At 43.3% G+C, this 60,948-nt stretch overlaps 1 protein-coding gene across 2 annotated transcripts; it reads left to right on the top strand.

The window, feature by feature from the left end:
- Window positions 1-519: 519 nt before the first annotated feature.
- GRHL1 (grainyhead like transcription factor 1) lies at window positions 520-52,035 on the top strand. 2 transcript variants are annotated; one of them, XM_087437168.1, is made up of 16 exons: window positions 520-769; window positions 4,263-4,449; window positions 6,937-7,007; window positions 9,269-9,659; window positions 10,691-10,767; window positions 12,191-12,347; window positions 12,533-12,644; window positions 13,606-13,700; window positions 33,827-33,985; window positions 40,610-40,697; window positions 41,951-42,090; window positions 43,405-43,442; window positions 46,012-46,103; window positions 46,441-46,526; window positions 49,120-49,184; window positions 50,338-52,035. In XM_087437168.1, exons 1-16 carry the CDS (start codon window positions 750-752, stop codon window positions 50,450-50,452), a joined length of 1,893 nt encoding a protein of 630 aa, XP_087293294.1. In that variant the 5' UTR covers window positions 520-749; the 3' UTR covers window positions 50,453-52,035. The 2 variants fall into 2 exon arrangements, with proteins under 2 accessions (XP_087293294.1, XP_087293296.1); XM_087437170.1 differs by having other exon boundaries at window positions 521-769; window positions 40,610-40,661.
- The last annotated feature ends 8,913 nt before the right edge of the window (window positions 52,036-60,948 follow it).

The raw sequence follows: 60,948 nt of genomic DNA, 5'->3' as shown, positions 1-60,948 counted from the left end.
CAGAGGCCTCCTAAGGAAGTGGACGCGGACTGAGAGGTGAGACGGGGCACGACGAGGGCGGGGCGCTTCGCCGACCCCAGGCGAGTGCCGGAGGCAGGCGAGCGGCAGACGGCGGGGCGCCCGTGAGGGGTGCGGCCGCCGGCTGAGGAGACTCCTTCACTGGAGCAGCGGAGGGCTCGGGTGGGTGGGCGGGGAGGGAGGATCGCCCAGCGCCCGGGAAGGCGGCGCCAAGGCACGGCCAGTCCCGCAGGTGGGCGGCCGAGGGCTGTGAAGGCGGGACAGAGCCGGGACGCGACGCCAGGCGGCTTTCGGGTGGGCGCGCGGAGGCCCGCGGAGGGGCGGCAGGCGCGCGCCTGGAGCCGCGCGGCCACGCCAGTCCCGGCAGGGCGCCGGGTACGCCACACCGACGCGGCCACGCGGAGCGGCGGACACCCCCCCCACCCCCACCCCCGCGCCGCTCGGCCTAGTCGGCCCCGCTCCGGCGCCCCGCGCGCTAGCCAATCAGGCGGTGCCGCCGGCCTCCCGGCCCCGAGGCCCCGCCCCGGGCCGGCGCGCCGCCAGCCAATGGGTGGCCGAGCCCGGGCGCCCAGTGCGCGCAGCCCGCGCGGAGCCGGCTGAGAGCGAGAAAAGCGAACCCAACCCGTCGGGGCCGCCGCTCCGGACCTGCCGCCGCCTCCTCCCCCCGGATCGGGTGTACTGTCCCAACCCGAAAGTCCAGTTCTGCGGCCCGGCAGCGGCGAGCGAGCGCGATGACACAGGAGTACGACAAGTGAGTGCGGCGCCGGCGCGCGAGTCCGGCCGTGCGGCCCGGGCCGCCGCTGCCCGCCGGGCCGGCCGCACCTGCTGCGAGGCCGGGCGAGGCGAGGGCGGGCGGACGGGAGTGCGAGGCCGGGCAGGTGGGGGCGCGGTGCGAGGCCAGGCGGCCGGGGGTGCTGGTCCGAGGCCAGGCGAGGCCGGGCGGCCGGGGGCGCAGGTCCGAGGCCGGGCGGGGGGGCCGGCGCGGTGCCGGGCGGCGGGGGCCGCGCGTCCCGCCGTCCACTTTCTTCTCTGCTGCGGCCTCTGCGCCTCAGCGCCCCACCCCCGCCTTTGTTCCACCGCAGCCCCCTGGGGAGACCCTTATCTTGAGGATTCGACTCCGGAGAGGAGTCCTCCCCACTCCCGGCCTCAGCATCCTGGACGGGGGATCACCCCATGGGCGCGCCCCATCTGTGCTCTCCCGGTGGCCCGGGTGCGCAGAGAGAGATTCGGGGCGCCCCGCCTCGCGGGCCGCGCTCTGACGCGGGGACGTCCCCAGGGCCCCCCACTCGGGTGGCTTTTGCTCCCTGGAGCCAGTGGAGCTCTTTGGGACGCGCTCCGCGTCTGGAAAGGTAGACTTCTCCAGGTAATCGCTTGTCGCTCAGCCCTATCATTCGGCCGGCCTGCTAGAACTTCCGAAAGGAGAAATTTAGGGAAAAGTTGACATGCTCTGGTGTCCTGGCATTTTCTTTTCTCTGGCTGGCTGTGTGAGTGAGAAAATTGTTGTAGGAGTTATTTCGCCACTTGCATCATTGATGGTAATTACAGATTAGTGTAGTTAAAATGCTCAGAAAATATCAGGAGGAGGAAACTTCGAAATCAGGGTGATAAATTAGAAAGTATTGTACCAACTATGCCTTTTAGAGTTTGCGATTAAAGAAATACTTTGACAAATGTAAACCATAGGGGACATTGGGTGAGGGATATTTCTCTATTTTCTTTGCAACTTTTCTGTAAATATAAAATTGCTCCAAAATAAAAAAATTTAATAAAAAAAAGTAAATCGCACCAAACCAATCAGTATATTTCAGATCAATAAATCCAGGGCGCATGGTCCCCCTCCCAATTTTATAATTATTTACTAAGGATCGTTTTGTTTAAGTGCTCTCTTTCTGGATAAGAATGTTAGGTATTATGTATGGAATATCTTATGTGGAATTATCTTGTGATATGCAGTTAAGTTATCGCTTGAAATGTATTTCAGAAGTCTGGGAGAGATTGATGAAGGGTTTCAGACTTCCTGCAGGCAGTGAAGAGCCTTTAGGGACTAACAACAGCCTGACTGTCATATGAGGAAGTAGACTCAAGAAGGGCAGCTGGTTTCGTGTTTATTTCTTGACTTATAGTTTAGATAAGACAAATTTCCAAAGCTAAAATTTTGGCCTTCGGTACACTTTGGAAATGTAAGACACCTTCAGGGTGATCACAAACAAAACCATTTGCAAAAAATATTTTATTTACTTTCTGTTGCTTGTACAAATTTAGGATGGGGGTGGGAGAAGACGGGAAGCTGAAGAACTAGCATTACGGGAATTGAATGAGCCAAGTGCTGTCCTAATCTTCTGGAAGTAGCTATTACACTATTAATAATAGCTTAGCAGTACATCATTAATCACCCCAAGGTACCACTGGTTCTGTAGCTGTTATATTCTGCTCCTGATGGTGCAGAGAATGCCCCTTGGTATATTTCTTTATTTTATTTTTAATTTGAGATTTGTATAAACAGTCTTCATTTTTAAACAAACTGTCTGCTTTGAACACCCCATTGAGTTTGTTTTGTGTTAAAATAGTACACCCCCTTAAGACTTCTTTTCCTACCTAGTATAAGCTCCTAGGACTTTATACCTAGACATGAGTAAAACTATTGGCTTTGTAATAAGATGATTTTGACTGAGGATAAAGTAAATTCTTGGGCTCCCTCCCCTTTCTTTTGCAAAGATGTTCTCCTTTTTCTAAATCTGTATCTCTTTTTAAAAGGCCTAGGTAACTGACAAACCCTAACCTTTTTTGATTACTTGAAAAGATAATCAGTCTTTCTACATTCACTTTTAGATTAGGTAGGTCACCTTTAGGCCATTTACATATTTCATTTGTGTGTTGCAATGAGAACTGATCCCTAAATTTACTCATTAGAATAGTGATAATTCAGAGTAGTTCTGAACATTTAAATTTTCTTTCGTAAAAAAAAAAAAATTGCTTCATTTTGCTGGACTTCATGTTTCACTTTTTCTCTTTATTGACTTATTAAGTAGTCCCAACTGAACACTTGTTAAGACTGTTTACATTTCAAGTTTTTGGAATCAGTAGTGTTTGCTTTAATCTTTTAAATTAAATCTTCTATAAGACTTTACTAAGATCTCCGTTGATTTTCTGGATTTTTCCCACCAAACTAGAGTGTTAAAATGAAACAGTTCTTGCCTGGTGTGGAAAACTAATAAAGATTTTTAAAAATAGATTTCCCCGCCTATTTTCTTAAAAATCTTTTTGTTCAGTGGCTTCATTTATTGTTGTAGATTCTTAAGTGTTTATCTCTAAGATAAACAGTTAGCCAGAAAATTATGCCTCCTTATTGATTTACAGTCCCCGTTGGCCACATTCCATGCTCAATCTGCTGGTAATCAGTAGACTGTTCTTTCTCATATACCCCCAAGGATTAAATGAAGTATCCCTTTTTCTTTCTGTCCCCTTCTACTCTCCCCCTTGTTTGTAGGTAGGAAAGTTTTTAAGGCATGGCATCAGCGGGAGGAAGAGGGAAATAATGTGTAGCAGCATGATGATTAAACCGTATATACTCTCTAAGAGGTACAGTCCTGATTGCATACAGTCACTCGTCGCTTAATGATGGGGACACGTTCTGAGAAATGTGTCGTTAGGCGATTTTGTCATTGTGTGAACATCAGAGAGTGTACTTACACAAAGCTAGATGATACAGACTGCTACACACTTAGGATGTATGGTAGTAATCTTATGGGACCACTCGTATGTGCCGTCCGTCATTGACTGAAATCTCATTATGTGGCGCATGACTGTATGTCTGAAGAGAATGAATGTTCTGTTTTGCCTTACTTTGTCCTTCTGTTTGTTTATGTAAAGTATATGAGTAGCCTGGCATTTTCTTGGAGTGTTGTTTTTTTTTTTTTTTTTGTCAAATAGTGTATCCTGGTGTAGGATATGTGTAGGTTCTATAGGTAGGAACCTATTCCACGTGTAGGTTAACTGCAGGCTCCCTGGCTGCCTGAATACCTTATATCTTACTGGGTGACCCATTGGCCTGCATTTAAGTGGGTCGTCTTCTGCTCTTGTCTTAATTTGCTATACTAGGGTCATTGATGAAACAATGGACTATTTTATTGGAACATCAAGGAACTGGTCGTTTGGTTCTTTAAAAATTAGCTTTTGATGCCTTGCAGTAGAAGAGTATGTTTTTATGTATATGTTTTATATATGTGTTTTTAACTTCTCTGAAGCAAACGGCCAGTGTTGGTTCTTCAGAATGAAGCACTGTATCCACAGCGGCGCTCCTATACTAGTGAGGATGAAGCATGGAAATCTTTCCTGGAAAACCCTCTCACTGCAGCAACCAAGGCGATGATGAGCATCAATGGAGATGAAGACAGTGCGGCTGCACTGGGCTTGCTCTATGACTATTACAAGGTAGGTTTGCCTGCTCTTTAAAAACCCTTAACAGCAGGCCAAGATGCACTTGATTCAACAGCATATAAAACAGTAATTTGCTGGTAGAGTGTCATGCAAGTTGCTTTTGTAGGGACTGTAAATAGTTTAATGATTACTTTGACTTAGTGTGGTTCAAAGCTGAAAATCTACGATCATAGAATCAAAGGGTTGTTTTTAAAACGTGTGAAGTAGCCAGCTGTACTGGCTCTATCTGAAAGGAGAAGCTACCATGAAAGCAGATGGTCCATGTGTCTTATTGAGACTGAACACTTTAGCAGAGGTGGTTCTCAGTGCCGTCAAGGGTAGACAGTGGTTCGTTTACCTGGGCTCTAACCTTTACTCCTGTGTAGTCAGTGAGTTCCTTTTCCCTAAATGATAGTACAGAGCCTTTGATTTGATTGTAGGATTCATGAAAAAAACCCTCGTATTTTCTAGTCTTGAACTTCCTAGTTCTAAGATCAGGATATATTTTGTTGCCTGTTTCTAGAGATTTGGATTAGTCTTAATTGAATATAATCTGTCCTCTGCCTGGAGTTTTACATGGTGTTCGTATCTGGAGATGACACCACCGATCTGTGTCATCATCATTGTCTTACTAATACTAGCTACCACTTACTGATTACCTGTGTTATGCTAGACGTGTTGCCAGTGTGTATGTTATTTCTGATCCCTTTAGAAACCCTGCAAAATACATGGTATTATCCAAGTTTTGCAGAAGAGAAAAATAAAGTTCTCAGGTCACACAAGTATTGTGTGTTGCGCCCGGGATCTCAGGCCTGGTCTGGTTGGTCCAGGGTCACCCTCTTCAGCAGCCGCACTAGCGAGTGTCTCCTGGGGTGCACTTTGCTCAGTCGACTAACTTTGGCATTCTTCTTTCTGACCAATAGCGGATATGTGGGGATGGCTCTCTATGACAGTTTATTTTTGCCATCTTTTTGTTTTTAAAACTTCCAAACCTATAGAAAACTTAAAGTAACAGGATAGTTAACTCCCAAATACTTTCACCTACATTCACCAAGTGCCTGCCTTTTGTTGTACTCTGGCACTGTATTCTTTCCTGAATACAAGAAATACAGAGGGAAAAAAGCAAATAAGATGGTTTGATTATCAAAATTAGGGTGGGACCTAAACAAAAGATTTAATTATTTTCTGGTATGAGGCCATATGTCCAGCTTATTATGTTTGCTGGACTGAGGTAAGTTTTTTTCTTTGAATATGAACGGAAACTTGTATAGTGACTAATGCTGCTAGGAGAAACCCTTGCCTGGGAAGTGTACCATGAAGGGTTCCTTTGAAGTGGAACTTATATCTGCTCTTCTTATAGTTTTTTATGGACTCCATCAGTGTAAAAACCGTAAGTTCCTAAGTACTAATTATGAAGTTTGAAGTTACATATTTTTAACTGAAACTTTTGAGAGTGGGAGAAAACTAACAAATTTAGTGCCAGAAAGACTGATGTATTAACACTAATTGCAGTGGTTGTGTGCGTGTGTGTCCTAGAAGTATTTCACATCTTAGGAGGAGAGAATCTTCTTGTCTGTCCATGAACGGTGGCAGTCTTAGTATTGCTGCATGTCAGGCTTCTTGTGATAGGTGTAGGGTTATTTTGTTTTTTAAATGAACTGACTTATTCCAGTTCTTTGGATATAACCATCAGTCATTTTTACATAATAACTTTGGTAAAGCTTTAAAAGGACTTTGTTAATACATGAAATAATAATTTATTTTGTCTGTAAGGGTAAAACAAGAATGTAGGAATAGAATTCCTGCATTCACATTGAAAACCAGTTTCAAACGTCTCAGCAGTTTTGGAGTACATGTTGGGAATAAGTCTCAGTTGAGTTGATGTCTACAGTACAGCCAGTCGTGTTTGCCTGCTTTCATCTCCTTTGCAAAGAAGAGCAGAGTCAAAAAAGGAGTAGAACAAACATTTTGTCGTTTGGGTAATGGACAGTGTGAATCCCAAAGTACGTAAAGAAATTTATCCTACGAAGCCAGCCTTTGGATCTTGGGAGTGAACTGTTGGCATGGCTGACGCTTTTGATTTTGCCTTTGATCTGAAAGGAAGGGTAGCAAAGAAGAGCAGTGAGGAGGTTGAAAGAGCCCAGCTGTGTTTTCAGTAGCTTCTTCTCTATTACATTATGGAGATAAATGGGTAAAACCAGGCCAGAGGTGTTTCTTTCTTTCTTTTTTTTAAGAGATGAAACCCAAACTCAATGACAAAGTAATTTTGTGATACCGTGAGTTTATTTGGGAACTAATAGTTGTTTTTACATATCAACCCGGTGCCCAGATCGTAAGCACGTGAGGGCAGACACTTTCTTATTCGTCGTGTATCCCCAGAACCTGGTGTTTGGTCGGCAAGCGATAGATATACAGACGGTTGAACTTAGTGAACAATACAAGGCTGTATCTGTGTTTCGCTGAGTAAGCACTAAATCCTTGTCCTGTGTGTTAATACCTAAGGTTCCGAGAGAGAGAAGGTCGTCAACAGCAAAGCCGGATGTCGAGCACCCAGAGCCAGATCACAGCAAAAGGTAATGTTGAATATACAGCGTAAAGTAGACACTTGAAAGACGCCACATTTCTGTGAAAATAAAACCCGAGTTTGTTTAAATGAACCAGCACTAGTGGAAGACATAGGTAAGTTGGACTCTTAATATCTAAATGCAGATTTCATTCCTGATTTGCCTCTTAATGTTACAATTCTATTGCTCTAAGTTACCAGTTTTTTTAGACATAGTTGCATTTTCTAGAAGACAAAAGCATTAAGTTTCTTCTCCTCCAAAGGGATGTTTTAGTAATAATGTAAGTGAAGTGTTTGCTTATTTGTCTTTGAGGTTCTCTTAAGAAGGGTGTGGCTGCGCCGGCCCCGTGGCTTAGCACCTAAGTGCGCACGCTCTGCTGCTGGCGGCCCAGGTTCGGATCCCGGGCCCGCACCGACGCACCACCTGCCCGGCCATGCTGAGGCCGAGTCCCACATACAGCAACTAGAAGGATGTGCAACTATGACATACAACTGTCTACTGGGGCTTTGGGGGGAAAAAAAGGAGGAGGATTGGCAATAGATGTTAGCTGAGAGCCGGTCTTCCTCAGCAAAAAGAGGAGGATTAGCATGGATATTAGCTCAGGGCTGATCTTCCTCACAAAAAAAAAAGAAGGATGTGGCTTAAGGCGATGGTAGGGGTCCATTAAAAAAATTAAGTACCAATGATCTTGAATAGCTGTGTAAGTAAAACTTAGTAAAGTACATTCAACTGTATTCCAAACTCCTGTTGAAGTTATTTTTGAAATATTTTAAGTTAAAACTTTTAGAAAATTAAATTAAGGCTTGACTTTATAGCCATAATTTTTAAATATACCTTTTAAATTGCCTTGTGTTCTATTAGTAATAAACAAATAAAACATTTTTAAAGAAAGAATGATCACTCAGAATCCCACTATCCTGACGATTCTTTATTTACTGTTTGGGTGTGCTTGAACATTTTATGTGGTTGTTGCTGTTTTCACGGTAGGATTTGGTGATACGTTTTCTTCTACTTAGTATGTTTTCATAAATATTTTCCATGTTGCTCTTTTAGTCTTCATAATTACCCTTTGGAGAAGGGTTTATGGCTTTTATTTTTTACATTTTATTACGGGCAATTTTCAAACATAACGAAAGTAGAGAAATAATGTAAACCCACATGTATCATTACCAGCTTCAACGGTTACCAACATAATCTGTCCTATTTGATCTACTCTTCCCTGTTCTCCAACTTTTAAATTAATTAATTTTTTATTTTATTTATTTTGGCTGGAGAATTTTAAAGCAAAGCCTAGCTATCCTTCACATTAAGGCTGCATCTAATTTTTACTATTACAAAGCCTGAATTGAATGAACAAGTTCTAGATAGCTTTTTCCTTTTTCTCTTTCTTTAGGATAAATTCCTGGGAGTGAATTTGTGGTTCAAGGTTCGAACATTTTATTGATCTTGAAATGTACAAAATTGCCAAACTGCTTTTTTGTTTAAAGGTATCAGCCTATATGATTTGAGGGGCTTTGAAAATTCTTTAATTTTACCCTAGACTAGAAATCATCTTACATTGCCCAGGATATTTATTAAAGCAAAAGTAATTTTATGTAAATATATCTACTGCTACATTGTAATAATAGGTTTTCTTTTGGTGAAAAAGAAAGACACATAAGCATAAGTACTAGGAAAAGTGGTGGCCAAGTAGTAATAGCCCATACTTCTTGAACCCTCGTGTGCCAGGCGTTGTTACACACATTTCAGTGTATCAGCCCATTTCGTCCTCATCACAACCTTGTGAGGATGGGTGCCATTATTATCCCCATTTTATAGAAGAGCACGTAGTTACTAAGAGATGAAGTAACCAGCTGAAGGTCACACAGAACTTGAACCTGGGCAGTCTGACTGTAGAGTCTGTGCTTGAACCACCATCCTGTACTGTGCCGACAATCACGTTTGTAGCTTCAGACACCTGGTAAAATATGATAATTTTGTTAGGCTTATTGAAAATAAAGTGTCGCAGAGGAGAGCTCTGAGTTCTCAGTATTTCAAATGAAGTTGTACTTAATACTTTTGTATTGTACTTGACCTATAACTATGAAGTCTTTTTTCTTTCTCGAGTAATTGTTGTCATGCCATTTTCTATTTATTTGGTTTCTACTAGGTGATATTATTATTATTATTGCACAAGACTCAACAGCCAATGCCATTAGGGAAATAAAAATTGTCAAAGAACTGTATCAGCATTGAGTTTGAAAACACAGTTTTGTTTTCTTTTCTTAAAGAAACAGCATACCAAATGTGACTGAGCAGTCCCTCCTTTCTGCTGGAGAAAACAGAGTGCAAGTACTGAAAAATGTGCCATTTAACATCGTCCTTCCCCATGGCAACCAACTGGGCATTGATAAGAGAGGCCATCTCGCAGCCCCTGACACAACAGTCACAGTCTCCATAGCAACGATGCCTACCCACTCCATCAAGACGGAAACCCAGCCCCACAGCTTTGCCGTGGGAATCCCCCCAGCAGTGTATCATCCTGAGCCCACTGAGCGGGTGGTGGTTTTCGACCGGAACCTTAATACTGACCAGTTCAGCTCTGGTGCTCAACCCCCAAATGCTCAAAGGCGAACTCCAGACTCTACCTTCTCAGAGACCTTCAAGGAAGGCGTTCAGGAGGTATAGGAAACGAAAGCATCTTCCTGGGACCGCTGTGTGTTTGTATAAGTATTGAGTTCCACCTCTTCCTTGTTATGTAAGCTTGAAACTCAGCCTGAAATGAATGGATTAGGAACAAAACATTTTTTTTTAAGAGAAGAGGCCCATGGATATAATTTGTAAACTAACGCTATAAAACCAGAAGTTATTATCAAGGGCACATGGCTAATCTTACCAGCAGCTGAGTTAACGATTATGCTTTCAGCTAAGTGATTTGCTGGAGAAAGAGAAAGAGAACCCCAAACATAATCTTCTGTCGACAACAGATATATCCACATAGTCTGTTTTTGGCTTTCGTCCTAGACCAAAACAAGCTCCTTGCAACTGATCTTAATATAAAATGATTTATCGTGTGTTTGCTTGGTGTTTCTTGTTTGGTAGTATCATCAGGGAGGCAGGTAGGATCTTGATGACAGATGCATTGTGTGAAATTTACAAATCAACTCCAAATACCTCTGAGGGTTTTGTAGTGATGGACACCTCCCTCAGGTAAAGGTTAGGGACCGAAGATGTTTGAAACCGTGTTTAACGACTCGTGGGGGAAAGGAGCACCTATCTCAGTTTATAGTAACCTTTCCTGAGAAAATGCAGCAATCCATCCAGCCATGGTGGAAACTTGATACTGTGTCTTCATTTGGTACAGCGATAGGGCTGACTCCTAAAAGTCTTAAGATTTTGGTTACAGATTCTGGAGTTTTAACGGAACTGAGATGTGTGGAAAAGATGGGAAAGGGGAATATTGAAGCACTTTTTGGGAGTACCTACGTAGATGCTCTTAATTTAATGGAGTGGCATATAAAATGGATTTTTTTCTTTTTAGTTTTCTTTTCCTTTTTAAATTTTTCATGGAGTTTAAATTTTTATTTTAAAATGAATATTGAAAGAGTAGTGGGTTGCTGTAAGCCACAGACTTTTATGCTGTACCAGACGTTGGTCTTTAGTAAGCCTGATAACCAGTTAAATAGTTGTGGCTTATTACGTTGATATTTCAGGTTTTCTTCCCCTCGGATCTCAGTCTGCGGATGCCTGGCATGAATTCAGAGGACTATGTTTTTGACAGTGTTTCTGGGTAATAGTTGTCTTTTAATTTGATTTTTAACTTTTAGCTTTTATGACATATTTCTTTTTTGTTAATTTGATACTGAAAAATCAGAGGTGGCTTTAGCGGGCTCGCACTTGTATCTGACTACAGTCACTGTGGTGATAATGCTTCGCTAGAGGACATGTGCTTCAGTGCATTCGGTTTTGAACTCTGAACTGCGTTTCATGTCTCCTTAATTCTTGGTGTTGGTGCTTCTTCTTTCCTTTGGTTTCTTTATGTGACGGTAGCATGGAATCTAAAAGAAGAGGGGAGGGGATTAAGTTAAATCTCTGAGGTCCCTTCTGTTTCCAAAAGTGTATAATTCTATGAGAATTTGGGAATAACATCAGGTGGATAAAGGCTTTTATTTTTTGATTAGCCTCGCTAATGATAAAATAAATGAAGTCAACTTTTTCCTGATCTGACAGCCTCTTCTTTTAAACTTCACAAAATTATTTCTCACACTGGGGATATGAAGATTTTCCTAGTTATTTATGGACATATATAAACATCTTCAGATTTTTTAAAAAGAGTCTAAGATTTCATTTTATAATTTTGTTTTATGCATTTTTACTGTGTTATATTTTGAAATAAAGTTTTATTTAAAAGTCTAGGATTTTATGGGAATTGAGACTTCCCTTAAAGACCTGCCTCAAGGTGCAGAAGTCACAAACTCAGATGCCTTTAGGGTTTAGGATAGAGGTCGGCAAACCTTTTCTGTAAAGGATCAGATAGTAAATGTTTTAGGCTTTGTGGGCCATACAGGCTCTGTTGCAACTGCCCAGCTCTGCCGCTGTAGCACAAAAGCAGCCAGAGCGAATACGCAAACAAAGGGCGTGGCTGTATTCCAATAAAACTTTATTTACAACAATAGGTGTAATTTGCTGGCCCCTGGCTTAGGAAGGTTATTAAACAACTTTAGGGGGATGTATGTGTGATACTGTAAGGGAATAGGAAATGTAACGAGTTCTGAAGTGGCCCTCTGAAGACATTTAAATTACAAGCAAAAACAACAAACAAGTGCTGTGCTTAACAAATCGAATTTAATCAGAGCACCACCAGCCACGTGTTTGCAGCCTTTGCTGGGGAAATACCTGAGTGGCAGCATGTCTTGTGAGATTTTCTTCCAAAGTCCTTTTCAGTTATTAGTATCTTTAATATCCTTAGCCTCCAAACTTCTAATTGTTAACATTACTTCATAGAATTTCTAGTAGGCATTTTGTAGTCCCACATCTGAGAGATTTGAGAATTTCTGGGTTAAGATTATATTTATCATGGAAAACGTAGTAAGTGCTGTTTATAATATGACATAGTCAGTTGGTACAATGGAAGCATTTCAGGATTGAGCTAAATCCTGTAGGAAGCTTCCAAGAGAGTGGATTAGAGATCTGTGACTCTCTTTGTTCTTTAGGAACAACTTTGAATATACCCTAGAAGCCTCAAAATCGCTTCGACAGAAGCCGGGAGACAACACTATGACCTACCTGAACAAAGGCCAGTTCTATCCTGTCACCTTGAAGGAAGTGAGCAGCAGTGAGGGAATCCATCACCCCATCAGCAGAGTTCGGGTACGTCCTGCTCTTAGTTCTGTTCTCTAGGAAAGCTAGTCAGAGCTTAATATTTCCAGGTCTGAAGCAGATCTAAACGAAGAGCTGAAATTGCAGTTTCAAGCCTTAACTGTAAAATCTAACACTTTTTTGCAAAAGATACTCACCCCTAACGTCTTTATGTCGTGGTGTGTTTGCTTTCGTAGAGTGTGATCATGGTGGTTTTTGCTGAAGACAAAAGCAGAGAAGACCAGTTGAGGCATTGGAAATACTGGCACTCGCGGCAGCACACTGCTAAACAAAGATGCATTGACATCGGTAAGCAGCTCCGGAGCCTGCCTTCACTCCCAGAGGCGCAAGCGTCCAGTTTTCTAAATCCAGTTGTTTTTGGCAGTGATCAGCTTCCTGCCGAAAGCCTTCGAATTCTTATGCCAGCTACTGATCTGTCCCAAACGCTGTCCTTGGCCTCCAGGAATCAGTGCTCTTGACATTACTCCCTTTACAGGGACATGTGCCCCATGCAGTGGCTTTCCCTGTGACACTGGGGCCAGAAGCTGGATAGCCAGCTCACATAAGAGTGTCCCGCTCTCTGGTTTGCAAATGTTTTGAGATGTAGTAAGTATCTTCTTTAAGAGATTCTGATTATTTGGAGATGATAATAAGACAGAGAAAAAAAACAAATCAAGTAAAAGAAAGTACTGCTGATGTGCAGTTACCTAACAGTCTTCCCCAGTTACATGCTGAACTGCATTGCTAGGCTCCTCTGTCTGTACACAGACCCAGAGATTCATCACTACAGTATAGCAGCAGACCTGTGCAAATCTGCAGTTAGTGAAGTAGCTTTATGAAAACCTCTGTTCTTGCAGTGTATGTCATTTTCGTGTAAAACCATTATCTGTATCACAAGATGGCTCTTAATCTTAGTGTTACTTCTTTTCTTTGTCTTTTGTAATATTCACATTCTCTTTTCAGATTAAAAGAACTGAGTTCTAATCTTGGTTCTCTGGACTAGTTTTGTGACCTTAGGACAGTTATTTAAACTTTTTAGACCTAAGTATCCTAATTTGACATAATGGGATAAAATTAAATATACCTAAGCTTGCCTCTATTATGAAAATTCTTTTTCTTCATTTTTGAACTTCTTTCAACCCAACAAAATGTTACTTTAAGTTATCCAGAGGTGATAATATGAAAAACTGAATCTTACTTTGCACTACTGTAATGTCATGTTGGAACTAGAAATCACTAATTGCTTTTATCTTTTTCATCACTCATATAGCTGACTATAAAGAAAGCTTCAATACCATCAGTAACATTGAGGAGATTGCTTATAATGCCATTTCTTTCACTTGGGACATTAATGATGAAGCAAAGGTAGGTAATGAAGTTTAGAGACTCCTATATTGCCAGCTGTTTGAGGAGAAGTGGGAGAAACTTAATGATTTGACAGTTGATTTTTTTTTACCATTTTGCATGTTTTCATTCCTTTGGTAAAGAATAAGGAGGATAAACTTGGCTAAGAAGATAGATTATACCCATATGTCATAAAGTACATGGAAACAGGGCAAGACTTTGGGAGAAGTGGCTGTAATCTCATCAGCTCTGTCTTTTCTTCCTGTTTATCAGAGCCAGCTGGATTCTTTACTTTCTCTCTTTTCATTATTTCACATTTTCTGAAAGTACAGCTTCTTCTCAGATGTTATAAAACTGTCGTTCTGGGGGCTGGCCCCATGACGTAGTGGTCAAGTGTGTACACTCCGCTGCTGGCAGCCCGGGTTCAGATCCTAGGCACACACCGATGCACCACTTGTCAGGCCATGCTGTGGCGGTGTCCCATATAAAGTGGAGGAAGATGGGCACGGATGTTAGCCCAGAGCCAGTCTTCCTCAGCAAAATGAGGAGGATTGGCGTGGATGTTCGCTCAGGGCTGATCTTCCTCACAAAAAAAAACAAAAAAAAAACCTGTCCTTCTCCCCTTCTCACCTTCTCTTTCCTCCAGAAAGACAGCTGTTATTGAAGCACTTCTACACGCGTAGTGCCTGTGAGCCAGCGGAGGGGGCCAGAAGCTGTGGGTGGGAGCCTGCCTCTGCCCACTGTTTGCCCTCGAGTGTGATTCCTCAGTCACTGTGCTTCATTTCCTCCTTTGCAAGGTGTAGTTAGTCCCTCTCTCCTCCCTCAGGCAGGCATGTTGTAAGGATTATTGAAACAATGCCTGTGAAGCTGTTGGAGTTCCTTCAGAAAGGCTCTTAGATACAACTTATCCTTAGCGACACGCTGCTTCATATTGTCACCCTGTGACTAAAGCTCGTTTAAGATGCTTCTTTCTGGGCTTTTACAAGTGAAAAACTGCTTCCAATTCAGATGGCCATTTGGGTAATTCTTACTGGAGTTTTTAGTACCTTTTAGGAAAAATTAAGCATACTCTTGAGTCATGTGCCCTTCCCACAGTATTCTTCCCTTTTAGTATAATCCTTCTCTTCACCAAATTATTAGAGTTCTGGTATTTATTTTTTTCTTTGGATTAGTTTAAAAATTGAGAGCTCAGGAGACACAATAGAAACATACTAATTTTGGGGCAAGTGTTAAAATAAGAGGGATCTTTTGTGTTTGTTGTAATATTAGGAATACTTTTCTCTATCGAGGACCAAATACATAGGGATGATCACTTTCCTGTCCTTTTTGACCTCACTTTTTTATTTAGTCAACAAGAGTTTAGCCATTATGAAATAAGACACTGCATTAGGTGTAAGTATTACAGAATTTCATTTTTTACTGCCTAGGATCGCTTTTTTTTTTGGTGAGGAGGATCAGCCCTGAGCTAACATCCATGCCAATCCTCCTCCTTTTTTTTTTTTTCCCCCTTTTTCTCCTCAAAGCCCCAGTAGATAGTTGTATGTCATAGTTGCACATCCTTCTAGTTGCCATATGTGGGACGCCGCCTCAGCATGGCCGGACAAACAGTGCGTCAGTGCACGCCCGGGATCCGAACTCGGGCCTGCAGTAGCAGAGCGCGCGCACTTAACCGCTAAGCCACGGGGCCAGCCCCATAGGATCGCTTTTAAAAATCATGACTGTATTCTTGAGAACCATGTTAAGTTTGTATTATAGTTTCTTTCCTTTCCTCTTGTGGTCATCGTGTCTAAGGCAGAAGTGTGTCTGTAAGACTGCAGGGTAAGAGCAGGTTGGGTCTGCCAGTCTGGCAGAAGCTTAAGTTAGTGTAATTGTGTTGAGGTTGTCCTGCCGACCACCTGGATCCTGTACAAATGTCCTGAGGCTGCTTAGTCCAGAGTTTGGTGCTTGATTAAACAAGGAATTCACTACAGAGGAGCTACTAGAAGATGTTTACTTTTCATTTTATACAATTGTTGTTACAGTTATTTTGAAATTAAATATCATAATAGGACTCCATGTGCTGGCTACTAACAGCAGCCTATAAGAAGAGCTCGCCCTGTGCCCTCCAGGTGCTTCTGTTCTTAAAGCAAACTTGAGAAATGCTTCCTATTCGCTGTGAGGGACTAACTGGGAAATTGTGGAGGAGGTGATTAGGAGCGTCTGAGTCCTGAGTTCATTTTTCTGACTTACCTGTGACCTTTGATTAGTCCCGTGGTTCACTAGCTCAGTTTCACCCCCTTTTCCCCCTAGGAAAATAGAAAGGCTCTAGTGGCCAACTCTCTTCTTTGTTGACGTGTCTTCAGGATTAATAAACACTTGTCAGAGTGCGTGGAGATCTGGGTGGAAAGGCCCTGCGTATGGGCTGGGTTCTTTGTTTGTTCAATGTGTCACTCTGTAGGGTGGGATCAATGAAAGCCAAGATGATGGTAGGGATAATGGCTGGTTTTATTCTGAAGGCCTTCAGCATATTTCTGTTAAAGAGAACTATTATTGGAGGCATGTCCCAAGTAGCCTTAATAGCATTGTTAATTGATGTAGGTAAATTTAGTTTCATTTCCCCTTCCAGACCCCCAGCGTGGACTAGATTTTTAAGCCTGTGTCTGCTACCAGATCAGGTTGTGCCATTTCTTAATGAGGCTGCTCCCTTTTGAAGCTGATACCAGGCATCAACTTCAAACATGTGTTGGAATTAAGTATCTGGATATTTTGCTTTCCCTGGCCAAGTTGATGTTTTCTGTTTTTATACTTAAAGTAATTGATACCCCAGGGCAGCTGGAGTGAACAAATGTACATGCAGAATCCTGTGTAGATTTTTTTTTTTTTTACTTCTTTTTCCAAAAGTATTCACCTTTTTTGCCCACCTTCTTGTTCTAATTTAGGATACATTTGTTGATTCTTAATTCCGGTTCATTCTCACCCCCCAAACAAAAGGGTTTATCGGAGATATGTGTCATTCCCTTCTCCCCCACCACACTTTTTTTTTTTTTAAGATATCTAGTATGCCGTTTTGGCCTTGCCAGGGTGAATAAAACCAGAATTCTGGCCCGTTGTCAACGTATGAATCTTCCCTGTAGCTTCTGCTGCTCACTTTCGGGGTAACTGTATTTTCAGGACATCCTGGCTTGAATCTTGAATACCTTGGCTTATGTTCCAGGTTGGGAAGAACACTGTCCAAGCCAGACTCATCTCATACTGTCCCTGTACACACTCCATTCATCAGCATCATCATATACCCATGGAAACTTGAAGAAGTTATGTAACTTGTAAAAAAGCATTAATTTTCAAAGTATCAGGGGAGAAGGAAGTTGCTTTGAAAAGCAGAAATATGTTAGAAACATGCAGCACTACTCTCCATGGTGTAGTCCCATTTTATTCATTTTTTGTATTCCACACAAAATGAGATTTGTTTGGATAGTCAGGCATCTTTTAAAAAGAGTCAGAAATCTCTGGGCAAGTTAAAGTTTACATTTCTTTGTGAAATGTTCACAGATGTTAACATCTCATTCTGAAATAATCGGATTTCTTCCCTCCTGATGTACAGCTGAGATCAGCTGCTTGAGGTAGTTTTGGCAGGGAGAAGGAATAGTTACCTCTGAAACGTTTAGAGGTGGCGCTTTAGTGAGGTGCTGGCGTTTGGAGTGGGTAAGATGAGAGGGCCCGGGTCACTTGGGGAGGAGAGGACTAGGAAATGAAGGGGTGCGTGGGGGAAGGCGGGAGGAAGAGAAACACAGACCTGGACTATAGAGAGGCTTTATCCAGAGCTGGCTGTGCTCCTTTCCCACTATTACAGGAATTCATAGCTTTATCCCGCTGATATCTGAGTGCCTGCTGATGTCCAAGGCGCAGTGCTAGATCCAGGCGAAAACATGAATAGTTCAGGTATATTGTGGGTTAAATGGGCTATCTCAGGATAGCCTGAGATCCTAAATATAACGTCATGATTTCTAAGGAAAAGTGTGTTTATACTACTTTACAAATGAACTTTGGAAACACAAATAATTTATAAATTGGGGTTGTCTGTTCTACTCCAGTTTCAGTATTTCCAAAATGAAGTGAGTAATTCTGGATAGGCTGCACATCTTGGCCTAGGGTTTAATTTCTTGCTTGGATTGTAAATCTAAGAGTTTACAACAGCATTGAGATTTGGTTAGTGATAGGAAGTAAGGGCCTCTCACAGTCTGAAGATCTAAAATAAATAGAGGAAAAAGAAGTTAGGGAGAGAGAATTAACTTCTTTGAATGCTTGTTCTATGCTAGGCACTGTGCTGAGGTCCCTTACCTATGCTCACACTTAAGGCAGCGCTACCTGCTCAGTACCCATAAAGAAGCACTGAGTCTTCCAGATGAGTAAGTGTTTGCTGCTTGGTCATCAAAATGGGGCCACCTGAGGAGGCAGGAATCCAGACCTTGAAATGACATGAAGTGTTCTTGACGGGGGAGAATATTTAAAAATGTAAGAATTCTTATTACTAGAGTAGCGTTATGGATTCAGTAGTATGAATTCCTGTAGTAGAGAGCACTTTTGCTACCAGGAAATAATTTATGTTGATTGTTGGATAAGTGATGTTAACTACAGAGGAGTGGAATTATAAACCAAAAAACAACTGTATTGGAATCGAATGAAAATTGGACCAGCCAACTCTGTAAACCCGGGGAACACTAATAGGAAGGGGTGTCTGTCGATGGTATGGCAGTGTATTTGATTGTAGCTAGTTAGACAGTATGGCAAATGGGAAAGCAGCTACGGTGCAAAGCAAAGCTCAGGATGTCTTTGCCCGTCTCTGTGTAGCTGTGATCTCCAGGAGTATGAAGCAAACCTTTTAAAGATGTCATGAACCCCCAGGATACAAAATATCTAACATGTTTTTTCCTATAGTGACTTCTAAATCCTTATACTAGAAGGTGGACGGGGGTGCAGCTACCATTCACACATTTCATTTTTTAAGTATTAACAGCAAAGATCTTACCATCAGACATGCATCAAGCTCCTGCTGGAGTAAACAGTGTCAGAGAAGAGGTTAGATGTGGAGTGTAATTTTGTTTTATTGTGTTGTGCATCCATGGTTTAAAACAACTCGAAGACCTGGGCGTTTCTCCTGCAGTGCTGCTGTGGAACCTGGTTGCTTTTTTGTGTCTTCACCAGACCTTCAGAAGGAAGCACTGCGTTTCAGTTTGTGATGAGATTTCTCGCAGATAGATGGAACCCATCTTTTCCTTGATGGCATGATCTTATCTCTGGGGGTGACAGAGCCAATTTCAACACACTTTTTGTCTCTTCATGGTTCACTTCCCTTACACTTTTTACCTGCAGTGGGATGCCCTGGCTTGTGGGAAGGGAAAGGGCAGTCAAAGATGGGACAAAATCAGAGCATCCCATTCCTTACAGTAAAAATCCTGTCGATGAGAGCACTGTGTGCTTTTACTTTTAATTATAATCTGTCGGCTCTAAGAAGGAGTTTAAGGCGTTCTGAAGTATTGTCCTTCTGAGCCAAATGTTTTATGTCATGGAGAGGCTCATGTTACAAAAGAAAGAGGATTAAATAGAATGTGGAGCCCGACTAGAGCCGAGAAGCTTTAGCACGGGGCCTGTGTTTGGATGGAGCCTTGGTATCTTTCCCTTTTGTCTCCTTGTCTCAGCAAAAACGTGTGGAGTTCCTGGTGAGGGATCATTGAGGCCTGCAGAGTTCATTCTGCCAGAGGGATGTAACCATCCTGGTCACTTGCACTTAGGACTTTTTATGTGTGCTTGTGGGATGCAGGTTTATGAATTTAATAACAGTTTGTTGTTTTGTCTAAGCATAATATTTGGAATTCATTGTGAGAGTAATTTTTAATTTGTTTGGACTGAGTGTATTGTTTGCATTTATAGGGATTCCATTCTTGTGAAGCATCAGTGAAGTGCTGCATTAAAATGAGGTGTTGCCATGTTTGGTTGCATTCAGCAGGGACAGGTTTGGTTTGTTTCACAACTTTAAATTTCCAGTGTGAATGGGAGGGAGGAAGGAGAAAAGTGAGTCAGGTATCTTACTTGCAATTGCAATTAAATGTAGGCAGGAGATTGAAAACAAAAGTGTATGCTCCCTGGCCTAATAGAAAAAGAAGTCAGGAGGCATTGTTACTTTGAAAACAAAGGGTGAGAGACTTCTCGAGTCTAGGCAGATGCAGGCTAACTTGATTGAACTGGATTAACCTTGAGTTCCATCCTTAGAACTCTAAGGAAACTCAGGGTAGGCATGCAGGCTTCTGAATTGACGTTCGTTCAACTCCAGGGGTTTCCTTTATACTGTTTGAAAATACATATTTATCAAAATAAAAAATAATCGGGGCCGGCCTGGTGACGTAGTTGTTAAGTTCGTGCGCTGCGCTTCGGCTGCCTGGGGTTCATGGGTTCAGATCCCACGTGCGGACCTACGCACTGCCCATCAAGCCATGCTGTGGAGGCATCCCGTAGACAAAATAGAGGAAGATGGGCGCAGATCTTAGCTCAGAGCCAGTCTTCCTCAGCAAAAAAAAATTAGAATTAAAAATAAAACATAAAATTTTTTGGTACCTGAAGGATAGTCACATTCCTTTATAGGAAATGAATAGTCTTTGGAGTTGTAGTTTGATCAGTTTTGGAAATGACAAGAGATTTTTCTTGATTGGAAATTTGTGGAGAATGCCTTTAATTAGCTGATGTGGAATAAATTCTTTACTTGGCAATTGGAAGGTTTGCTTTGAAGAGACTGTTCTGGGTCTGATTGTGAGGGAGGTTTCTCTTTGAAACTTCTTACGTTTCTTTTTTATAGCGAAGTTTGTTGGACTTTGGCTTGTAAGCATTTCACAGAGGGTACTCTGGTGTCCAGGCGAGAGGTCCGTCCGGATGTAAAATAAAGTGCAGAGTCCCGGTGGAGCTTCAGAATCTGCAGGAAACAATAGCACACATTCATCGTAGCACATGCCTGAGGGTAGGCCCAGTGCGTGGTGTTTTTGATTGGACGAGGGAGACACTTGGCAGCTGAAGAAAGCTCTGGTTGGTAGTGAAACCTGCATCTTGTGAAACGGGTTTGAAGCTCCGTGTCTGTTTAGCCACCATTTGCTCTGTCACTTGAATTCGTTTCTCATTCTTTTTTTTTGGTCAAATTTTCCCCCTTCCTCCACCCTGCCACTGTCAAGGAACAATAAGCTCCTCTATAGAACTTGCTTCTCTGACAGCTTGTCACCTTCACCCTCCTTCTCCTAGGTCCTTCCTGGAAATTCCACCTAAAGTGGTTTTCTAAATCTGTCATTTCAACCAGTTTTGCTTCTTGTAAGCTGCATCAGAGAGCTTTGACTCTGACCTGACGTTAGTAGTAGCTGAATTCACCCACAATAGAGACCGCACGGCACTTTGGGGCCTTGGAGTTCAGGGTGCTTTTTTATGGCAGGTCTCTTTATGTAAGACTCCAAATCCTTTATTAAATGTAAGTGAACTCTCTACATTAATTACTCATTTAGGGACTTTTTCTTTAGCTTTTTTTTAAAGTAGAAAGTATCTTATGATTAGAAATTTGTATTGGAAGTCAGCTTGCCCACCAAGTCTCCCCTCACGACCCATGTGCGTACCTGTCCTATTCTCTACCTAGACGTGTGGAATGTGGTCTGTGTTTGCCTTGTGTCATACCTGCATCCAGTTCTGCATATTTCAGAACAAACATTCTACTTATTTGGGACAACAGGTGCCAAATCACTGTATCTGCCAAGCGTCCTTAAGATCACCAGGTCCTGCTTATAGGAGGATATGACAGAGGAAAGATAGTGTGCAGGTGCCTCCAGAATGTCTCTCTCTGTCTCTCTGTCTCTCTCTCTCTGTCTTTGTCTTGGTGACGTTTTCCTTGGCTCTCTGCAATCTGTGCAGAAACTACAGCTGCTGTGTGGGCGCTGTGGGAAGCGGCCCTGTGGCAACAGTAGGGCGATGACTAGATCCTTGTTTTTCCTCCAGGGAAACGCCCCACGTAGATGTGAGAAGATTTCAAGTTAGTGTTCTGCCCTTCCCACGTCCCTCTCCTCTCTACCCTAGCCTTCCGGTTCTTTCTCTTTTTTTTTCTTGATAGTCGTTGGATAGTCCAAGAAATAACACAAATACTAGTTGTGCATTTGAAGGCTTTCAGTTCATGCTGATATCATTCTGTAGTGGGATTTTTTTAATCACCTCGTGTCATCAGAGCAGTGGGGAAGTGTGACTTTCCTAGGATTATCTGATGAATCAGTAGTGGGACTGGATTCTCCTTCTGAGTTTATGACTCAGTCTTGGATACCTTCTTGGGCTTAATTAAGTAGGAGAACTACACAGAGCTCACAGAACTCATACAGAGCTAGGATAATCAGGGTTTGTTTGGTTTAGGGTTCTTTTTTTTAGTTGGGAGAGGGAATTTTGATTAGGATTAAGTGTGTGCTATATAATGCTCAGTAAATGTTCCTGTCTAATGAGACTTTAGCCAAGAATTGGATCTTGATTTCATAGTTTACATTGTTTCCCACTCCGTTGGCTTTGGCTAACATTTATAACTTCATATAAACGTGGGAAAAATGGTGATTTTATTCTCTTTAATTGGTGCTGTTGGATTTAGGGTGAGAATAAACTACGTTATTCAACTCACATTATAGTTTCATTTGTTGGGAGGTTTCTAACTAAAGCCGCTACTCAGAAAAGTTTTAGAGTGATCTTTTTGACTGATGTGGAAGAGAGTTAAATTAAAATTTGTTCTAGGATTTCTACTTTCAATTTAGTAGATCAGTTACATGCTAGGAATGAAATTATGGATATTATATCTGTATTTGACTGAGTTGACTTTTAGTACTGGAATAGGTTAAAGTGGTAAAGACTCCCAGGGGCAGCTGAGACCGTATCCAAGATGGCTGCAGCTGTCTCTAATGGGGCCGTGTCAGCAACTAAATCTTGTGACTTATTTGAAGTCAAATAGGAATTTGGCATAGACTCCCTATTTGATTTCAAATAAAGGACTTTTAATTCCATGTCTCATGATCTAAAAAACAACTTTCTGCTTACAGCCATTTGGAGGTCACTTTTTTCTCTGTTTTCCTACTTCACCGAAAAATTTTTCCATTAGATGCTTCTTCAGCTCTCTGTGCTTTGTTGTGGCAGTGTGGTTTCGAGAGTGTTGAGTTTGGAGCAGGAGACATGGGTCGTGGCTTTGTCTTTGTCGTCTGTTTACTGTGGGTCTTTTACTGTCTGTATCTTCTGAGGCTGAGCCTCAACCACACCTGGACACTGTCTATCTTGTGTTAAAAGGTTTCAGACTCTGAACCGTATGATGCTCATGTGAAAGGTAAATGGTTTTAGGGTACACAACAAGGGTAAGTGCATTGTTGGAATGTAAAGCATTTTTCGGTTACCAGCTTTCTGAAGCATCTTCCGTAGTTAAATCAACCCACTTTTCTTTTTTGTTTTCTTCTTCCTAATAGATCTTTTCTCTTTCCTTGCTTATGTTTACCAGTCAGTTAGAACTCACTCGAGCTATCTAATCGTGAATCATAGTACACATGACAATATGTAGTATTGACACAGGCAATCAGGCATGCTCAGCTCTGTATGCTGATACTTTTCCAAAAGTCTGCTGTGTATAATCTTATTTGCAGGAGCAAAACACCATATTCCCTTGAAGTTTTTTTTTTTTTGCTGTCATTATTGACCAATTTAACTTGTATCTAACATCCTTCCAGGAAATTCTATGCACAATAATTAATCTCTTGCAACCATGTGGAAGAATTGGTTTAAGAAGTCATGTTGTGGGGCCGGCCCCCGTGGCGTAGTGGTTAAGTGCACGCACTCCGCTGCTGGCGGCCTGGGTTCGGATCCCGGGTGCACACCGATGCACCACTTGTCAGGCCATGCTGTGGCGGCGTCCCATGTAAAGTGGAGGAAGACCAGCACGGATGTTAGCCCAGGGCCAGTCTTCCTCAGCAAAAAGAGGAGGATTGGCATGGATGTTAGCTCAGGCTTGATCTTCCTCACAAAAAAAAAAACAATGTCATGTTGTAAAGACTTTCTTAACTGTACATTCATTCACTCAGCACATTATTCATTGTACTTCTCTATGCAGGCACTTTGAGGGAATAAAAAAATGATTCAAGCCCAAAGCCTGTCCTCAAAAGAGATTACACTCTCATTGCAATGATACAGGTCATAAGTGAGGTTAAAAAAATGCTCTTAAGATTTCCAGGGAAGAAGGGTACTTGGATCTAAGGCACTCAGAGAAGGCTCTATGGAAGAGAGAGCACTGGACATGATTCTTTGACAGATTGTACCTGCGGAGTAGTTTCACAAAGGCTGTTCGATTGGACCTTTTTTCTTTTTCCTTATTTTTTCTCCCCAGAGTAGCTGTTGTGAATTTAAGTGGAAAAGAGGCAACTGGAACAGTTTAGTCTGCAGAGATGCTTTGACGGATCGAGGCCAGACGTTGTGTAGTGCAGGAAACAACAGTGGGGACTTGGCTTCTACAGCACTCGAATCTGAGAAGGTTGTAGACGTTACGACACCTGTCAGTATGGGATGGAGCTACAAACGAAGGGATAACGTAGTTATCGGATATACAATTGTTAGACCCCTGCAGTTTCTGTAACGGAAAGATGGTCACTATAGATAACATCTTAAAGAATAAAAGTGAAGAGACGCGGTACAAAATTACTCATCATGTGAATTTATCTCTGCCCTAGAACGAACTTACATCTCTCTCTATATATGTCAGTCAGCCCCTAAATACCATAATCTTTTCCAAGTTAATTGAAGGGCTATATATATAGTCAATTTAATTATTCATTCAACAGATTTTTATTTAATGTCCAGTATGTATAAAAAGCTGTTTGGCATTCTGGGTTCTCCCAGGGTGACCTAGGAGTTCAAGTCTGCTTGGAGGAAAGACGTGAACACAAATAACCTGTGAACTTGGGCAGCAAGTTACTAAACTCTAAGCCTTGGTCTCCTCATCTGTGAAATTGGGTCAGAATATTACCAATTTTGGAGGTTGTTTTGAGGGCCAAAGAGTCAGGTCCATTGTAAGAATGTGGTCAGTGTAGCTCAAATGTCAGAGCAGCATATGGTTTTATTGGGCTGGAGTTTAGGGATTTGGGGTCATTCATTCAGTGAACATGTGTTTCTTACTGGCCAGGCACTGCCAGGATGTTCTGGGAATGTAAGATGAGTAAGACATGGCCTAGTTCTCAGGAAACTCAAATCTAGTGGGGGAGAATGCCACTCCGGTGAGTAGAGTGATAGAAGTAAGCGCAAGGGAATAGAGCTTCTCCTAGAACAGGATCAGAGACAGTTCCTCTAGGTAACACTTGAGTGAGTCCTCAAGGATAGTAGGAACTAGCAGGTGTTCAGAGCCCAGAATGAGCCTGTAACCTCTATACGTGTGAGTGCGGAAGTAAAAGTGCTGGAGCTTGACGTCTGAGGCGCAGTGGTGCAGGGAGGTGGCTGGAACCAGATCCTGAAGGCCCTGGCATGCTCTCGTAAGGAGCGTGGACTTCTCTCTATAAACGAGCTTGACCCGAACCCTTCGGGACTGTGGACCAACTATACTGGGGTTGGAGTTTCATGGAGGATTTTTAAGATTGTGTTTTCAGTTCAGTGATAAGACTTTGTAAAATCGTAAGCATATGCTGGATGTCAGCTGCTGCCAGGAGGCTTCAGTGCCAGGGTTTGTTCTGAGGTAGTAGGTTTGAGCCAGATCAAGGCCAGATGAGTTCTTGGGGTGCTGTGTGATCACACATTTTGCATCCGTTTGATAGAGTAGTGTTTCCAAACTAGGATCTGGATATATTTTTAGGGGTTAAGCAACTTTTTTCTCTCTTAAAAAGGATACATATATTGTTCGTATTTGAGAAATACTGCTGTAGGTGGTAGAAAATATGGCTGGAAAGGTAGATTGGCGTCACATATGGCATCTTGGATGCTAAGGAATTTAGTTTTTATTATGTAGACAGTGGTGAGCTATCAAAAATTTTTGAGTAAGAATAAATAAGTTTCTGTAGTGATATTAGGATTTGGCATTTGCCCCATGTCAGTGAGGCAGTCGCTCTTTTTTCATTTCATTACCTTATTTGTGGCCATTTCATGTTCAGAGGGCCCTCTACTAGATATTGGAAGAAAGAAGGGTTAATTTGTGTAAATTTATATTAGCTCATTTTTATCGAGTGTTTTTGTTTATTTTTTGTTTGGTGGGGGGCACTATTGTGTATATTTGAAACTTGTCAAACTAAGATTTGGAGATAATATGTAGATTTTTGTATACCCATGGTTCTTCTGCTCTCATTACCAGCATTTAATTCGGTACCGTTTAGTAATAGGCACTGGGAGAAATACAAAATATGTGCTAAACACTGGAAGAAACTTAAAAAATGAATAACACATAATCCCTGCCCTCAAGGGACTTAGAGCTCTTATAATTATAGTGTGACAGAGTGACAAAGTGTTAGAAGTGGCATGTCCAGGGCACTCGTTTATTCCTTTACCTGACCTAGGTGACGAGGACGTAGAGAAGAGGCTCTTTACCTGACATAGAAGCTCGTACTCAGGCCGCAAGGGGTGGGGGGAGAGGAGGAGCAAAAAAGCCACTTATTACAACTTGATAAAGTAGTAGAACAGGGGTGTAATTCTATTTGGGTGGATTAGGGAATGCTTCTCAGAGAAGTTATATCAATTGGTACTAGGTCTTTATCTATAAAAGAGATGTCAGTAGAGAATGGAATAAAGGTTATTTTAAAATTGAGGGGCAGAGAGAATAAAGATCCCCAACGTATAAACACTCCCGTAAAGGCGGTGTGAAAGTAGAATGGGAGTTCGGAGCTACAGTTTGGAGGGCCTTGAGAATTTGGATTCCTTCCCTCAGACGTGGGGAGCCACTGGGGGTTGTGCATGGTTCTCTGACCTCTTTATTTTCCTGGTCCCCAAGATGGTATCACATAATGAGCTCTGGTGATCCTCACTGACCTTAGGAGCATAACACTTTATTACTTTTTAAAAGTCAGATCCCTTAAAAAGAAAACTTTTATTTATCCCTTTTAGAAAACCTGATTAAAACGAAAACTTTATCCAAACCGTCATAAGAGTGATTCATATTGTTCTTTAGTGAATCTAAAGGTTCACATTTTGAAATTTTTTATTCCACTCGTTGAGAAAACTGTTATGAAAGTCATAAGGAAATTATTTTGGGCGTTACATGCAAAGTTCTGCCTAAATCTCTCAGTGGGAAAGAAAATTAAGACTACGTTATTTGGATGTTGGCTTCTTGTACATGAATAATTATAGAACAAGTCTTACTGTGATGGTGATAAATTTTTTAAAAGAAAAAAAATCCTTTTTGTTAGTTCATGAAAAGTATCGATATAGTGTACTTAAGTTAGTTTCATCATTAGCTTCTGACTCAACTACTTAAAATTTTTGTAACTTGGATGAATTCCAAGTGCTTTGTTAATGCTTTCTTTCTGTGAATTAGGTGGGTGAAAAATATTTCTCTAATTTCTCCCCCCAAATTAAATTAACTTGTTAGAGCTCACACATCTGACTACTCTCTCTAGACGAGACAGTGTGTTTTACTGGCATCAAGCCTTGGTTTGTGGTGTTGATGATGAAGCCCAGAAAGAGTAGGGGAGTTGGGGGTTTATAAAATTTGTTCTCAGTTGCTTTCACTTTGCCAGCTGGGAAGTGAACCTCTGATGGTGACCTGTGTTTTGAGCATACTGTTTCCTTGTGTCTTTTTCTTTTTTTTCCCTTTGAGGAGTAACAGTGGAGAAAGCAGCCAGTTGTATGCACAACATTGTGTGGCTGCCATAATGCTTCCTGGGAAAATCATTATAAATTAGTTCAAGATTTGATTTGCTGTTGGTTCTGTGCTTGTAAGCATTTGGAATAAAAAATCTATACAAGTTAATCCTTTGATAATGTAAATCACTTTATTTTGTTGTTTTCCACTCATTCAAACTGAGGTTTGACAACAAAATTAGGTCTTTTGAAAATTTCTAAGTGTATGAATTCTCAGCCAAGAATGAGGAACTGTCTTAGAAAAATGGGCTGGACATTTAAAAAGGAATCTTGCAGAGCATCTTTGACCTGTTTAGCAGTTTATTTTTGTGGTTAATTTTTTTCTCTTCTAGTGATTTTGGGTGGGAACATTAATTGCTCATCTTTTGAGACTTATGTTCTAGTTATTTGAATAAAGTCAAACTTTTCCTCAAAACCAGTGCAAGGAAGTATGAAAACAGAGAAAAGGTCATCATTTGAGTTCTTAAAGATATTTACATCATTCTAGAGAAGGAAGGTCATGTATCATTCAGCCTACTCTCAGACTTCAGAAATAGGATATATGTGTGCGCATATGTATTTTACAGAGCAGGAGTTGGATATATAATAATCCATCTTACTTTTTACCTCTTTCCCACCCTGTGTAGGAGATAGCGGAGTTTTTCTGTACTCACGTTGTAGAAAGTATTTCTCTGTATGGTGAAAATGGTCTGAACATTTGTTTTATCCAGACTTGGGTGACTTGGCCTGTTGTCCTGCGCACTCAGGGGGTTGCCCATTAGGTAGCACCAATCCTAAGTGTTCGCGCTGTGAGGACCAGAACATGCCCGTCTCGTTGCTGCCCCAGGACCCGGGGGAGAGGCCTGCCTCGTGTTCTGTACTTGCCCTCTGACCTGTTCTGGGTGCTGCTGATTAAAGATTGTCACCTTCCTACATAAAGATTCCTAGATGCTGAGCTTCTCCCTCAAAACTTACCCTGGCCCGCACTGTGAGTGTGGGTTGTGTTGATCAAGAGCGTGGTTTCGTGGGTGAGTGACATGTTAGCGAGAAGTCCACTGTGGATGTCTTCTCAGGAAGTCACTTATATGGAAAATGGAAATATTGTATTACAAAAAGGGAAATAATACTTCCTGCCCGGTTACCACACTGTGATCATGTAAGGATAAATTACTGTCCCAGCAGCTTAGAGAAATAGTTTCGATCAGGAGTCAGCAAAGTGCAGCTCTCAGGCTGCCAGCCAGCTGCCTGTTTATGTCAATAAAGTTGTCATTGAAACACCACCACACGCATTTGTTCACTTGCTGTCTGTGGCTGCTTTTGTACTGTTACTCCAGAGTTGAGTACTTGCAAGTGGCCCACAAAGGCTAAAACACTATCGGGCCCCTTTACAGAAAAAGTTAGCCGACTCCTGGTTTAGATAAATACATGAGAGCTATTTTGTGTATCTATGTTGTGTTTCCTCTGAACCATTTTTATTCACTGCTCCCTCTGCATGTTCCCTCTTTGGTAAAAACATATGAGTTAAGTGTGTGCTGTGTACCAGGCAGCAGGGACAGAATGGGCTGGTTGAGTGTTGTCTCTGTCCTCAGGAGCTTGCAGCTCCGTGCAGATGACACCCCAGATGAGCCTTGCACTGTAGTTCAGAGAGATGCCCACACCTTCATCTGAACACACAATTCATCCACAGACGTTGACCCCTGTGTATATCACACATCATGTGAGGAGTAAACATGAGAAGTAGAGTTTGATAGGTCTTTAGTAGGTTTTTTTCTGGTCGCTGCCTTATAAACTATGAGTTCTTGAGGATTTACAAGACCTTATTGAATAGCAAGATTGAGCAGATGCTTTAATCTTTTTTGTGTGTGTGTGAGGAGATCAGCCCTGTGCTGACATCTGCCAATCCTCCTCTTTTTTTGCTGAGGAAGACTGGCCCTGGGCTAACATCCGTGCCCATCTTCCTCCACTTTATATGGGACGCCACCATAGCATGGCTTGCCAAGCAGTGTGTTGGTGTGCGCCCCGATCTGAACCAGCGAACCCCGGGCCGCTGCAGCGGAGCGGGTGCGCGCGCACTTAACCACTCGCGCCACCGGGCCGGCCCCCAGATGCTTTAATCTTTATTTTTCCATTGATTAAATGAATATTCTTCTTACTTGTTAGGGCTGTACCTCTGTAAAAAGTGTTTGAATAAAAAAATCTGATGGGGGGCTGGCCCAGTGGCATAGTGGTTAAGTTTGCACACTCTACTTCGGCGGCCCGCGGATTGCAGGTTCGGATCCTGGGCGCAGACCAACGCACTGCTCGTCAAGCCATGCTGTGGCGGCGTTCCATATAAAGTAGAGGAAGATGGGCACAGATGTTAGCTCAGGGCCAATCTTCCCTAGCAAAAAAAAAAAAAAATCTGATGGGATACGTAGAAATACATGTAAGAATATCTGAACTCTTTAAAGAAAGGAAACCATATGTTAGGGCTTGTTTTAATAACCTCAGAGTTTTGGAGCCAAAGGAGACCTTTTGTGGATCAAAGTGTGTAAGTTTATGGAAGATTAATCACTTGACAGCGGTGGTTTTTATCCTGGCTGATCACTGAAATTACCTGGGGAGCACCTAAAAAAAGTCCTAGTGTCTGGCCCCACCGAGGCCAGGGAGAGCGAGAGCCTCTCAGCATGGCCCAGCTGCCTCTAGGAAGGCTGACGCCCGCCAGGTAATTCCAGTTGAGTCAGGCGTGTGAGACACGCAGTTCCCAGGCAGTGCTGAAGCTCCTGGTGCCACATTGTGAGGGCCGTTAGTATGACTACTTTAAATGGCAACCTTACATGATACTTTTAAAATAATATGATTCGTAAAAAGTTGGTTGATAAATATATCACACAAAATTATTGTTACTAGTAAATGCCGAGTAGGGACATAGCCGTCATCATGTCATCATCTTTCAGTGTAAATATAATCATAGGACTCTCGAGTTAGAAGTCATCTAGAGGGGCCGGCCCCGTGGCGGAGCAGTTAAGTGCGCGCGCTTCGCTGCTGGCGGCCCGGGTTCGGATCCCAGGCGCGCACCGATGCACCTCTTGTCAGGCCATGCTGAGGTGGTGTCCCACATAAAGTGGAGGAAGATGGGCATGGATGTTAGCCCAGGGCCAGTCTTCCTCAGCAAAAAGGGGAGGATTGGCATGGATGTTAGCTCAGGGCTGATCTTCCTCACAAAAAAAAAGAAGTCATCTAGAGATGATCTGGTTCTGCCCTGCATCTGACAGATGCCCAGCCTTGCCCGGGGGCGCAACACTAATGAGTGAAACTGAGACGTGTTGATTTGCAGGCCAGAGCCTTTCCTGTTGCCCATGTTACCTCCTGCTGGCACATAACATCAGACATCTTGCCCCCTTGCCAGCCTTTGGTTGAGGCTTAAACACAGCGAGTTTGTCCCCTTCGGTGCCAGCGTGTTCTTTCCTGGGACCCTGCTGCAGCAGGCGTCATAAGCACCACCCGTGTTTTTCTCTCGCAGGTCTTCAGCGCTCTGTCCTTGTTCCCTGTGTCCGGGGCCCAGCATGCTTATGTTGCACACCTTGTTCACTTTTACTGGTGTTTGTGTATTTATCTAGACAAGGGAGCATTTTTTAACACTGAGTTAGGAATGCTGTGTACTTTCTGTGGTACATTTAGGAAACTGCCAGGTTTAGTAAGAACTGATTTAAAAACTCAGAGACAAATGTGTATAAGAAAGCGATTGCAAGTGATCATGCGGGTCGTGTCTCCCGAAGGCTCCGTGTTTACACTGATCTGGGATCTGGCTCCTGCTTATTTCTGCTTTGAATAGAAATTTGACACTGGGAAGCAGGGGGAGGTTAGGTTTTAGGTTGGATTACCATGAAATCCTGTTGTAAAGGGAATATCACTTTGGGTCAGAGACTTCCTGGAATTGTTGAGGGTAAAGTGTTACTTTCCCAGGCAGCTGTTTTTGAGTTAGGAATTGAGCCATGTGGCCTAGAATGAGAGGGAATAGTTTAGATTTTCCATTTGCTTGTACAATGAAAAATCTGGTGGTTTGGTTACTTTATGTGCTCGATTGTGTGCATGGACTACTTGTCTTTCTCTCTGTCTTTTGTCTGTTGCATCAACTATCTCCTTAACTCAGGTTTATGGATTGTATATGAAGTAGTTTTTTTTTTGTTTTTTTGTGAGAAAGATCAGCCCTGAGCTAACATTCATGCTAATCCTCCTCTTTTTGCTGAGGAAGACCGGCTCTGAGCTAACATCTATTGTCAATCCTCCTCTTTTTTTTTTACCCCCAAGCCCCAGTAGATAGTTGTATGTCATAGCTGCACATCCTTCTAGTTGCTGTGTGTGGGACGCGGCCTCAGCATGGCCGGAGAAGCAGTGCGTTGGTGCGCGCCCGGGATCCGAACCCGGGTCGCCAGTAGCGGAGCGCGTGCACTTTTAACCACTAAGCCAAGGGGCCGGCCCTGAAGTGTTTTTTAAAAATATGGGGCTGACCCGGTGGTGTAGTGGTTAAGTTTACACACTCCACTTCAGTGGCCCGGGGTTTGCAGGTTTGGATCCTGGGCGTGGACCTATGCACCACTTATCAAGCCACGCTGTGGCAGGCATCCCACATGTAAAGTAGAGGAAGATGGGCACAGATGTTAGCCCAGGGCTAATCTTCCTCAGCAAAAAAGAGGAAGATTGGCAACAGGTGTTAGCTCAGGGTAATCTTCCTCACAGGAAAAAAAAAAATGGCAGACCATTCCAGGTAGTAAAGAAAAGCCGGGTGATTCATCTAGGATAGAGTTGATTTGGGAAAGAGGTAGCAGGTGTAAAGGAGAAAGCACTGGATATGAATCCCAGTCCTTTGCTTTCTGCCTTGAGGACAGTTTAAACAGTCTCTCTGGACCTCACCTGTAAAAGAAGGATGAGACTGTCTCAAGGTTGTGGTGATGATGAGCAGGATCCTGTGGATAAAGTCAGTGGCCAGCACAGGTCCTGAAACAGTAGGTGCTTGCTGCTGTGGGCTCCGAGACACAAGTCTGGGTGAGTGGGAACACTCTAGGGAGGCGGGACTTGAGCTGCCTCAGATTCAGAGAGGCAGAGAGGAACTGTGGAGGTGACACGGACTGGGACAAGCGGAAAACAGGAGGAGGAAGAATGACAAGGACAGAGAGGGGAGGCAGGAGCGAACAGTGGAAGTGTGTTCTAGGGATGGCAAGTGGAGAGCTAGTGAGGGGACAAGAGGAGAGACAACTTTTAAATCTGTTAATTTGGACACGTTCCCAATCTTGTTTTGATGTTTTGGTCTTTTCCTACTTAGAAACAGCATATAGACTAGAGCAAGAATAAACCCCGTTTCAGCATTTTGTATACCTTCTAGAGAGCATTCTTTGTCGCTGTGGTTGGAATTTTCTTTCTTACCCTCTCTTCCCACTCCCTTTCTTCTCTTTCATCTTACGTTCTTATAGGTTTTCCCCTCTTTTATGACTTACGCTTATCCCTTTCTGGGTCTTGGTTCAGCCAGTGGCACCCACACAACTTGCAGTAGATATATTCTTGGTTGTTAGGGCTAGGGCGTTGTTGACCCATGAACTGGAAGGAGTCCAGCGTAAGGGTCTTGGGTCCTGGGAACCCAAGGACCCAAAAAGTTGAAATGTGCCAACTTGTTTTAAAAACTGTAATTCCGATAATATCCACTATGTGGTGCTCGCGTATCAGAAATAAATTCTAAAACTGAGTAGTTAAAAGGGAGCTCAAAAACGTTGTGACCATGTATGGAGAGGTTAAATTCCAGAGTCACAAAAATAGGGGGAAAATGGAGCGTGTTCACTTGCTGCACAGAGGTTCGCCTGGGTTTCTCTAGGTGGTAACCTCCAGCACCACTTTAACAATGGGACTCACTGATTTCACCAATGCCCGAATCTCAGGACGTGGGGATAGCAGGTTATCCTGAGAGGTGGTACAGACGTCAAGACAGGCAGGTCCCCAGACAGTTTGTCCTAAACTATAAAACAGCTGCAGAGAGAACCTGTGCTACCGATAACATTTGAAAATGACATCAAGAAAGACACCCAGACTCTTCTGCTTATGATATTGAATAAGTAATCTGGAAGGGAAAATTGTCAGGGTTCAAAGTGGCTGTCTATTTTTTCCCTTTAAAGTCTGCCATTCCTATGATCAAAAGTAGTTTTAAAATAAACTCTTTATTACCTCTTTTTAAAAATTTTCTTTTAAATGAGCAGCTGAGCTCTCATTTAGAATCTATTTGAGTAATTTCAATGTTAGTGTTTTTACGAGCTGTGCTCATCGCTGCCTGTTGCTTATAGAACCTTTTCTTCCCTTTGCAGGTTTTCATCTCTGTGAACTGCTTAAGCACCGATTTCTCTTCTCAGAAGGGTGTGAAGGGGTTGCCTCTGAATATTCAAATTGACACCTATAGTTACAACAACCGTAGCAACAAGCCTGTGCATCGGGCGTACTGCCAGATAAAAGTCTTCTGTGACAAGGTAAGCTTGTCGGGTTGGGTAGGGACACTTAGAATACAGCGTGTGAGATATACTCTTCCTGGAAAAGACCAGGGTCTTTTTAATATTTAAATTCAATATGAATGTATTGCTGGTAATATGAAATAGTTTATTTTAAATTAGCAATTATTATTTTAGCCATGGAAAGACACATTATACAGTGGGTTGCACCCAGTCCTTGGCGGCCCCTCAGCTTAGTGGGGTTTGTAGGCAGTGGCCGAGGGGTTGGAGCTCCTCTTGAGCTTTGTGTCTGAGGACTCCATGTGGGTGAATCATAAAGGGCTGCCCTTTAACGGGATCACCTCCCTCCAGGCCCTTTGGTAAGTCATCAGCCAGCTCACTAAGGCGGGAGGTGAGATCCAGATTCTTCTCTACAGCAGCAGGTAGGCAGGAAGAGAATGTGTAGGCCCGAGTGGTTTCAGCATCATTTCTTTTCTCTGAAGAAAGAAGAGAGGATCACCTGTGCCAAGTGTAGTGCCAGGGGCTCAGCTGGATTACATTCGGGGGAAGCTCCTAGGCCCACTGTGTCTTAAGGATTGGAGACAGTGGTATCCTTGAGAACTGGGCAGTAGCTGTAGATGAGTGAGTAGTCCATTGAACGACGATTGAAGGAGACTTTGACTTTTTCCACTCAAAAATATTGGACTATATTTTTTGCCAGTTTCCTCTTCTCATCCTGTTAAAAATCCTCTCTGTTATTAAGATTTTTAGAAGGTACTAGAGAACTGGAGGTGTATTTGCTATCAGAGGCCTGGTGTCCTAACTTTTGCACTAGGTACACGGAGCACAGCATCTGGTCCCAGTGGATGAGCCTGAGACCCTCCCAGTTCAGAGAGCTCTCTCACACACCCTATCCCGTCACGTTTGCTGTACCCACCTTGTGCCTGAGGATGTGCCAGGTCGTGTTAGTTTTCTGTTGTTGCTGTTGACAAATTACCACAAACTTAGCGGCTCAAAACAACACACATTTATTATCTTACGGTTCTGTAGGTCGGAAGTCTGACACAGGTCTCACGGGGCTAAAGTCGAGGTGTTGGAAGGCTGCGTCCTTTCTGGAGGCTGTAGAGGAGAAGAATCCCTTTCCTTCCATTTCTACCTTCTGGAGGCCGCCTGCGTTCCTTGGCTCGTGGCCCCTTCCCTCTTCAAAGCCAGGAATCTCCCACTGCATCACCCTGATGCTGCTTCCATTGTCACATCTCTTCCTCTGGCTCTTCTGCTTTTAGGGACCCTTGTGATTCTATCGGGCCACGTGGATGATCTAGGACACTCTCCTTGTCTTCAAGTCAGCTGCTTAGCAACCTTCATTCTCCTTTGCTGTGTAGGCTGACATATTCATAGGTTCTGGGGATTAGGACGTGGACGTCTTTGGGGGGCCGTTAGTCTGCCCACCACAGTGCTTTCACATATGCTGCATTTTTACAAATGATGAGTCACATCTAGTGTGGAGCAAGGGTTTGTGACCCTGAGTGAAATTTCTTTCCTTCATACCACTTTCCTCTTTTTAGCCAAAGGAAAACCTAAAGAAAATCTATTGGGATGTCCATGTTCTCTTTCTAAAAATCTAGGGAGAAATTATGGTTTTATCGGTTCAACTTAAAAATTTTTTTTCACATCTGCTGTTTCTAAAAAATTCCATGTCTATTTAATAATTTTCCTTGACATTATTTAGAATTTATAAATAAGTTCATTTTTTGAATGCTATGAAGATGTTTATTTTTCACAAGACCTTTGCTCACCTCAAGTTGTAAGCAGAGTAGAGGCTTACTCTAATGCCATCCTCAGGCCAGCTGTGAGAGCCTGCCTCTGAAGCAGCGCTGTCGAAGGGCACCAGTGGGGCGGTTCCTGCATCCAGGCCTTTCCTTGGTGTTGAGTACTGTCATCTCTTAGAGCGGTGTCTCAGATTATCTATGGTGAGGGAACTATGTTTTTTATTTGTAATCTGTCATGAACTTCTACTTCCATAAAATACAATAAAAATTCAAACGAATTGCTAGAAAAATGAAATGAAACATAAAACAAAGTCATACAAACTACAAGCCCCAGTTTTTTATTATTTGATTCAACAGACGTAATTTTATTTTATTAATTGCTTTCCAAATGCTTCCTCAATTCCTGATGTATATTTCCTTGGCCAGTTCGTGGACTGATACTGGTCCACGGATCACACTTTGAATATTGCTGTATTAGAGGATGTCAGCATGAGTTAGCATGAACTGGAATTTCCATATCAGATGGAAAAACTGTACAAGCAGTTTTGAGGTGAAGGAACAGTGTTGATTCATGCTCTTAAACGAATACGGTTTCAATACCAGGACTTTCGAGGGAGGCTCCTATATTTGTAGCTGATTTAGAAAATGAAACACAGGAAAGGTTTCAAGAATTGTGCAGTTATTTTATTAATCAGTGGTTGTACAAATTTTAGAAACCAGTTCTCTTTGCTATGCGAGTGCATGCTAATGTAGTCTGTGAAGCAGAATTCCTTTTCTTCAAAGTTGCAAATTGGGTGTGGTTTGGGACAACAGAGGATTCCATCCTCTGGTGTAACTGCTTGCCTATGCACTTGTGCACTTAGATCACAGGTAATGGGAACATATCATCTATGCTCTTGGATAGCATGTCAGCTGTGCAGGCCAGAGTCAGTCACTGTTTTTTCATTACATGGGTGTAAGTTCCGTATGGTGGTCAAAGAAAATCACACAAAGCAGTGGTTAGAAACTAGGCGTCTGCATCTAGTGGTGCTTTCTGTGGCCTGTTGGATGCCCAAATACCCTCAGCCTTCAGGGGTATGGCTTTCTTTGTAAGGCCCCTGAAAATATTCCTTATCTGTCTTTCTCTGTTTGCTGGAGTAGAGACCTACATGGGGATGAAAGTTGTTGGTCTCCTCCCCCAGTTTCAGCCCTTATGGATATAGGAGTGGTAATGAGCGTCATATGATAGCAAAGGACATAGGAGATGAAATTATACACTATAATTTCATCCCCGGTTTTTAATCTCAGAGCTGTTGTGGGTTGGTATAAAATCCTGCATGAGAAGAAAACAGGTTATGTGCTGTGTGTAATTAAGTTTTAAAGTCCTTGAGTCTTTCAACCACTAGGAACCCCCTGTGACCTCACACCCACTCCTGATTCTTGTGCTTCTGGTTGTAACCACTCTTGTCCCTTAGGGTTGTGATCGCTGCTTCTGTTCTAGGTTCACCCTGTGCTGCCTCTTCTCTGTGGAATATCCCATCTGCCTCCTTGATTCTCTCCTTTCTGAGACCTGACCCCCCCTCTTATTTGGTGCCTGTCGGTTAATTTCCCTCTGCTGGCTCTTTAAAACTCTCACATTTTATGAATCTGGTCTACATTTGCCATAAGAAACTACAAATAAGACATCTTTTGGTATCGGTTTTATGTTGTTTTTCTTTCATAAGAGAAAGTCGTACGGTACTTTACTATGAATTGCTTAACTAGTTTGTTAAATGGAATTTTCTTTCATTTCAGAAGCAGCAGCAGTTTAGCATGTTTTCAGAGAAAATGGAAACAGATATTGGATCACTAACCGATGGAAATTTGGCAGCCCCTCTTTCTGTGATCTTGTGTATATCTCTGGTCCGTCCTGATAGAGAAAAATTTCAGTGACACTTATTTCCTGAAGATAACTTTCTTCTTCATCAGAGTAAATATTCATTGTAGCTATCTCTGGGAGCAGATGTTAGGGGTTGACTTCTGGGCCATGGCCTGGTGTGATTCCCCAACATCAATCTCATTAGTTGTTGATTGAGAGAAAGAAAGAATCAAAACAGCCTGAATTTAAAGGGTTCTCCACAATGTCATAGCACTTCCTTTAACATTTCTTGGAGTGTGTGTCTTCTGGTTGTGAATTCTGTCAGCTTTTGTATGTCTTTATTTCACCTTCAATTTTGAAAGATCTTTTTGTTGGGTATAAAATTATAGTTGACTGTTTCCTTCTGTACTTGAGAGATGTGTCTGTACGGTCTTCTGGCTTATGTTGTTTCTGATGAGAAATCCAGTGTCATCATTATCTTTGTTCTTCTGTATTTAACATGTCTTTTTTTCTATGACTTTTTCTAAGATTTTCTCTTTTTACTGGTTTTGAACAATTTGATGTATCTCTTTATGTTTCTTGTTCTTAGAGTTTATTGAACTTCTTGGGCCTGTGGGTTTATAGTTTTCATCATATTTGAAAAATTTTCAGCCATTATTTCTTCGAATACGTTTTCTCCTTCCTCCTCCTTTGGGGATGCCAATTACACATATATTTGGCTGCTTAAAGTTGTCCCACAGCTCACTGATGCTCTTTTTACTTTTTTGGATTACTTACGCTCTCTGGGTTTCATTTTGGATAGTGTCTATTGTTATGTCCTGATGTTCACCAGTCTTGTCTTTTGCCTTGTCTAAATTGCTGTTAATCCTATCCAGTGTATTTTTCATCTCAGACATTGTAGTTTTCATCTCTAGAAGATCAATTTGGATCTGTTTTATATCTTTCATGCCTCTACTTAACATGTTCAGTTTTTTTCACTATCTTTTAGAACATATGGTCCGCAGTTATAATAACCGTGTTAATGTCCTCATCTGGCTTCTGTGTCAGTTCTGGGTTGTTTCTGTGATTTGATAGCCTCCTTGTACAGTCGTGTTTTTCTGCTTCTCTTCATGCCTGGCAGTCTTATTGGATATCAGACATTGTGAGCTTTACCTTGTTGGGTGCTGGATATATTTGTAATCCTGTGAGTCTCCTCAAGCTTTGTCCTGAGATCTAGTGAAGTGACTCAGAAATAGTTTGATCCTTTGGGTCTTACTTTTATGGTTTGATAGGTGGGTCTGGAGCAGTGCTCAGTGCCAGGCTAGTTGTTCTCCACTACTGAGGTGAGGTTTTCCTGACTGTCCTGCCCACTGCCCTGTGACTTATAAGTTTTTCCAGTCTGATTGGTGGCCAGGCACTGCTCTCCCTGTGTGAGTTTCAGGCACTGTTCGCTAGTCTTTTCTGAGGGTTTTCCCCCAATCTTGGGTCACTTCCTCACACCACGTACCTCTCAGTACTCTGTGAATACTTGAGAGGACCCCCTGAAAGTCTCTGGGGGTCTTTCTCTTTTAACTCTCTTCCCCCTTTGCTGCCTTAGCCTGCTGCCTTGATCTCTCTGGACTTTCGACTCTGTCTTCTCACCCCAGGAACCTGGCTCAAGGAGACCACCGGACATCCCTCCTGTGCCACAGCCTGGAGGCTTTGGAGGCAGGCAGCACCTGGAGGCTCACTGCGCTGGGTTTCTGCCTCTCAGGGATTGCTTCTTGGTTGTCTAGGTGGCCAGAGCCTTAAAAATCCTTACTTAATGGTTTTTTTTTTTTTTTTTCAATTGTTTCAGGTGGAGGGTAAATCTGGTCTGTGTTACTCCATCTTGAGTGGAGGCAGAAGTCCCTTATTCTTTATGAATGTAACTGATAAATAAGGAGGGGAATGTCCTGTTTTATAAAACTACCTTTTGGGGACTATAGTTTATCATTAAAATGAAGTTATTGTTAGACTGTTAGAAGGAACTAAGACAGATACAGACCAACTCTATACAGTAACGGGTGGGAGATTGGGGATATGTACCTGTTTTTCTGTGTCAGGAAGGTGATGTTTGTGTCAATATTACAAAGCAGATTTTATAAGCAGGTTGTATGTTTACCGATATATTAGTATGTTAACACCTTCTAGAAGAGGCAGAAGGTGGTTTTGTATTCTGTTTTTTAAAATGTGGTTTTATTGTATAATAGTGCCAAGATCAGTGGGATGATTTTTATTGCCTGTTTGCTATCGGGGAATTTATTTTCAGAAAAATAAGCTACCAGTTCATACTTAACTGGATAACTTTGTAAAGAAATCTGTGCTATCCAGAAATAAATGTCAGTAGGTTAAGCAAAGTGATTAATTAATAGTTATGTTTTTATTATACTTATTTGCTTAATTTTAGGTTATGTTTATTACTAATATGGTTCTTTTTTATTTTTGTGGGTTCAGTTGTGTGGCACTGACAGTCTTTGTATAGTTGATGTATATCGTACATATATTTCTTCTTTATAGGACTGGGAATACACTTCATCTCTTTTAAGTGATTATGCAGATTTCTAGTTAAATCTTTGCTTTTGTGAGTTATAGTTGAACATATCTGTCACTTGGTTGGAGCCTAGTCCTTGGACAGAATCACAGCTTCTGATGATAACAATGCCCATATAGGAAAGTACACTCAAAGCAGGGTCATCTTGTGTTTTTTCTTTCATTTGCTTATTACTAGACAACAGGAAGTCACTCATGTCTTTGAAGGCAGTGTGGTACATTAGCAGATTTTCTCAGCTTTTCATTTAACATGGCCACATCCATTATTGAGGGGAATTTTTCTCTGTTTGTTTTTTATATATTGTTTCCCTGTGATTTCATATAGTTAAAAATAGTTATCAGAATGGCTTTTTAGAGGAAACTACTATGATAAACTCTGTGAATATAATAAATGATGGAGTTCTTCTCCAGAGAGGAGAATTTTTTCCCCTCATTGGTCAGGATAACAGTTAAATATTTTAAAGAGGCTCAGATAAACAGAATCCTGTCTTGTCTTCTCTTGACCTATAGGGAGCTGAGCGGAAAATCAGAGATGAAGAACGAAAACAAAGCAAAAGAAAAGGCAAGTGTACTGACCCCAGCTCCCAGCTGAACGCCTGTAAGTAGAAATGTGTCCACCGAGCACTTCACACCTTTCCATCCAGAGTGGTGACTTGATGTTCAAGCAGCAGATATGATAGTGGATATCTTTTACGACTCTGAAGTGGTAGCGTTGCTTCCTTTACCAGATAGAAAAACGGATGAGCGGCCAAACTAAGTAAATTTCTTGGAGAACTACAGGAAGGATTCTTGAGTGTTTTCCAGAGTTCAGGCTATTTTGGCTGTTAGTTCTAGTTCAGGATGCTGGTTCCAGTCCTGAAAAATAACACACATTCCACCAGAATAGCTGATGATAATTGGGACATGTCTCGATTTTTAAGAATAACAACACCCTTGAGATTTCAGGATGTCTTACTTCCAGATGAGCGTAGTTTTCTTATGTATAGTTTTCTAACATTTGCAGAATCTGTAGGGCTTCTGTTTGGACATTTCACCAGGGAAAACTTTTGTCATTTTCTTTTTTTCTAATGTGACCAATATTCATATTCACAAAATCCTGTATCTCACAGCTAGAAGGAAGAAAAACGCTGCTCTGTGCCAGTAGGGTTTCATCTGCAGTACGTGGGCTGCTCGCCTCTGTTCTTTGCACTGTTTGTCTGGCTCAGCAGACGTTTGCCCTGCAGCACATTTGTCAGGGTTCTGCTGGCGTCAGAGTGCAGCCCAGTGTCACTTCAGAGAGCAGCTAACTGACCGGGAAAGCTCCTCACCGGGTACTGCAGGGCCAGGTGACAGGCGAGGATGGTGTCCATAATTCAGTAGACTAAACATTTTTGAGATGGGCGTGCTCATCTGACCTCACTGAGGTTAAGTTCTGAAGTTGAAAGTGTAAAGTAAGGGTGTATGTTCTGAAGTGGAAGACCGCACTGCTGCTAGAATGTACATTACTTCATGAGGGTTCCTAAGGTGGAATTACTTGCAAATTATGTTTATATAGTTTTAAGTTTTAGCCTTTCAGACAGAAACTAAACATGCTTTGTCTCTGTTCCAGATCTTCTGTGTGTGTATGTCTGTGTGTGTGTAAGGATACATTTTTCTCTTCTGATTTTGATAAGATGTTCAGTTGATTTTAGTATAAATACAAACAACATATTCCTTCATGTAAGCTGATTTTCCTCTTAGTTCAGGCAACATGACCTGTATCTTATATAGTGCTACAGTTTAAGTTTCTTAAACATTGAAGACAACGCCCTGTGGCCTGCGTCTAGTCTGTGTGTATAAGCATTGACTGTGGTGTCCTGTTTTTTCCCTCAGTTTCTGATGTGAAAGTGCCACTGCTTCCCTCTCACAAACGAATGGATATCACGGTGTTCAGGCCCTTGATTGATCTTGACACCCAGCCTGTCCTCTTCATTCCTGATGTGCACTTTGCCAGCCTTCAGCGGGGAGCTCACGTAGGTAACCAGGATCCCATGGTGGCTGCAGGGAAGTAAGACTCCACCCAAAGAAGTCTTGGCATTGTTCATGGTAAACAGAAGCCAACATTTCGGGAGGTGTGACCAGTGTTACGGGTCAGCTCCCTGGAATATTCAGTTGGGGTGACATGATGTCCTTGAGTAAAGTGTGTTTAAGCATTATTGATTTGGAAACGCGGTAGCAAACCTGTCAACTTAATTCTGTTTGTATTTATTTATTTATATCTTAGCTCATTTAAAAGATGCTAGAATAGTAACATAATTTGGAGTTTGAGACTATAATCATGCGGATTTAACTTATATGGGTCTGGGCAGGGGGGAAAAGCCAGAGGAATACCTAGGGTGGGTAGCCTTAATGGCATGAAGAACATTTGAAGGCTCTTTTCATGGTTTCAGTTACTGAATCATCATTGGCACATGTATAGCTATGTCTTGACAATTGATGCGAAGTTTAACAAATAGTCACGTCCTGCTTTGAGCAAATGCATAGTAGAGATAGAAACCTGAATAGAGCAGAGCATGCTTTCCATGCTGAGCTCAAATAAATATCAAAAAGGTGGTCTGCCATGGACTTCATAGACAGATTTGTTACAGACTAATGATTTTCAGAGTTCTTGTGGGGAGCCATTGCCAGTGTATTCAGATTCTAATGAGAAGCTTTGGAGTGAGCAGGAGTCGGCAAACTTTTTCTGTAAAGGGTCAAATAGTAAATATTTTAGGCTTTTTGGGTCATGTGGTCTGTGTTGTGACTGCTCAGCTGTGCCGTTGTAGGGCCAAAACAGCCATACACAATATACCAATGAATCAGTGTGGCTATCTGCCAGTAAATACTTTATATAACAGGCATTGGGCCAGACTTGGCCCACCAGCCATAGTTTGCCAACCCCTGATTTAGAGGAGTTCAAGATATCTCTAAGAATCTAGTTATTGAAAAATAAGGGTAGGGCCGGCCCCGTGGCTTAGTGGTTAAGTGCGCGTGCTCTGCTACTGGCAGCCCGGGTTCGGATCCCGGGCACACACCAACGTGCCGCTTCTCCGGCCACGCTGAGGCCGCATCCCATGTACAGCAACTAGAAGGATGTGCAACTATGACATACAACTATGTACTGGGGCTTTGGGGGAAAAATAAATAAATAAATAAAATTAGGGAAAAAAAAAAAAGAAAAATAAGGGTAGAGGATTTTGTGTTAGATGGGTCAAATTCAAAATTATTTTCATTTTAGGAATAACTCATTTGTGGTCCAAAATATTTTGAGCATATAGTTGAAAAGCAATCTACTTTTTTGGTCTTAGGTCCTTCCCATTGCCTCAGAAGAATTGGAGGGTGAAGGGTAAGATTTATGTTTTGTTTTGTTTTAATTCTTTTTATTTTGAAACAATCTCAAACTTACAGAAAAACCACAAGCACGATACAAAGAACTCATTTTTTCCTGAGCCATTTGAGATTAAGTTGCCAACCCAAATGACCCATCATTCCTAAATACTTTAGTGTGTATTTCCTACAAACAAGGATATTCTCCTGTGTAACAGTCAGGATATTCACACTGAGACGTTAGTACCAGCCAGTCCTCACACCCCATTCGATTTTTCCCAGTTGTTCCAATAATGTCCTTTATAGCTAAAAAGGATCCAGTTCAGACTCACAGTGTATTTAGTGGTTGTGTCTCTTTAATCCGTTCAATCTGGAACAGTCTGTCTCTCCGTGACTTTTCCTGACCTAACACTTTTGAAGGTTACAAACCAGTTGTTTTGTTGAAGGTGCTTCAGTTTGGGTCTGTCCGTTGTTTTCTCGTGATCAGATTCAGGGTATGTGTCTTGGCGGGAGTATCATAGACGTAACCTGTCGGGTGGCACACTTCCCGTTCACCCCATTGCTCATGGTATTCCTTCTGATCACTTGATTAAGGTGCATCTGCCCGGCCTCTTCACCACGCGGTTGCTGTTTCTCCTTTTGTATGAAGTGTTTTGTGGGGAGGTGCTTTGTTGTTGTTAGTGCCATCCAGCAGATTTCGACTCCTGGCCACTCTGTGGGCAGCTGGGCAGAACCCTGCCCGGTCTTTCTGCGCCATCCTCTCACCTTCCGGCGCCCTATCAGGCAATGCTCCACTGCTATTCACAGGGTTTTCATGGCCGATTTTTTTGGAAGTGTGTGGCCAGGTCCTTCTTCCTAGTCTGCCTTAGTCTGGAAGCTCTGCGGAAATCTGTCCACCATGGGTGACCCTGCTGGTATTTGAAATACCAGTGGCAGAGCTTTCAGCGTCATAGCACACGCAGCTGCCACAGTGTGACACAGACAGACAGATGGTGTCGTTCCCTGACTGGGAAACAAACCCAGTGAGAGTGCTGAATCTTAACCACTAGACCACCAGGGCTGGCTAAGGTGTTGTATAGCTTTCTAAATATCTCATTCCTTGTCAGACTGTCAATTTATTCATTTATGTATGTCGGCATGGACTCATAGTTTCCAGTTTTATTCAATAAGTTGTAATCCGTTACTGTCATTTACTTTGTTCAGATTCTCCCAGAGTGGTCAGTGGAGTCCTTCAAGCTTGCTCCTGGGTCCCTTTGACATGACCCTGCTGCCCCCGAATTCCTTGAGCACTTCCTCACCTTCAGGCACAATGTGTTCCAGGCACTTGTGTTTTCCCTCCTCCAGCCCTAGAATCAGCCCCTTCTCCAGGAAGCCCTGGTTCCTTGTGGTGGAGAATGTGTTTTGGAATCCAGATGAGGCCCCTGGGTGTGCTCACTGCTCATATGCTCACTGAGGTGGTGCTGCTCCCCCTGCGTGGGCCCTAACTGCCCACACTGGCAGCCCTCCTGCTCAGCGCTCTACCACATTGAGCGGCAGGCCCCTTATTTGGGCCGTCATAGCTCCCCGTTCCCACCATGTTGCCTGCAGGGCCTCCTCTCTGAAGGCCAGTCCTCCACTGCCTCTAACCCTTCGTGTGCTCAGACATATCCTACAGGGGCTTTCACTGGAGGCCTGGCCTGTGCTAGGAGCTGAGACAGACTGAGCATTTTAAGGCCCAGCCCTTCTTGAGGTGATCATTCTGCTCAAAACCAAGCACCCGCTCGTTCATCTTCAGCTATTTTACTGTTTGCTTGCTCACCCACCTGAACCTCATCACGTGTAACACCCCATAACTTGTGCCTCTGACAGCCAGTCACTCTCATCTTTTCAGGTCTTTCTTCAAACACGCCTGTATCCATTTTCTCCTTTTTATTTCCACCAACGCTACTGTACATTTGAAAGGATTAAGTACGTATTAACCCTTTAATATGCTGTGATTCTGCCCAAAGTCCTCCAACTGGTTCTTCTGCTTGTGGGTCGTGAGTCCCCTCCAGTCTCTGCCATACGCTTGGATTACAGCATTCTCATCTCAAAAACTTTCAAAGATTCCCTAATAGCTGCCACATAAAATCTAAAATTTCTTGGAATGGAATGATCAAGATATTCCATAGTAAAGCCCAACCTGCTCTTCTAGATTTATCTTCCTGTGGAACATTCTGCTGCAGCCAGGCTGGCTTTGCATTTTCCTGCCCAGACTGTCTCCCTTTTTGACATGCCCTCTCCTCTGTTACCACCTTCACATATATGTCAGATCCTATCTCCTCCATCAAGTGTTTCCTGAAAGGCAGCTTGATCTAGTGTAAGAGCGATGGAGGGTGTCTGGCAGGTGGCCTGAGTGTAGCCCCAGCTCTGCCGTGAAATAGCACGAGCCCTGACTCAGTATCTTTCCTTGGGCCTCATATTTTCATCCACAAAATAAGGAAGCTGGACCAGATAAAGAATGAAGGTCATTTCAAATCTGTAATTCGGTGATATGCCCTAAAACTCTTTCTGTTTCTGCAAGTGATTAAGGTTGAAGACACTAATGGCGTGCTTTTGATTGCCCACAGATCTAACCTGAAAAGGGGGCCGTACGGCTCGGAAGATGATTTTGCGATTCCACCTCCCGCTAAGCTGACCCGGGTAGAAGAACCAACGCGAGGTGTGTTGGTTACATTTCTTAGTGGAGTTTTAAATTAGAAGTGAGTTCTGAATCTGTCAAAAGCATCAATTGCTCAGACAAATCTTGTCCAGTTTGACTTCCTTGAGTATTCTTCCATCAGACCAACTCCTGGTTGGAGCCTGGACGTACACAGAGTTAAAAGAAGCCAAAAGCTGTGTTCCTCGAGGCGGATTTAGTGTTGGTTCATGTTCGCTGTCCTTGATGTGGATGTCTCTTATATTAACCAGTACCTGGATCTGTTTTCTTATTTTGCTCATATGAATGAATTGCATCCTTTTTTTCCTTTTTCACCTCCTTATTCCTGATTGGGGATTAGTGCTGCTCTATGTGCGGAAGGAGTCGGAAGAAGTCTTTGATGCCCTGATGCTCAAGACTCCATCTTTGAAAGGCTTGATGGAAGCTGTAAGTAGCATGAGCTTTGTAATCTTCTTTAAAAAGTGAAAACAAACTTACATAGAATTCCATTGGCACAAATTTTACCAGACCCTCCAGATTCCTTTGTGCTAAAATCCCTGAAGCCTTTCCTGAGCCCCAGCACTGTGTCTGAGCCTGTGGCACAGCCTACATTTGCTGCTGCCTCCTGGGGTCCTCAGCTGTTTGCAGGGCCGTCTCCACTCAGTCTCACGCCACTGCGCCCAGCACACTGGTGGGTAGGTTGTAGTCACTCAGGAATGTCTAGTCCGCTGAATTCAGTGAATTTGTGATGACCTGTGAAATAGTTTAACTTCTACATGCTTGGTTAAAGAGAGATGCCATTTAACAAGCCGTTTAGAAGCTAACAAAAATTATTAAAAACTTCATGCATGAAAGCAGTGGCTCCTCGGTCTGCCTTTAAAACTACTGATCCTGGGGGATGACTGAACTTGTGTCAAGACCTTACCCAAAGCATATTTCAGAAAATTTAGAGGTGTGACCAGTGATTGACCATAAATCCTTCCTACAGGATCTCAGCCAAGGCCAACAAGCAGACTGACCCCAGCCTCCCCTTTGGGACATCAATGAGAGATGGCATGAGGATGCCATGCTGATTCCCCATTTTGGCTTTGCTCCGGGCTAGAATTCAAGGAATCAGTGCTGTATCTTGATATTTATCAAGCTTGGCCCCCTAAAAATCATAGGACTCTTTGAGCTCTAAGCGTGTGCATAATTGGGCTAGAAATATGTTTCTCCTGGCTCCCCCCAATAGCTGCATGTGTTGAATTCATTTAACAAATTATTTGTTAAGGGCCTGCCTTGTGCCAAGAGCTGTTCTAGGCACTAGAGTTACAAGAGTAAGTGACACAGTGCCAAATGGAGTTTAGGTTCTCATTAGGAAGGTAGAGACAATAAAATAAGCAAAGAAACTAGTATGTAATTTGCCACGTGCTGATAAATGCAGTGAAGAAAAATAAAGCCGGGGAGGAGACAGTAGACTCGGGGCATTGCTGAGGCTCTCAAGGCAGCTCCAAGTTCACAGGCATCTCTTAGCACGGTCCCTCCCCCTGCACCACGGCCAACACCACCATTAGCACCTCTTTCTGTTGTTTTTCAGCTTCCTGTGATTTCTCCTGGGTTCCTCTTTCTTACCTGTGTTCTGACAACCCTTCCTCATTTCTTAAGAATCATGCAGACCCTTGATTATGGAGAGAGAAGAGAGTGTGAAAAAGATTGAGACTCACTGTGCCAAATATAACTTGTTCACAGCTCATAAGGAATTCATTACAGTGTCTTGGATCTCTTGGGGCTGGGATTTCAAAAATATACAAAGTATTATTATCCAGTGATACAGAAAAGAAATGGACTTGTTTGTATGATGGGAGCTTGGATTTGGTTTGAAATGTGTGTTTTTGTTAGATTGAGAGCCATCTGAAGGTTGGTCTTCTGAGGCCCCGTTTCTCGGTGCTGCCTCGAGCTTTGCTCCTCAGGTAGAGGAGGTGGTAACCCCAGTGTGGGTGTCGTCTGGGCAACAATTGCAAATAAAGCGTTTGATCTGGACTGAATCAGCTGCTGGTCCTTGGAGTTTCTCATCCTCTCAGATGGCCTCTGCACCCTGAAAGGAAAGCATCCAGAGTTTACGCCACGCTGATTTCACTGCACCGTGTGGACCGCTCATTGATCATAGAAAGGGGCTGGGGGGCTGGGGCTGAGGGCCACACCCCGTGGCTGTAGCCACGGTCGGCGGAGCCTTTGTGCTCTCCGGAGAGGCTCTGGGTAGAACTGGCAGAGGTGCGGTTCTCGGTTTGTGATCAGAGACTTGGATGTTTCTCCTGGACTAGGGGATATTTAATGTTTCTTTCCTTCCCATAATTCTGTATCTGAAATGAACTCCTGCTTTAGTTTAGGACACGCTTTAGTGCTCACAGCAGTCCTGTGGTGTGTGAGGTGAGAGTCTCACTTTACTGATGAGGGGAGGCTGAGGGTCAGAAAGGTCACCTCCTGGTGGAAAGCGAATCAGAACTGCTTTGGTTTGGGTGTGTCTGACTCCAGAGCAGGGCCATCACGTGCTTGATCAGATACCTGTGACTATGCATACGTATCGCTGTGGGTTTGCCAAGACTCACAGAGTGGGCACCTCATAGAGTGAGCCCAGTGTCAACTGTGGACTTCAGGTCACCGTGTTGCAGCAGCGTTGGCTCATCGCATGTAACAGACGCACCACACTAGTGCGAGATGTTAACGGTGGGGGACTGTGTGTGGTGGGGGAGGAGCAACTGTACTTTCTGCTCCGTTTTTCTAAAACTTAAAACTGCTCTATAAAGTATTAATTTAAAAAACTATGACCATATAATGCTCTTACGGACATCTGTAAACTAGGAGGAAATAACAAGCACCTGATTCCAGCTCCCTCTAAAGGTAGGAGACACCCCCTCCCCAGAGTATGGACTGGGTCTCATGTCTGTCTTTGCAGATGCATTTTTGAAAAACAAAGTGACTATACCACTATATTAACATATATTGTTTGTCTGTTAAAGCCATGAAAACAGCATTTTGTAATTATTTTTCTTTGCTCTTTTAGATCTCAGATAAATACGATGTTCCCCATGACAAGATTGGAAAAATATTCAAGAAATGTAAAAAAGGGTGAGTATTGACTGGTGTTCTTGGTGCCTCTAAATAACATTAACACTATATAACATTAATATTATTCACATGCATTTGTGCCCAGTCCAGAAACAGTTACAGAAACATTAGTGCTAGAATGTATTTTTTCTTAAATTAGCCACATAAAATTGATCTACTTTTTGAAGACATCTTGTGGGTTTTTGTCAAGTAAGATTTTTATTTGCTCTTCTCATTCTTGGCAGCAGTGAATTGGCTCCACATTGCAGAGTGCGCTGTGACGTTTACTAAGGATGACTACGTCACTGCCCCTTTATTGTGCCCCCGTCATGGGTCCAGAACTGGGTCGGGCACTTCACCGTTGTTTAGTTCCCACGTTACCCTCTGAGATGGGTGTCACTCTTGCTACTTTGTAGATGAGGTGGCCGAGGCACAGAGAGCCTGCGAGTCTTGTCCAAGATCAGGTAGCAGGTTAGTGCCAAGGCCAGGATTCAAGTTCAGTCTCGACCAGCTGCAGAGACTTTGCTCCTTCCACTCCGGCTGCCTGCCCTGGATTGTGTTTTCAATCATAGAACATTGCTTCTTTGTCTAGAAATTAGTATTTTTAGTTCTCTTTTACTTAAGTGTCTATGCTGTTTGACATGAGTGAGCAGGGTATAACATAAGAATTTTTTGGCTTAATTCTAACGCAAATCCTAATTGGAATTTTCTAGATGGGCCTAGTGGGGAGGGTTCAACTTAGTTCAACTAGTTGAACTAAACTTTGAGGGTAACTTGCCAGGGCAGATAATTTGTCAGGAAGCTGTGGCTTCAGATCATGTGGATTGTTTTACTGATACACTTTCTAAAGCTGGACCAAGTAGGTGTGCCTTCTGTCGACTTACTCGTTCATCGAGTGAGTACTGACATAACAACGTAAATAGGCTGTGTTTTGGTGTGACAGGCCCTGCACTGTTGTCAGTGCTTTACTCGCATCCCTCATGAAGCCCACAACAATCTTACAAGACAAGCACTATTCTTATCCTCATTTCATTGGTGAGGAAGTCGTGGCTTAGGGAGGTTTAAGTAGTGTGCCTCACGTGTCACAGCTAGTAAGTGGCGCTAGTTGTGAGATCTGGGTCTGACTGCAGAGCAGGTAGGAATGAGCGGCTCTGTCTTGCCTCTCCTCACCCAGGATTCTGGTGAACATGGATGACAACATTGTGAAGCATTACTCCAATGAAGACACCTTCCAGCTGCAGATTGAGGAAGCAGGGGCGTCGTACAAGCTCACCCTCACTGAGATCTGAGGGTCCTGGGCCACGAGTCCCAGCGCGTGAAAGGAAGGCGTTATGTGGGTCTTTTTGTTGGGCAAGCTGTGGGTGCACCAGCCAGCCGCTTTCCAAACATGGTGGATGTCAGTGGGAGGGATTCCTTTCGAGCTGGAGGTGGCACTGCATTTGGCGAGGAGATAGCATTGAGTATGTCGCATTGGCATTTTTCAGATGACAGAGAAATTCATATACCATTATGTTTGAAATTTCTGATATAAATACTTAGGATTAAAAGTGAAAACTTTGTTCCAAGATTTAATAGACTCTCTGGGGACCTTTAGGATATCTGCTACATTATTTATAAAAATATTGGGATGTCTGCCTTGTCTCTTCAATGTTGGTGGGCCGGCTCACTAGTGCAAGTCAGAAGGAGCAGTGGGCTTGGCTTTAAGGACCTTGTGCCCTTGTCTGAACTCAGTGAGACTCTGACTGCCTCAGGTCAGTGGGAGCGGCATCCAAGGAGGAAGGAGGAGCCCTTCTCCCTCAGCCTCTCATCCCCCTGTAAGTGTTTACTCAAATAGGGCATGTTACTGACATCTTCCTCCGCAACTTTCTTGAACATAGCGACTGCCTTTCTTGTGAAGAACTTACATGGGTTACAGTATGAATCAGTTAAGCTAAAGCTGCATTGTATATAAGTGCAATACATTTTGAAGGCCTGTGTCTGTAAATGTGTACATATATGTCTTATATAAATAGATAATATATAAATATGGTGTCTGTGTACATATAGTAAAGAGATGCGATAAGGTCTACGTTAAAGACTTTCCCTAGATGAGAGGTTAAATTATTTTTGATAACATCTCCCAAGTAGGTAGAGGACTGTGCTTAGTGGAGCCACTGAAACGCTCTCTGTTTTCCCAAACACAGCCATCATTCCATAGCATAGCAAACCTTCTCAAAGTACGGAGACTCTCTTTGCTCTTGAGAATGTCATTATTTAGACTTCTGCACTGTTTAACAAATGAAGTCAAGGGAAAACACTACTGCAACTCATGTCTGTTGTGTATGCTAGTGTCAGATGTTCCTAATGGAGTGAACAAACACAGTAATTACAACACACATTGTGACTATTTGTATCAGGTGACACAGTTCAAAGTAGAGCTCTTCCTAATCTTCCTGTTACAAGAAATTATTCTATTTTACCATGTTTCAGAGCCTTCAAGCTTTGATTATATTGTATGTTAACAGTTCTAGAAAGCATTCATGAATTTATGAGACTATATTACTATGGCAGGGGAACATTTTGTATACATATTTAAATATATAAAAATACTAAAAAGTGTAATTTTATAACAAATAAAATCACGGGTATCTTTAGGTTCAGGGAGCTAGAGTAGGTCATTGGTACAAGTAGGATTGGTAGTTACATTCTTATGTTAAAATACTCTAATGAAGTATGTGAAATAAATTGCTGGTTTTCTAAGATAAGAATATCATGGGAATGGGTAATAATAACAATATTTTATATTTTGTTTTATGAAATTGATTTTGTCTTGTTTTTAGTTGTATCATTGAAGATGTATTTTAAACCAAAAGGATTAAATTTTATATGTCTATTTCGTAACATGTCATTTCTTATTATTCAGTTTGACTTGGTCTTTTCATTAGTCAGTAAAGCAAAATTGAGATCTTAAAATAGTGGAGTTGAAGATCGCGAGCTAGTGTCTGTCCCGATTTCCCAGCATGTGTACTCAGGTCTCTTCAGCGTCATTTTTCCTTACAGGTGTCCACTGTAATTGTTCAGTAAGGGAGCCCTGAATAATTTTTCAACTATTACCAAAATTTAACCACTAAAGCTGAAGGTAAATGCTTTCAGACCTAAAATCTTAGTGTTTTTAGTTTTTAAAAGCTTAACAGAAAATCTACCAATAATAATGTTTCAGTTCATCAGAATTTCTAAATCAAACAGCTGTCGTGAGCATATTCAGGTAATCCAGGGCCTAGCTGTGATAGACACTGAAATATACTTCTAATGAACACGTGATGCAATTAATGACGTAAACTCCCTGATCGATTTCCTGTGACATCTGTGCATTTTTCATTCTAATCCTTGGGACACAAGTCAAGAATCCTTAGGGGCAGACTAGGCTCCTGGTCACTCAGCGGTTCCAGAGCCCAGCTCAGCACGGGGAGCCTGTGGGGTGGGGCCCACACATCCTCTCCACAGGAGCCTGTCCTGGGGTCCACCTTCACCAAGGTTCCGGGGAGCTCCTTGGCTTCCCGTACACTCCCTGCCTTCCCACATTCTGCTGCATTTCTTTCTCCCTTTGTTACTTAGCTCTTACTTCTTCCTTGAAACTTGGCTTTCCCCTGGAGGCGAGGGGCTTCCCTGAGCTCACCAGTGGATTACTCCAGGTTCCCTCCCATAGACTCACTGCTCTGCATTGTGATCAAAACCTCTCATCTCCTTGGACCTCTGGCTCCCAGCCCAGTGCCAGTTATATAGTAGAAGCTCAGTAAACGATGTTGAAATGATTAAGAGACTAGTCGGTGCCCTTGAGTAGCCTAGTCACTTGCAAGACATCAGCCGGCAGATTGTTTAGAAGTTAGAAGCTCAGAAACTAGTCTGGGCTGGACCTGGACCAGCAGGCCGCAGAGTAGAAATCATCTATGTAACTTGGCAGCAGAAGTCCCTAAGACAGTGCTCAAGAAAATGTGGTTTCAAGAGGCTGACAAAACCTCATGGGGGAGTCCTGGGAGAAGGCGAATGTGGGACCTGCAAGTGGAGGCAGGCTGGACCTTACCGGGGTAGGACTGTGCAAAGTGCAGGGACATGTGTGACTTCCATTCCTCTGTTTACCCTTATGAAGGAAGCATTGTATCAGTGTCATCCAATATTAGCAATATCTGCATTTCACCTGCAAATAGTGGTCAATATATAGCAGATACAGGCCACCTCATCAGTAAGTGGTGTCGTCAGGCCTTGTGCTCCTGCCTCCTGCCTCCCCCAGTGCCCAGGCCCAAGGGCTGTCCCAGCAGGTGTGGAATAACAACACTAGGGGCACAGATTGTTTCTTCTCTGTTCAAGGCTCTTACACACACGCACACCCTTGGTCCTGAACTCCTTTAGCCATCACCTCCTTTAAATCTTTTAGCCAAATTTTATTTATTTTATTATAAATGTTAAATGCTAAGAAAAAAACATAAGCCATTAGAATGAATGAAAGAGCTCCACGAGAAGATTTCTCAGAGGAATAAATTTCCTGCCTCCCCACTCCCACTCCCAAGAGATAACCATTGATAATTTCTCCAGGGCTACACAAGAATCCTTCATGCAAACTCAAGCATACTATTCATGCTGTTTTGCAAATAGGGTCATAGTGTTTTTTGTTTTCATTTATGACTATCCCTTAGACATGTGTTCTTTTTAATGATTGTATTGTATTCCATTGTATAGATATCGTCTAATCAGTGCCCACTGATGGACGTTTAGGCTAAATTTTGGTCATTACAAACGTTGCTGCAGAAAACATGCCAGCATGTCTGCCCTTACATACTTGTAAAGTAAAATTGTAGGATGAGTTCTTAGCAGAAGAATGCTAAGTCAAAGAATATGTTCAGTAAATATTTTGTAGATACTGCCAAATTCCCTTCCAAGACAAACTGATTTACGTTCCTACCCACTGAGTATGAGTTTTTCCCAGTATCTTACTGCTTTGATTTGCACTTCTCTGAGTGAAGTTAAGCATAACTTCATGTTCAGTGGCTGTGGCCATTTGTACTTCATTTTCTGTGAATTGTATATTTATATCCTTAAAAGAATAATCTGCTTGCTGTCCCACTTTCTTACTGCTTATGCACTTCAGTCCAGTGCAATCTGACTTCTATCCCTGCCATGCCATTTACTGAACTCTGTACCAGACACTTGACAGTCTCTTTAATCCTCCCAAGATCAAATGAAAGGGGGGATACCGCCCATTTCACAGGAGACTCACGTTCAGGAGATCACACTGCTAGGAAGAGAGAAGTACGTCTGACTGCAAACCTCCATCGCTCCCCACTATCACCTGCTGTTTCCACTGAAAATGCTCTTTCCGAGGTTACCCATGACCTAATTGCTTATCTTTTATCTCTGCGGCATTTGACATTAAAGACAACCTTTTAAATTACTTTGGCTTTCGGGGCTGGCCCGGTGGCGCAAGCGGTTTAAGTGCGCGCGCTCCGCTGCGGCGACCCGGGGTTCGCTGGTTCAGATCCCGGACGCACACTGACACACCGCTTGTCAAGCCGTGCTGTGGCGGCGTCCCATATAAAGTGGAGGAAGATGGGCACGGATGTTAGCCCAGGGCCAGTCTTCCTCAGCAGAAAAAGAGGAGGATTGGCAGATGTTAGCTCAGGGCTGATCTTCCTCACCAAAAATAAAAAAATTACTTTGGCTTTCACGATGGGTGTAGCAGCTAGAAGGTTTTGGTTGCAAGTATCAGAAAGTCTTTAAGCTGCTTAACCAATAAAGAAAATGTATTGCTTTCATAACCGAGAGGTCAAATGGTGGCAAAGCTTGATCCTGGAGCCTGATGTCACCAGCAACCTAATTTCTTTCCTCCTCTGGGGGCTTCATCCTAGGTTCGCTCTCCTTGTGTGGTCTCAAGATGATTGCCAGCAGTTCCTAAAACTGTGAATCTCCTGGTTCAAGTCTAGAAGGGAAAAAAAAAACCTAGGCACAGGATTCCCAGTGGAAGTCCTGAGTTTCACTTGGATTGAATCATCTAATTTCACACGTCCACTGGCGAACCGTCATTAGGGTCCCGGGACGAAAGTCTTCCCTCAGCCACCCAGCTCCAGGGCTTTGGGGAAATCAGGGCTTTGGGGAAACTGGAAAGGGAAAGTGGGTCAGAGAAATCTTTACCAGGCAGCACTGTCTGATTCTTCTACCTCTGGCCGTCCCTTTTCTGACCCCACACCTGCGCCGGAAGTGTTACTGTTCCAGGGGCCAGTCTATGGTCTCTTCTCCATCCTCCGATTCTAATCACTTGAACACTCCTGTGGGCAACTCCCATGTTTCTTCCTCCTATCTAGAACTCTCCCTTAAGCTCTAGATCCAACCCCTTCCTGGACATTCTCCGCCAGGCACTTCGACTTAACACATCCCAAACTAGACTCCTCTTCCTTCTCAATTGGGCGTGTCCTTGCATGGTTCCTACTGTGAACGGTACCCAAGCCAGAAACGGGGGTCACTTTGACTCTGCCCTCTCTCTCATCCCCAACATCCAGTGAGACCTTCGGGCCTGGTATGTCTTCCCCCATTTCCCTCTCATTCTCTTTGTCTCCGCTGTTGGCATAGCTTCCATTCCTGCCTGTAGCTCAGCCACCTCGGAGCCATTTCCACTCACGGGCTCTCTCAACTGTGGATCAGAGTGTGTCAGGATAGACCACAAGTGGCTCATGCTGACTGACCCATGGGTCCACGGTGCCCCTCAGCATTTCCTGAGAGCATTTCCCCTGTAGGAGCCTGTTTGCAAGTCGCCGAGCACACAAGTCCTGCCCTTCATAACTCCTTTGTTTCTGCCCTCCTCTTTCCTGTTTCCTCAAGGCCTCCTCTTTTTTGTTTTTGTTTTTTTTAATTTTTATTTAGTTATTTTTTTCCCCTAAAACCCCAGTAGATTAGTCGTATGTCATAGTTGCACGTCCTTCTAGTTGCTGTGTGTGGGACGCGGCCTCAGCATTGCCAGAGAAGCGGTGCGTCGGTGCGCGCCCGGGATCCGAACCCGGGCCGCCAGCAGCAGAGCGCGCGCACTTAACCACTAAGCCACGGGGCCGGCCCCAAGGCCTCCTCTTTGTTGGCTGGAGAAGTTCCACCCGTTCTTGGCGACTCTGCTCACTCATCACCACCTTGAGAGCTGTCCTTGGCACTCCCTTTCTGCACCCCTCCCTTGTGCCTCTATAGCCTCATGTTGTAATGGCCTATTTGGATGCCTGACTGCCCCCTCTCCACCCCTGCCCCAGAGTGCAAGAGCCCTGAGGGGAGGCACATGCCCTTCCTACTCACCTCCCTGGCCCCAGACCCAGAGAGAAGGTCACCCGCCAATGCTAATTCCGTGCTCTCAGTTGCCCTGAGCAAAACCCTTGGAGTCATCTTTAGCTTCCTTTTCTTTCACATCCTGTATCCAATCTCTCAGAAAATCCTGTTGCCCCTGTCCTCAAAACGTAACCAGAACCCAGCCATCTCTTGCCACCTCAGCTCTTGCCTGGATTTTTCCAGTCACCTAACTGGACTATTTCCATCCATGGGCCCCTTCATTTTATTCTCAATCTAGCAGACACAATGATCCTTCTAAAATGTGAATCAGAGTAAGCTACTCCTGCCCAAAACTCTGCAGTGGCCCCTGATTTTACTCAGAGGAAAAGCCGAAGTGCTTGTAATGTAGACGGGACCTGTGCCCCTTACCCTCTGACCTCACCTCTGACTACTCTCCCTCTCTCTCCTTCTTCAGCCATTGTGGCCTTCTTGCTGTTCCTAGAGCGTGTTTTTAGTTACACCATCAGCTGGAGATACTGCACAGCTATGTCTCCCGAGGTTACGTGATGTCGACGGCATACAGATAGTAAAAGCCGCCATGACTGACTTGGTTTTCCACTGCTGAAACGCACGTTGGCGATGTCTGCCCAATCTCGGCCATGTTACCAGGAGGAAAGACACGAACTTGATGAGCCTGATGGGACGTCGGTGGCGTTAGTAAGAAGATGAGTATAGGCTGAGTCTCAGGCTTGCCTTCTTGGCAAATACATTTTTCTCCATATCTGTTAGGAAAGACCATCAGAAGCAGTTTGCTTTCAGCTGCCAGGGCCAACATTACGCCTTTGCTGCCAACCTCAGGGCTATGCCGACTCTCCAGCCCTGAGTGAGAGTCTAGTCTGTAGGGACCTTGGTCATCTGTCCATCCCATGGGACATCAAGTCAGTCCACCCATTGATGATACTGTGCTGAAAGGATCAGGTGAGCAGGAAATAGCAAATTCTCTAGACAATGTTAGTAAGTACACCTGAGCAGAGGGGAGAAAGCCACAAAAACTCAGGGGCCCGCCGCAGTTAAGCTTCTGGGGGTCCACGATCCGGGGCATGTCTAGATACCCTTCCCAGGTGAAGGCTCCCCCTCCCCCCACCCTTGTCCCACTGCCCCAGCCTCTGCCCCTAGGCCTCCTTAACCGCTCTATTTTTTCCACGGCACTTATCACTTTCTAACCTGGCATATATTTTACTTGATTATTATGCTTATTATTTATTATTTATCATTTGCCTTCCTTGCTAGAATGTTCCTTCCACCAGAACAAGGGTTTTTGTCTGACTTGTTCACTGAGTTAAATGCCTGCAGCAATGGCTGGCACCTTGTAGACACTTGTGCAGGTATCTTGTATGGCCAGTCCAGACCCACGCTCCACCCTCCTCCACCCGGCCCTCCCCCGGGGCGCACCTGTGCCAACCAGGCAGCCTACACCGCGGGGGCGAAGAGCTAAGGGAGGAAGAGGGCGAGGTCAGGAATCGAATCCCCAGCTCCTCCTACAAGCCACCCAAGCAGGCTGTTCCTGAAGCTCACTGCTCCTCTCAAGGCGGTCTCCTCTACACGACTCTCCCTCAGGCACAAGAACCACTTCCTGGTCCCTTCAGGGCTGAGCTGCTACCTGCTGGAGGTCACAACACTATCCCTTCAGGCCCCCTACGTTCCATCCTGGTAAATCATCTCTTTATAAATAATCCCTCTTTGAATTATGCTGTTTTGAATGCCATCTGCTTCCCGTGAGATCCTGGTGGATACAATGATCAATAAATTTTCACTGAATGAATCAATCAATCCAATATTTGTAAGATGAATGACTAGTTGGCAGTCCCTGGAAGATCACTGGACTTTCCGAATCCCGACTGTTCTTTCTTGAATATTCTCTTGTATGTTGCTGCTGAAAAGGAGCTCTACCATATTCTCTTTCAAGTTACAAAATGCTGAGGAAAGCTAATAAATAGACTTTTAGGAGGGTAATGAATCTGGTGGGTTGATTTTCTTTCAGTGATTAGGAAAGAAAATTTGACTTTCTTTCCCTCAAGATTGCCAACCAGTGTCCACCCGTGTTCAGGTTTCATGGACACATAAATACTTGAGGGAAGATCATTTCAGTGCTCTGAGTGGATTTTTCCTTCTGATCTCTACTCCTTTCAGTGCCTGGTTTTCCTGTTACTCTTGACAGAAAATGAAGTTCAAAGCCCAGGGAAACTGCCTCACACTCGAGTGCAACCAGCCCCTGTTGTTCAGGAACCTTCCAAGGTCATACAGCAAGTTACTCAGTTACATCACGATTGTCTCTGGATTCATCGCATGACCTACTGAAAAAAGGACACTTGTTTAACTTTCAGGAAACTCTTAAATGATAAAAACTAAAATAGTGCAAGATAGTTGTTTTTTATTCCCTATTTCCTTCCTTCCTTTCTTCCTTCCTTCCTTTCTTCCTTCCTTCCTTCCTCCCTCTCTTCCTCCATCCCTCTCTCCTTCTTCCCTCCCTCCTTCCTTCATCCCTCCCTCCCTCCTTCCTTCCCTCCCTCCCTCCCTCCCTCCCTCCTTCCTTCCCTCCCTCCCTCCCTCCCTTCCTCCCTTCCTTCCTTCTTTCCTTCCTTTCTTCCTTCCATCTTACCAAATGTCAAGACCTTAACCGCTGACCAGGGAAATTGTGAACATGCTTAAGGGTTCCAGCTGGCCTGTTATCTAGGCCAGGAGGAGAGGCCTCTCCCTGTAAACAACTATCTGCAGGGGTGTGGCATGATCCTTTCTGGTCCCAAAAGCTTAACACTCACCCAGGAGATTATCACGAAGACTGCTCTGCCTGGGCCACCATAAAGGAGGGCAGGAAAGGAAAGTGCTGAGGGTAGTTCACATTTTTCCCATTGGAATGGATATGGAGATTTCCCTCTCAATGAATCTAGACAAGACCTTAAAGTCTTCACAAAAATTAACTCAAAAATGGATCACAGGCCTAAATGTAAAATGCAAAACTATAAAACTCCTAGAAGATAACGTAGCAGAAAACCTAGATGACCTTGAGTATGCCGATGACTTTTTAGGTAGTACCCCAAATGCGTGATCCATGAAAGAAAGAATTGATAGGCTAGACTTCATTAAAATTAAAAACTTCTGCTCTGCGAAAGACAGTCAAGAGAATAAGAAGACAAGCCACAGACTGGGAGAAAATTTTGCAAAAAACGTCTGATAAAGGACTGTTATCCAAAATATATAAGCAACTTTTAAAACTCAACGATAGGAAACATACTACCTGATTAAAAAATAGCGCAAAGACCTTAACAGACGTGTCACCAAAGAAGATATACAGATGGCAAGTAAGCATATGAACAGATGCTCCACATCATGTGTCATCAGGGAAATGCAAATTAAAACCATAATGAGATATCACTACGCACCTATTAGAATGGCCAAAATCTGGACACTGACGACACCACATGCTGGTGCGGACGTTGAACAGCAGGAACTCTCATTCACTGCTGGTGGGAATGCAGAATGGTCCAGCCACTTTGGCAGTTTCTTACAAAACTAAACATACTCTTCCCATAAGATCCTGCGATCATGCTCTTTGGTATTTACCCAAAGGAGCTTAAAACTTATGTCCGCACAAAAACCTGCGCACAGATGTTTATAGTAGTTTTCTTCATAATTATGCCAAAACTTGGGAGCAACCCAGATGTCCTTCAGTACTGAAAAGGCTACAACCTGTATGATTCCAGCTATATGACATTCTGGAAAAGGCAAAACAATGGAGACAGTGAAAAGATCAGCGGGTGCCAGGGGTTAAGGAGGAGAGAGGGGAGGGACGAATAGGTGGAGCACGGAGGATTGTTAGGGCAGTGAAACTACTCTGTAGGACACTATGATGGTGGATACGTGTCATTACACATTTGTTCAAACCCACAGAACGTACAACGCCAAGAGTGACCTATGAACTATGGACTTTGGGTGATAATGATGTGTCATGTGAGTTCACCAGTTGTGACAAATGTTCCCCTCTGGAGAGAGATGTTGATAATTGGGGAGGCTATGCATGTGTGGGGACAGGGTATATATGGGAAATCTCTGTACTTCTGTACCTCTGTTCCTCTCAATTTTGCTATGAACCTAGAACTGCTGTAAAAAATAAAGTCCTAATAAAAAAAAATTTTGTTCCCACAAAAATGCACCGATTTGCTCTCTTTCAAGGTCTGAGGCATCCAAGGATGGGCTGAGGGTCTACAAGAGCCCAGGCTGCCTCTAAACACAAGGTCAAAGAGTGCTCCTTGGGGGGTGGCCAGGCAACCTGTCCCAGCAACCCATCCCTGGGTAGTGTCTAGGGGTGACCCTATTCCCAAAGTGAGCACTGTGGGTGGCCTGTTTGCCCCGCTCTTGGGCTGAGCCGCACAAGAAGGGTGGTCCGGGTGGACACAGCCCCCCTGGCCTCCTGGGACCTGAGGGCAGCCGGCGATTCTATGCGGTCCCCGAACTC

The sequence above is a fragment of the Ceratotherium simum genome, chromosome 11, assembly GCF_057802395.1.
Source record: "Ceratotherium simum simum isolate JZ-2026a chromosome 11, ASM5780239v1, whole genome shotgun sequence".
NCBI lineage: Eukaryota > Metazoa > Chordata > Mammalia > Perissodactyla > Rhinocerotidae > Ceratotherium > Ceratotherium simum.
The sequence above is the reverse complement of the archived record's forward strand: the minus strand, read 5'-3'. Positions and strand labels throughout refer to the sequence as shown.

Bases quoted from the DNA above. Each gene is read 5' to 3' on its own strand.
- GRHL1 (XM_087437168.1), top strand. From the start codon at position 750: ATGACACAGGAGTACGACAA. The intron at 770-4,262 runs GTGAGTGCGGCG...ACTTCTCTGAAG, and splicing joins ATGACACAGGAGTACGACAA to CAAACGGCCAGTGTTGGTTC. The intron at 40,698-41,950 runs GTAAGTAGAAAT...TTTTTCCCTCAG, and splicing joins CAGCTCCCAGCTGAACGCCT to TTTCTGATGTGAAAGTGCCA.